The sequence below is a fragment of the Oreochromis niloticus genome, unplaced genomic scaffold (genome assembly GCF_001858045.2).
Source record: "Oreochromis niloticus isolate F11D_XX unplaced genomic scaffold, O_niloticus_UMD_NMBU tig00001364_pilon, whole genome shotgun sequence".
In the NCBI taxonomy this organism is placed as follows: Eukaryota; Metazoa; Chordata; class Actinopteri; order Cichliformes; family Cichlidae; genus Oreochromis; species Oreochromis niloticus.
The window spans coordinates 171874-235909 of NW_020327366.1; the positions used below are offsets into that span (position 1 = coordinate 171874).

General features: G+C 43.7%; 3 protein-coding genes across 4 annotated transcripts; 2 read left to right on the top strand and 1 right to left on the bottom strand.

The window, feature by feature from the left end:
- The first annotated feature begins 3202 nt into the window (after nucleotides 1-3202).
- On the top strand, nucleotides 3203-4629 carry LOC109199801 (C-type lectin lectoxin-Phi1-like). Its single transcript, XM_019355135.2, has 2 exons — nucleotides 3203-3545; nucleotides 3829-4629. Exons 1-2 carry the CDS (start codon nucleotides 3203-3205, stop codon nucleotides 4173-4175), a joined length of 690 nt encoding a protein of 229 aa, XP_019210680.2. The 3' UTR covers nucleotides 4176-4629.
- A 5688-nt stretch (nucleotides 4630-10317) lies between these two features.
- Nucleotides 10318-13966, bottom strand: LOC100708051 (E3 ubiquitin-protein ligase TRIM39-like). The gene is made up of 2 exons (XM_019355126.2): nucleotides 13815-13966; nucleotides 10318-12252 (listed from the first exon to the last, which is right to left on the bottom strand). Exon 2 carries the CDS (start codon nucleotides 12241-12243, stop codon nucleotides 10585-10587), a length of 1659 nt encoding a protein of 552 aa, XP_019210671.1. The 5' UTR covers nucleotides 12244-12252; nucleotides 13815-13966; the 3' UTR covers nucleotides 10318-10584.
- Nucleotides 13967-31714: 17748 nt separating this feature from the next.
- LOC106097754 (muscle M-line assembly protein unc-89) lies at nucleotides 31715-58462 on the top strand. Of its 2 annotated transcripts, XM_019355124.2 has the most exons (12): nucleotides 31715-31887; nucleotides 34382-34726; nucleotides 39981-40097; nucleotides 40195-40536; nucleotides 42206-42556; nucleotides 42686-43027; nucleotides 43254-43595; nucleotides 52991-53320; nucleotides 53751-54092; nucleotides 56289-56373; nucleotides 56699-56780; nucleotides 57763-58462. In XM_019355124.2, exons 1-11 carry the CDS (start codon nucleotides 31860-31862, stop codon nucleotides 56745-56747), a joined length of 2673 nt encoding a protein of 890 aa, XP_019210669.1. In that variant the 5' UTR covers nucleotides 31715-31859; the 3' UTR covers nucleotides 56748-56780; nucleotides 57763-58462. The 2 variants fall into 2 exon arrangements, with proteins under 2 accessions (XP_019210669.1, XP_019210670.1); XM_019355125.2 differs by lacking the exon at nucleotides 43254-43595.
- Nucleotides 58463-64036: the final 5574 nt, after the last annotated feature.

A 64036-nucleotide genomic window follows, 5' to 3' on the forward strand; every position in this document is an offset into this window, starting at 1 on the left:
AAAGACAAATGGCTGCTTTTGTACTCTTCCAGGCAGCACAGAGGGAAGCCTTTAAAGAAGAGCTCAAATGGTTCAGTCAAAACTCAGCTGGACTGCCAAAAACTCATAAACTGTATCAACTCGATCCTATTTTGGTAGACAACTTGCTTAGGGTTGGAGGAAGGTTGAGAAAGTCCTCAGCATCATTTGCATTGAATCATCCAGTAATCCTTCCAAAGGAAGGCATTGTCACACAACTCGTTCTTGACCACTGTCACAAGAAAACGCAATACCAAGGCCGAGGCCAAACTCTGAACAAACTCAGGGAAAGTGGCTATTTATCATAGGTGGCAGTAAGGTAGTGGCCAAATACATTAAAGGGTGTGTCAATTGTAGAAAAGTGCGTGGGCCAGCTGAAGAACAACGCATGGCTGACTTGCCATTTGACAGAGTGGATCCTTCGCCTCCATTCACCTACACTGGAGTTGATGTTTTCGGCCCCTTCTATACGAAACAAGGTCGAAGGGAATGGAAGAGGTATGGCCTGTTGTTTACGTGTTTAAGCTCGAGAGCCGCACACATTGAGATGTTGGAAGATCTCTCCACTGACGCATTTATAAACGCTTTAAGATGCTTCATAGCAATCAGAGGCACAGTCAGACAGATTCGTTCTGACCAAGGGACAAATTTTGTCGGAGCTAAGAACGAGTTCAAGAAGGGTCTATTGGAATTAGACAAGGAGATGATTTCTACTTATCTAGCTAAAAACCAGTGTGACTTTCAAATGAATGTTCCTGAAGCTAGTCACAGAGGAGGCATTTGGGAACGACAGATCCGGACTGTTAGGAATGTCATGAGTTCTGTCCTAGCCCAAGCTACAGGAAGGTTAGATGACACCTCATTGAGAACTTTCTTCTACGAGGCCATGTCAATTTTGAACCATCGTCCACTCACTACTGATACGATCAACGACCCCAACAGTGCTGAGCCTTTGACGCCTAATCATTTGCTCACAATGAAAGAGTCTGTGCCACTTCCGCCTCCTGGTAGATTTGTAAGAGAAGATTTGTACGCCAGGAAGAGGTGGCGGAGGGTGCAATATTTAACAGAGTTGTTCTGGAGCAGGTGGCGCAAGGAATACCTAACCAGCATTAGTTTAAGACAACGATGGCATTCTCCTAAACAAAATGTACAGGTTGGAGATGTAGTGATTTTAAAGGAGGACAATATTCCAAGAAATGAGTGGAAATTGGCAAGGGTGGTTGAAGCCAATGAAGATGATGATGGTTTAGTGCGGAAAGTTAAGATCCAAATAGGGCAAAAGGAGCTGGGGAAGAAAGGTGAACGTTTGAAACAAGTCTCTTTTCTTGAGAGACCAGTTCAGAAACTAGTGGTACTAGTTAAAGGGTCTAAACTACAGTGAAGTAGTACAAGGGTTAAGAACACAAGCACAATATGTGATCTATAAGTTTATTTAAGAGCGTCAAAATATTAAAAATTACAGGATTTAATTTTGTTTAACTCATGTAAATAGAAATCCTTTGTAATTTTGGTGGCAGTGTAGCTGTCGCATTGAAATGTAATTATTATGTGATTGCAATGTTCAAAAGTTGGGTGTTTAATCTGTATTTGTGTTGTGTTGTCGCCACCTACTGGTGGACCTGAGTGTGGCGCTTTGTGGTGCGCATGCTTTGGGGTGATGCTCAATTAAGCGCACACGTCACCAGAGACTGAAGGCTCGAGCCAGAAAGAGAACGCTGGCTTGTGTAAAGGTGGAAATATAGAAGATATGGACTACAATTGCTCATTGAATGTTCAGTAGAAAGGCGCACACGGTATGTTGGTGCATTTACTTTGTGTGTATGTTTTATTTGAATTGTAATTTTTGTTCTGCTGATGTAATATCCGTGTTTTTCATTGATCATTTCACCATAGTTTTTCACGGTGTTTGCTGGTGAAAAGAGGATTAAAATGCTGGCTAAACATCAGTTGGAGCATGGCCCTTTATTCTACTTCGAACATGAAAAAACTTCAGGAGCAGTTACACTCTTCTCTCTCTCCACCAAAGTTGTCTTGTGTGGGCTGCTGCCTGCCTCGACATCTCTTTGTGCTCTGTTCTGTCTGTTTTCTTTCTTTCTTGTTTTCTCTCCTTATTTTTCCAGCCGGTAACACCGACTGCAGGCCAGAAACTCAGATATTGTTTTGGTGAGATCGGGCTCGTAGATTGAGGACGGACTTGCGTCAGCGAGTGCGTGCGGGTGCTGGCAGGCTTTGGGGTCGCTCCCGGGAGCTGAGGGAAAACCGGAGACCTCATCCTCTCTGTTTCAAACAACAGACGGCTACTGCCGGCGCACAAGGCCTGCCTGTGTGGGGCTTCCCCCCCTCCTCTTTATTACAAATGTTCTGTTTGAATGAAATACAGCCCTGGCTTCCTTTCTGTTGGCATTTAAACAGGAGGAAATAACAGATGATGATATCAGAGCTGGAGACGGTGAAAGCGTGGGACAGGCCACTCAAAAGAGGAGAAACACTTGACCTGTTTGTTTTGGGAAAATGGTATTCCTCTGCTAATTTCCTCCTGATAAGTGTCTGACAGCTCGTAGTAAAGTGTTTTATCTTGGCTAGAGGAAAATGGCTTCTCTCGCTCATGGCGTCAATCGATTTTCAGAGCCTCTGCTTTAAATTGCAGTCTGTGGTTTTTTAAAGTTCTTCTATTTGCATAGAGGTAATCAATTACATATATTAGCCTGCTGCTTTTAGCTTAAGATGGACTTTCTCCTTCCTACCTTCCTTCCTTCATTGGATTCCTCCCATTTCTTTCTCCTTACCTCTCCAGACACTGCTGCAAATTCTCGCTCTTTCCTCTTCAAACTAACATAATTGACTGCTGTTTGCTGTGCTGGGGGCATTGATTTTTACTGCTCTGCCTCTCTCTCTGGTTTAACAGTTGATGAGTTGTGTTAAGACACCCAGGGACAGCCCTGGCTGTTTTCAGGAAGATGAGGTTTGCTTTTAAAGCTCTCCTGCTTTTTTATTTCGATGCATAGCATATGTGCGCGTACTTGTGCACATGCTTGTGTATAAACGCGTCTGTATGAGCTGAACCGTACGAACGGCCACTTGAGGCGAGGATTCCCCTCCAGGAAGCCAAAGAGACAGTTTGAAGAATGAGAGAAATTAGTTGATAAAGATGTTTTTGTGTTTCTCTGTTAATTTGACAGAAATGATGAAAGACAACAAAACCTTTCATTTGATTATGGAGAAGAAGACCTGGACTCAGGCTCAGAGCTACTGCAGACAGCATCACACCGACCTGGCCAGTGGACTCGATCAGATATACAGTGAAGAGTTTAAGAAGCTGCAGAACTCTACAGCTTTGTGGATCGGCCTGTTCAGAGACAGCTGGAGGTGGTCAGATGGGAGTAACTTCTCTTTCAGATACTGGGACATGGACTCATTTAATGATGGACTAAACAACAGGAAATGTGCTACGACTCTGTTAGAGAGATCAGGAAGATGGAGCTCTGCTGGATGTGACCAAAGAAAGCCTTTCTTCTGCTATGATGGTGAGTTTACACAGATTTATCTCAGCTGTTTGTCCAATAGATGAACTGCTGGAATCACTGAGAGGATTTAGGTCAGTATGTTTCTTCAGCCTCTTATTTCTGCATGTATGTTGAACTTCTGTCAGAGGTGAAGATGTTTAGCTGATGGTTGGAACAAAGATTTCTCTGTAGAGCGACTGATTCATCTGAAGAAACACTGAAATGTTTTCTTTTGTTCTTCCATTGAAACTGGACCAAACAACCAGATTTAACCGATTTTATGTTTTCTGTGATTTTATGGCAGATAAGTTGATTCTGATCAGGGAAAACAAAACCTGGGAGGAAGCCCTGAATTACTGCAGACAGAAACACCATGACCTGGTTTCAATCAGCAACCCTGAGGAGCAGGGATGGGTCCAGGAAAGAGCCAAAAACGCCTCGACTCCTTTCGTGTGGCTGGGACTGCGCTACTCCTGCACTGCACGTTTGTGGCTTTGGGTCACTGATTATGTAGTGTGCTATGAGAGGTGGGCTTCAGGGGGAAAGACTGAAGACTGTGACATGTCTGCAGCCATGACCACAGGAGGGCAGCACGAGTGGGTCAGTCAGAGGAAAAATGAGACATTTAATTTTATTTGTATAAAACACTGAGGTTTAAAGTTAAAGTCACTTCTTAGCTGCACATGTAGATTTTCTGGGGTGAACTCTGTGTTTCTGCTCAGTGTTTACAGTCTCTGGGTTTGAAATGGGAGAAAAATGACCAACAGATTATTACCTGCAGGTTAGATATTTGCAGAGAGCAGTCTGTGTTTCATTTCCTCTCCTTTACCAGAGTCAGGAACATCTTGGTTTCTTCCTTCATTGTTGCTGGATTGGTTCATTATTAAACTGTAGCAGGATATTTGTTTTGATTGAGTTCAGATATGTTGATGGTTTGAATGTTTCTGCTTCATGTGCTGTAAATCTTTGTATCACACCTTTGTATCCTCAGCTTGAATTACAAAGCCTGTAACTAAAAGCAGGTAAAACCATGTTTGTGTCATGATTCATATGAGCTCTATAATCTGATCATGTGTTCATGAAGCCAAATAAACCTTCATTTAACCAAGTCTGTCAATGTTACAGCTTTCACAGGAACAAATACAAACAGCGCCACCTAAAGGTAAAACCAGTTAACATCAAACTAACATGTAGCTCTGTGACATTTCCACAAATGAAGATATCCAGGAACTGGAAATGAGTCTTTCACATCACTGTGGAGGAGTTTTGGTCGTGTTTATTTCGCAGAATTGTTTGAATTCAGCCACGTTGGAGGTTTTTCAAGTTCATCCCAAATAAACACAATCTGATTCAATCTTATTTAGACTTTGACTCAGACAGACCTCTCCCCATCTCTGTGCGACCTCTGTAAACCTGGTCCTGTTTATCTTGCTGATTTTTTCCACTCTCATTCACGTGGACCTTCATCTGTTCAGGTTCAGTGAGTCTCCAATCCACTATGACGTCCTGACAAATATCAGATTTGGTTATAAGTGGCAGCATGTCAGACTCCTCACTCTCTCTCCTCCACCATCTGAACCTCAGGAACTGAGAGGAGACCATGAGACAGACAGATGTCAGTGATGGTGATCCTCCATCATCTACAGTCACTGTTGTTGGGTCATTTCCTGTTTTACTTTGATAGTTCTACTGTCCCAGTGTTTTACCTTACATCATGTTTGATTCTGTTTCTAGTTTTTAATAAACAGCAGCGAGTCTAAAACTAACGAATAAAACATGTTTGTGGTCGTCTCTGTGTTAATGTTCTGATTTAAAAGCAGCTGAATGTTGTCGTGTGTTCATCAGACAGGAAGCTTAAATGTTTAAATGTTCAGACTCTAATATGAGTCTCAGCTTACAAACAAACAGCAGCACTGAGCCACTCAAGGATCAAATAATTAACTGGAATTAAAATGTTTGTTTTTGCCTCTGTGCCAAAAATAAGCAGATGAATCATTTGTTTCAACACTGGTGTCGTAGTGAATCACTGCTGCATTTCACTGTTATTTTTCATGTTTTTCATAGATTTTAATCACATTTTAAACCATGTGATGACATTTCTGGAGTATGAGGCTCTCATACACAGGACAGAGTTCAGATCTTCACTCCTGTTTTCAGTCACTGTGGACAAACAGATGTTACTCTCACCTCTGACACTGAGAGTCACTGATTTCTGTAGCAGCATGAGTCCATCCTTGTAGATGGTGCAGGTGTAGACTCCACTGTCAGTGAGGTGGAGGTCTTTCAGGGTCAGACTGAGGTTTTTAGCTCTCAGAGGATCTTCATTCATCTCTGTGTGGTCTCTGTGATCCTGGTCCTATGAGAGATGCTGGTGTTCATTGCTCTAATACACATGGACCGTCGTATTTTGGTGTTTCCAGTCTAATTTGACGTCCTGAGGAACATTATCTTTGTTTTTTCCTTTGTTTGTTTTCTGTTTTCAGGGTCAGACTGAGGTCTCTGCTTCTCGTGGGTCTTTTCTGCATTTCTGTTCCTTTAGCACAGCTGTTCTAACACCTCAGATACACCTGGACCAAATCTCCTCAGGTGAGCAAAGGATGCCTTTAAACGCTGTGAGCTGAAGAAACATTCTGAGCTCTTGTCTTGATGCATAAGATAAGATTACCTTTATTAGTCCCACAGGTGGGAAATTTGTTTCGGATGGATGCATGCTTAATCATCCAGATGAGTAAATCCCAAAAAGTGGATTCTGTTCATCTGGAGCGTTTTCAGTGGGAGGAACATTTCTTCACTCTGATGAAATGACAAAATGTTTCTTCCACTGAAAACGTTGCGTCCAGACAAACAGAATCCACTTTTTTGGAATTCTGAGATCTTCATTATCCAAAGGATCCTCCTATCAGAGCTCTGCTCTGTCTATATTTCAGGAAGTACAGGATTTCCTTCCCATCTTTCAAATGGGGAAAAATCCTGTGCTTTCTTAGGCACAGCCATGTTTTGAGGTAAATTAGCCTTGCCAAACATCCAGGGATTTTATAGGAAAGGACACTAAGGAAGAAATGTCTACAACCAAATCGAGCCAACACTGTAGCCAATTCTCTGCATTGCTATTAGGCATGCAATGTAGAGAATTGGCTGGAAAGGATTTACTGCAGGTTAGTGTGGTGAAAGATAGACATGTACAATGAGGCAAAAAGTATTTAGTCAGCCAACAATTGTGCAGGTTCTCCCATTTAAAAGATGAGACAGGCCTGTAATTTTCATCACAGGCTGGGAAGACTGAATCTGTAATAGGTAAGCAGCTTGGTGTGAAGAAATCAACTGTGGGAGCAATTATTAGAAAATGGAAGACATACAACATCAAACATTGTCTCCTGTAGCTGGTATAGTTCAGATGATTACAATGTTTAACTTGGGTTATATGCATTTATGTTGTCTTGGAGTTACAAGAAAACTCATGAACATGTGGATGAAGGCCAAAGTACCTGCAGCCAGGCTGTCCAGGCAGACTGTCGGGGAACTTTCAGTTAAGTTGAAAGAACTGGGAACTTACACACCAATCGAGTTTAACCGCAGGCTGAGGGAGTAATCAGAGTAATCAGAAACTGATAGATGGAAAGCAACAGAGCTTCAATACTTTATGTTGTGTGCAGGGCCTGTGCTTAGGAACAGCATACCAGTAGAGCTCTATGATAACTTCTGTTGCATCTATTGTGTAAATCTAAATCCTCCAGCTGTCACCTTGACCCTCTGTTATGACCCTCTGAGGCTGAAGCATCATTAACGTGCATGATCCACAAGCTTCAACTAGGATGTATAAATGTGTGCAGTGATGTGTGTGAAGCCTTTGAGGACTCACGGTGTTATTAGCTGTTAATGAAACACAGCTTCAGACGTTCAGTTATACGAAGCTGTGAAGGGCTGTCAGCAGGTGATGGCTCAGGTCACAGCCCACCTGTGTGATGTCACTGAACACCTGTGTACGAGCGCTGCTTCAGCCTCTGCAGTCGTGATGTGTTTATAGGACATCAGACAATCCTGCGTCCACAGAAGTCAAACAGTGTTTAGTCTTGGTCACAGGTCCTCTGATGTTCACACAGAGTCACGCTCAGTCTGAGGAAACTTTGTGTTAACATGTTTCTGTTCTTATAAAAACAGCTGATGATTTTACAGAAACATGATGCAAACATGAGAATGAACAAATGATTTTTATTAACAGACACTTTATTTTTCACTTTGCATGACGTCATCAACACTGTGACACCAGGGGGCGCTCATCACCAGCTGAAGAAGTGTGCAGTGATAATGGGGGGAGACGCAGTATTGTGTGTACTACAGTTGTACTGGACACCAGGTGGGGATGGTGGAGGTGACAGAGGGGGAGGAGTCTGTCCTGTGGCCCTTTTAAACCACACCTGGCCTTCCTCAGGACGTCACAGTGGAGTGGACACTCACTGAACCCAAACCCATGAAGGTCCATGAGAGTGGAAACAATCAGCCAGATAAACAGGACCAGGATTACAGAGGTCGCACAGAGACGACTTCAGTCTGACCCTGAAAGACCTCCACCTCACTGACAGTGGAGTCTACACCTGCACCGTCAGCAGTAAGGATGGATATGTCCTGCTGCAGAAAGTGGTGACTCTCAATGTTAAAGGTCAGTAAACACATCACAGGTCTCAGTGAATGCTGCATCAACAGCAGCTCCACCCTCCTCCTCCTCTTCTACAGGAGAAACTTTCTGTTTTTCCACATAATCTATGATTATTGTGCTGCCACGTCTCAGGTGGAGGAGGGCACCAAACTCTGAGGTCATAGGGGAGCTGAGGTATGAATAGGTTATTGACTGTGTTTGCAGAGCCCTTTTTAAAATGATGCTTTTATGACATTATCAGGTGTGGGGTGGTGGTCAGGGCTATCCAGACTGACCAGGGGGACGCTGAATGTAAGAAAAACATGTTTTGATAAAGAAAATAAGTTGTTGTTCTAAAGAATCTGATTGTTTGCTTGCAGGACACCAGGAGAGATGAGTCCTCCGTCACAGGTCAGTGAAGATGGTCACCTTCAGGTCAAAGGTCATTGCATGTCCAACCCACATCCACTGCCACTAAGTTAAAGACTTGGACCACCTCGATCCATGACAGTCATTCAGGTAGGGATGCCTGGACTGGAAACAAGCATCCTTACTAAGCATACTGTTTTGCATTTCAAAATAAAAGTTGGGCTTATTTTGATGTCATTAGAGGAACTGCTGTGAATTCTTCTTTTGAATCATCATCAGGTTTCTACTAATTGCTTTCTAATTTAATAGAACTTGAAATGTTTGTCAGTGGATGCACAGTTAGTCCTGCACAGTCAGAAACATCCACTTATCCTTAGTACTGTGTGCTTGCACTGAACAAGTTGTCCTAACAGAGTCACCTTCAGTCAGCTTTACTTAGTTTTTTAAGTTGTGGGAACTAATGAGGTTGTACGTTCATGTTGGGAGAAGAATAATCTTATTGTCACAGTATATAAGCTGTACGACTGTTTCAGGCTGATCCTTGGTGTGAGGCAGACTGTTGTCACACTGGGATCCTGTAAACTTGTCATTTCACCTGCTGAAGGAAATCTTTTTAAATCTTTTTCTCCTGAATTCCTTCTGAAAACATTTGAACACAACAAATCAGTGACCCGACGTGATTCTTCGGTTGGAAAGGAGAAAAGGAGGATTGGAGAGGCTCCTGACGGAGCTGCTGTCAGACGCCAGAAGTGGAGGAAACTGATTCACCCTCACAGAAGGCCTTCAAAATAAAGGTAAGCAGAGCCTGTTATATCAAAAGCTGCAAAATTGGCCATAAACCAAATTAAAATGTGAGCGGTGAGAGGTTACAGTTCCCTGTCACACTGATCGAGTGTTTACATGATAAGATACATGTTTAATACATAAAGTTGGAATTACAAGTTAGTAAGAAGGTTTTTAACAAAGGTTTAATTTAAGCTTGAAGTTTAAAGAAATTTCAAGGTTTATCAAGGCTAACACGGGAATAGGTCAAAGGTTAAGATTAAGGATTAAGATGAATCAGAAAATCATGTAATGAAATGAAAATATGAGATAAAGAAATAAATAGGTCAAAGGTCAGATTAAGTGAAATTTTAAGCCTTTGTTAGTTAAACTAAATAAAATAATCGGAACAACCGATTGGAGGAAAAAGCAAAGATAGTTGAAAATAGTTTGTACGGCATTAAGAAAAACATGTTTCAGTAAATTGTGTGTTGAGCTAAAACCACTGGAGACACTGGTAGAGACCTCAGATCATTGTTACTGAAGGAGGAGGAATTCCACCTTAAAATGTGTTGTTGCTGGATCGTTGCCTCAGGGGGAAAGTTGTGTGTGTGTTGAACATGCAGACTAACAGAGACTGCAGCTGTCAGCAGCCACACACACTTTATATTCTTCAAATCAAATCACAGTGAAACATGTTCACTGACAGCTCAGCTTCAGCATCTTATTCATGCTGTGACTGCAGCCGTTCAACTCTGTTTGTCTTTAACCCAAATCATCACAACATGGAAATATAATCATCAAAATGATGTGACTGGAAGGATGCAGCAGTCTGTGCTCCACCTTTCTCCTCCACACCTGCAGGTGGAGAACATGGATGCATGAATCTCTACAGAGTTCTTTGAATATTATCCGTCTTATCAGTTTTCAGTCAACAAAAATCCTCACAGAGCCAAAATAAGCAGTTTGTATCCAACATAACTCAGCTGGACTCTGATGCTCCGTATAACAGCCACACATGAGTCTGGATTCACTCAAAGCATTGAACAAACTTTATTGTAAATGAAGCTTTTGGACATTTATTCTCTGATATTTGCTCTTCAGCTCGAGTCTCCATCAGTGGGAACATTTCCTGATTCAACTTTTCTTCTGTTCAAATCAAACTGCATGAGAATCAAAGTGTGAATCAGAGTCCTGATGATCAGATTCTATAGAAACATGGAGACTGTAGAGGATTTACACTCAACATTTTCATTTGGTCCCTTCAAGAAAAATCAATCAGTTCATCAAATAAAATCAGTCGTTGATCGACTCAGTTTGATTGACAGGGCAGATGATCAGAGGTGCAGAGTTTTTACCACCCTGATTCAAACTGGGACCGAAGTATGGGTGGAGTTTGTGAGTGAAGGAGCAGCCAGTAAAGGAGTAGATCAGAGCTGCAGCACCTACATCATAAAAGGAGACCAGACCCTCCTCATAATCCACAAACACCCCCACCTTCTCAGGACCAGGATGAAGACAGAGATCAACTGGAGAGTCAGCACAAGCACTGTACTCATTTCCATTTCTCAGCATCACAGTCCAGAAACCATCCTCAGGACTCAGTGTGATTTCTCCCTTCCTGTTGATCGACTCTGTGGCCACTCCTAAAGTCCAGGCAGTCTTTCCTTTAACCTGAACCTCAAAGTAAAATCTGCCTGAAGAGAAACTCTGCTCTCCTAAAACCATACCATAGTAAGAAAATCTCTCTGGGTTGTCTGGCAGATTCTTCCTCACATCACTATGATAAACTTGTTTTCTATCATCAGACAGGATGAGTTTAGGATTTGCTGTATCAGGATCCAGAGTCACATCCACCTCATACTGCTGCACCCTCTGCAGCTCAGCCTCAAACAGCTTCTTCTTCATGAGTTTCCAGACTGTCTCCTCCAGCTGATCCACAGCTCTCCCCACAGTCCCCTCATATGATGGTGGATGAACTCTGACCTCTGTCCAGTCCTTGCTGGGTATAGCAGCTTTCAGGGAGGAGAAGCTTTGGAGGAGGTGGAGGTGGTCTTCAGAGCGTGAGAGCTGCTCCACCTCAGAGCTTCTCTCCATCAGCTCAGAGATTTCCTGTTCCAGATCTTTGATGAGACCTTCAGCCTGTTTCTCTGTAGTTTCCTGTTTGTCTTCGATCTCCTTCATGAGCTCCTTCAGGCGTCTCTCAACAGACTCCATCAGAGCAGTGAAGACCTGAACACCTTCTGCTTTCTGTCTGTCTGCAGCATCTTTACTCATCTTCACCGACTCTGTGATCTCCTGAATCTTCAGTCGTCTCTTCTGGATCATCTGGTGAATCTCAGCCTCTGTCTTCTCCAGCTCTGCCTTCTTTCCTTCATATTCTTCTCTCAGAGGAACAAACTCGTGGTTCTTGTGGTCTAAAACAGAGCAGAGCATACAGACACATGTCTGGTCGGTCTTACAGAACAGCTCCAGGAGTTTATCGTGCTTCGTACACATCCTGTCTTCCAGGTTCTCCACAGCATCAATCAGCTGATGTCTTTTCAGACCTTTCACTGTCAGATGAGGCTCCAGGTGAGTCTGACAGTAGGAGGTCTGACACACCAGGCAGGACTTCAGGGCCTTCAGTCTGGTTCCAGTGCAGACGTCACAGGGAACTTCTCCTGGTTTGGCAGCTTGTTGCTCTGAGCTGCTGCTGCTGGCTTTCTGCTGAGCTTCACGTCTGAACTGAGCAACCATCTCAGAGATGAAGGTGTCGACCCTCAGTTGAGGTCTAGTGTAGAAAGTCTCTTTACACATGGGACACTGACAGCTCTGATTCATGTCCCAGTGCTCACTGATGCAGGTTTTGCAGAAGTTGTGTCCACATGGTGTAGAGACTGGATCAGTGAACACATCCAGACAGATGGAGCACAGAAACTGATCTTCAGATCGCAGATTGCTGGCAGCAGACATGTCTGCACTCTGAGGGAGAAAGAAAAGAAACATTTGATTCAAAATTCACTTTAAATTTCATTTTTAAAAAGAGAGAAACAAGTATCAGTAGTCTGAGGAGCTTGGAAAGAAAAGTGTCTGGACTTCTTTGAGTTTCTTCTCATCACAGAAGCTTCTTCATCTCATCCTCAATACAGACAAGACCAAGGAATTAATGCTGGACTTTTGGAAGAACCCCCTCGCCTGCAGCCTCTTATGGTCAAAGGGACGGAGGTGGACACGGCAAACAGCCACAGATTACTGGGACTGCAGGTTACATCAGACCTGAGCTGGACTCTCAACACTACAGCAACTGTGAAAAAAGCCCAGCAAAGGCTTTATTTCATTAGGCTGCTCAGGAAAGCTGGCATGAACCACCACCCTCTCACCCAGGCCTACAGAGGACTGATAGAGAGCATCCTCACCGCAGGCATCACTGTCTGGTATGGAAACACTACACAGACAGAGAGGAAGGCTCTGCAAAGAGTCATGAAGTCTGCAGAGAGGATTATAGGAACAAAACTTGCCTCCATGGACCTGCACATACAAAGCTGTACATACAATCTCAGACACAACAGAGCGGACAGCAGCATCACACACAGAACAAGATTCTTCAATAGCTTCTTCGACTGTTAGACACTGAGAGGTTGATGGCTCCGTGTCAGATCACTGGCCTTAACGAAAAAGTTATCAGTCGTTCTTTTCATCTTTTCTCATTACCCACAGCTACATCCACTCCTATCAGGCTGCTCACAACCTGCACTTTCAAACGTACACACGTAGGAACATCTGGACCACGGCCAATCAGAGAGGCCCTGCCTTCTCCACACTAATGTGTTTTGGTTTGAAAAAGCACTGTTTTCTCTCCATTTTGGCCTCTCGTCCACACTGAGACGGCGTTTTCTCCAAGGAAAACATTTTGAAAACGAAACATTTGGAGACGTTTGTGTCACAGTGTGAACAGTGAAAACAGGGACTTTCTAAAACGATGATGCATGTTAGTCATGTGATGCAGTCATGTGACCAGTTAAACAAAGATAGTGGAGGGTATTATACAGCAGCAGTTTTGACAGTCCTATTAAAGATTAATATCAGTCTGTACATGCTCCAAATTGCTTTTCTTCAAATTCTTTAACTCTCACTCGCTTATGCAACTTTGTACTTTTGTGTTACTTGCAGCAACAACTCCACCTCATTGTTAGTCCATTTAAAAAACTCGGTGCTTTTCCTCCACCTTTTGCCGCGACGATTCAAAGAGCCGGAAAGTAAATAAACGTCAGACAGAAATGAGACAGTCGAATCTTCTTGCGTTTCACGCATGCGCAGGACTGGAACGTAAGCGTTTTCGGCCGTGACAACGTGGACGCACAACTCTGTGAAAATGACTGAAAACGCTACTGTGGACGCGGAGCGCTGTTTTCAAATCTATCCGGTGTAGTGTGGACGCAGCCTAAGTCGCTCCATGGAGAAATGAGGTGGCACTCTAGAGCCCTGATGAAGTGAACAGAGTGAAGATTTGTGTAGAAACAGGAAGTGTGATCAGCTGCACTCACCACTGTTGCTGAGAGAAACCTGATGGACTCCAGTGAATCTTCTTTTAGAGACAAACAGGACTCGACTGCAGCTCTGCTGCTGCTCTCTCACACTGTCACTTCTGCAAAATGACGATGAACTTCTCGTCTTTGCTCCGCCTCTTCCTGCCTCTCCCTTTACAGCAATCAGCTGGTCTGTACTCAGTGACTGTGTGCAGCGGGTGGGAGGAGTGAGGAGTGGTGTGTGGGTTCACACAGTAATGACGGCCTCAGGTGATCAGGAGAAACTCACCTGGATTTCCTTTTTCCACAGCAGACTGAGGCTGTGTCCCAATTCAGGGTATGCACGCTTGAAGTACGCACACTACGCGTACTACGGACGGTGCGTACTATAAGTACGAGAAGTGCGGAAGTGAGAGGCTTGTGAAATGGGACGGTCTAGCCTCCGTCGTGCTGCTCAGGTTGCCTAGCAACCATGATACTAACCGCTAGAAACTTTACATACAGCAGAAATGAAGGAGAAAAAATGTTTTGTTGGTCATTCATTTTTGACATGACACCTTGATCAGTTGAGTATCTGAGGCTGAGACCACAGGACTGTGAAACATGATAGTTGGGCTTCATTTCTGTACTGAACAGTCATTGCAAGATTAGTTAGTAAATAACAATTAGCTAATGTTGTTCATGAGACTAAAGTCATCTCACTGTGGTAATGTAAATATTATATGGCCAATATTACATGTATTTGTAACAAAGCGAAGGTGATTTTTGCACAGTGTTATTAAAGGAGGGAAACACATCTCAAAATGGACAGAGCAGTGGAGCAGCCAAGGAAATGCAAACGAATTAAAAACTGTATGACTAAAATATAATTTATTATATTTAAACAGTTAAAAGTGTAAAATGAATTAAAACAACCCTGGCCAGGGAACAACACAATAGAAATCAATAAAACACAACATTAACAATCCAGTGGCGTCCGCCACAGTATAAAAGTCACTAAACATTTACAATCCAGGCAAGCGGTGCAGAAGGGGGAAACCCGGCGGCGTCCTCGCCTTCCTGTCCGTGTTCTCCGCTCCAGCGCGCTATAAAAAAAAAAAGAGGAAAAAAAGGGCAGCGACAGTAACTACTCTTTTAGCGGCTACCGTTCAATAAAGTGGGATAAGTCAGAAGACTTACCTTAGGTGGGCAGAGCTCTCAACTTATATATATATATATATATATATATATATATATATATATATATACACACACACACACACACACACACACACACACACAAACATCACTCATATCACATAACTTTGCCGACATGTGGCCAACAGTAATGTTTTAATGTTCTTCGTTATTAAACGTTCGCACATAAATAAGTGACATAATATTCAGTACTTACTTTTGACAGTTCACTCTTTCGGCCGCTCCCTTCTGCCGTATTTTGCGGCAAAATTATCCACACCCACCGCCGCGCTATGGATTGTGGGATATATAGGGCCACGAAGCGTGCACCGGACCACGCTTGATATTTGGGGAAATCGACGGCGCATTTGGAGTATGCATTTGAAGTACACTTTGAATTGGGACAGCCGTCGTTGCGTGGCGGTGACGTATTCGCACTTGAAATGCGTACTTCAAGCGTGCATACCCTGAATTGGGACACAGCCTACGTGTACTACGGACGGTGCGTACTATAAGTACGGGAAGTGCGGAAGTGAGAGGCTTGTGAAATGGGACGGTCTAGCACTTGTTGCGCTGTTCAGGTTGCCTAGCAACCATGATATTAACTGCGAGAAACGTGTCATACAGCAGTGTGTGACAGAAATGAAGGAGAAAAAATGTTCTGTCGGTCCTTCATTCTTGTCATGACATCACTTTGATTAGTTGAGTATCTGAGGCTGAGACCACGGGACTGTAAAAATTTCTGTACTGAACAGTCATTTCAATATTAGTTAGTAAATAACAATTAGCTCATGTTGTTCATGAGACTAAAATCATCTCACTGTGGTAATGTAAATATAATATGGCCAATATTATATGCATTGTCAGATTATTATGGTATATATATATAATTAAGGTACTATATATATATTTAGAAGTAGAGGCTTTAAAACCAAGTTACCGCTGAAAGTACAAACATCGCTAATGTCACATAACTTTGCCAACAGTAATGTTTTAATGTTCTTAAACATTCGCACATAAATAAGTGACATAATATTCAGTACTTACTTTTGACAGTTCACTCTTCGGCCGCTCCCTTCTGCCGTATTTTGCGGCAAAATTATCCACACCCACCGCCGCGCTATGAATTGTGGGATATATGGGACCACGAAGCGTGCACCGGACCACGCTTGATATTTGGGGAAATCGACGGCGCATTTGGAGTATGCATTTGAAGTGCACTTTGAATTGTGACAGCCGTCGTCGCGTGGCGGTGACGTAATCGCACTTAAAATGCGTACTTCAAGCGTGCAGACCCTGAATTGGGACACAGCCTGAGGTTCTTCTGCAGGAGTCGGACATGTTTGGTCATGTGTGGTTTGTTGCTGGGAAAAACATGAATCAGTTTCACAGTAATGACAGCGTCCATCTTGTATCTTATTTTTAAAAAGGACAGCACAGGTGTTGGTGTCCATGTCACCAGTGGCGGTCCTAGCCTGTTTGGCGCACCGGGCGAACACTCCCTCTGGCACCCACACACACACACACATAAACGTAAAACATTAAGGATTGTACATTAACATATTGAATCTCACCAGAGAAACAAACACACACATATGAAGAGAGAGAGAGAGTATGCATAGTATGCAAACGGCTACCAAACAGCCATCATAATTCGTCATACAATGAGAACAGGACAAATCAACAACTGACAATGACTAATTAATATTAAAATCTGTAACATAATGTATTGTTTGGAGTTTAGTTTGTTACTGTTGCTATTTTTACCATTTTTTTAGAGCAACTGTAACCCACATTATTTCCTTAGGGATTAATAAAGTATTCTGATTCTGATTGTTTCAGGATGACCTGCCATTATCCAATGACACATCTGCTTACCTGTATCTTTTGCTCGTTTCTCCTCCACTTCAGGATCGACATTGACCAATCAGAATGTTAAGCAATGTTCCCTCTAATGTTTCATGTGTCTGAACGAACACACAAACTCCCTGAGCGATCCTTTGGACCACTGTGAGCAACATCAGACGTGTGCACTGTGGTCACACCAGCATCTAATCCATCCAAGTTACATGGTTTATTAAAATAATCAAATTACAGCATTCACATTTATGTTAGACTACTTTTAATTAACTGCTTTAGCCCACTTACAATGAAAATGTAAAAAAAATCTTGTTCATGACCTGTGTAGTATGTCAACACTATTGGAAGTAAAAATAACTTGAACTCCAATTTTGAAAACACAACTTTCTTTCATTTTTAAAAAAAGCTCTGACTTGTATTGTGAGTCTGTTTTCTGAGAGAGTCTGTAACTCTCTGTCTGCAAAATACCGTATATAATGACCAATGTTGGGCAATTAATTATATAGTTACTTCTTTAAAAAAGTAACTCAGTTTGGCAAACAAGTTTTTATGCAGCTATTTTTTTTAATGCAGCCAAGGTGTTTTTATATAAACATTTCAAACTATTTACAGAACAATCAGCTGTTCTGCATCAAATCTGATGTCACACAAATTATTTGTGCCACTCCAAAAAATAATTTCTGTCCACTATGAGATAAAGGAGAACAACAGCCTGATACCTGCAGGCCTGACAGCAGGAGATGTATCACTCCTGTAACACCTGTAACATTCAGCAGTCGCCTCATTGTTCTGACACACACAACAAAACTATTGACTACACTACACACTAACTACACAAGATTTGCTCTAAACGTCTCAAATCTCTCACGTCTCAAAGCACCGCCGTCACTCCTAAAACTTCCCCCCGTTTATTATCAACTAGATGCCACGTTGCCATATCATTTTTTGATTGGTCGACACGGTACATTTTTGGACGAATAGGAAAGGGGGTGGAGTTTGTTTTTGCTCACAGGCTTTCGAGCCTTTTTCTTATAAAACGCCGTTTTTACCGTTTCTTCCCGCAGTAAATATAAACAACGATAGTATTCAGGAAGAAAACCAAACATTGCAGATATTTTTATCATAACTCTGGTTTTACGTGTCCTATCAACACAATTTAAAAACTGGTATAAAGTCCACACTTTTCCCGTCAATTGTTCCGTCTGTCCTGCTCACATCTCCAATGGTTGTACACGTTGTCATTAACGTGGCTTCACTGCACATCAGCCACGCCGCTTTGCTAGCTAAAACACCGGTGTCGGCACATAAGGACGCTGTCATAGCCTGTCAACGACGCTGATTAGCTGCGTATATACGAATGTAAATCGCATCATTGGCTGGACTATGGGATAAGGTGGCATCGTTCTAATCCCATATGGGAGCAGCCAGTCACTCACTGACTAACACTGCAAAACAGAATTGTTAAAGTATTAATTTTAATTTCAATTCAGGTTAGATTTTTTTTTTTTTTTGTGCGCAACACAGATTTTCTGTGTGCGGAGACCGTGCCAGCAGTGCGCAATTGCGCACGTGCGCAGCTTAGAGGGCACATTGATGTTAAGATGTCATACTTTTGCGACTTCGGGAAAAAATGCGGTAAAACAAGAAACTGTACTTAAGCTGCAAGAAACCGCCTCTGTCCGCCGATCAACGGACCCTAACCCTTTAATAAACGGTAAGAAGAATTGATATTGTCCTTGCAACATTGGAATTTCATAAATGCACAAATTGCTTGGCGCGCAAAAGAATAATAATAATAATAATGGATTGGATTTATATTAGCGCTTTTCAGGGCACCCAAAGCGCTTCACAACAATGTGATTGGTCACTTGCAATGTTGAACCTGGAACAACATTTTCATGATGATCTGGGAACAACACCAACACGACGATATCAGATCATCCCCAGTGCACACAATACTCCCAACCCGAGGATCACCACAACATAACCTAACAGACCTACACCTTAGTTCACAGATTCACTTTGTCTAAGGTGTATGTAACAAGTGTCACCTGGCAGGTTGTTGCTCTCTGCCAGGTGATTGGCTGAAAGAGCTGTGAAAAGGTAGTGGGTGTGTGGGGTGAAGTCAGTGCTCTTCTGTGGAAGAAACCAGAGGCAATTAATTCACTCGGGTGCGAGTGGGTATACTGCCGTGTGACCACCAATTTTAATAGAAGAATTGATCAAGCCCTAGATCGACTGCGCGCAGGGAAACTGATCAATATTCTGTGCTGTCTCTGCTGTCCTTTTTTTGTTCTTTTGATTGATTTGTAATTTTCTTTTGGTTAGTCCGTCCAGCCGTAAAGGCGGTTATTGATTGAGAGCGAGTTGTGTAAGGGCGGACTAACCTCCCTCCTTTGTTTTTTGTTTAATTGTTTGTGCCACTTCCCTTTGTCTCCCAGATTGCAGGCCATACATGGCGCTGATTCCCAGCTAGGCTGAGACCTGAATTGTTTGCAGTGCGTTTCACGATTGCAGTGTCGCTAAGCGGGGTGTGACGGGTTGCAGTGTAATTATATTCGCACAGTGTGGTAAGTCTCATGTGCAGCTGGGATATCAGCAGGATGTGTTGTAAGTCCTGTCTGGAGATAATGGGGCATTTGTATGTTTAATTAATGTAATAAATAAATCAATTATCAATTTATTTCTTTGTCCCGTTCACTCCTACCTTGTCCTCGGTTACATGTATTTCTGTGATTTCACACACCCAGGATTCAAAACATGAATACTTAATGGGCTTGGATTTACAACATTGTGAATGAAAAGTGCTCTATTTGGAAGAAGCAGGCTCCCCTCCCCTTTCGACAGGTTGTGTGTGACAATTTAAATCAAACTGTAAATTATAAATTTTAAATTGTTATTGATCCCTTTACCCCGAGTCCTAAAGTGTATATTTATTTTCTTACTCTTAAATATTTATTGTTCGATTACTTGCTCTGCTGTAACTGGAGCCTCATCGTCTCGTCTCTCTATATACTGGACTGTATGTAGCGGAGATGACAATAAAGTTTACTTTGACTTCAGCAGCGAGCAGGAGCACCGAGGGCTCTCGCACTCACTTTTCGCGTATAGAATTTTGACATCGGTGCAAATTATAAGTCTGTATCATAATGTCTGGTGTTTTCATGTTTGTTGGTTTGTTTTAATTTTGTTTTATTTTGCGAGTTGGTTATTAGATGCTGCGCCAGCCAGCCAGAGAATCCCCCGCCGCCCCGCCCTCTCCTCCCTGTGTAGCAAGCACCAGGCGCACCTGCAAACGAAGGGCGCCCTTACTCCCAGCAAATGGGCGATAGAAACCCAATCTGTGCCTACGACATTCTCGATATGCGCTGGCATGACGTCAGGGAAGCATGAGTACGAGTAAAAAACACTTTTTGCCGATGCCCGTGATGCCGCCCCCCACCATGACGCCACCCCGGGCAATCGCCCCTGTCGCCCGTATCAAAAACCGCTACTGCATGTCACACAGACTGAAGTCACCTTTATAAGTTAGACTATGGTTGTGTCCAAATTCATGGGCTGCATCCTCCTGAGGCCGCATTTCTAGACCGATTACGTCACAGCGACGCGCCGAAGGCTGTCCAAATTCGTAGACTCCTCCGAATGCAGCCGACAAATGCGTCCTCCTTTTCCCCAAATTTGAAGGATGGGTCGGGTGTGTCCTTCGCGGCCTACCATATCCCAGAATTCATAGCGCGGCCCAGCCAAACTCCAGTTTCCAACAATGGCGGCCGCTACTAAGTTTTAAAATTACTCTTATTAATCTTTCTCGGTCACAAAATAAACTTTTAACATATTTTCAGGCGAGAAAGTAGCTGTGTAAACATCAAATATCTGCTCGGTTTATCAAGATATCACATATTTGCAAAAGTGCTTCGATGTTTTCGGAGACGTCTGTTACCCACCAGCTCGATAGGTAGCTGGGAGCTCGAGGGTCACTGAAGCCGCCAAGAACGGCACAACTCCCGGCACATCATGTTCAGATCACCGCGGACTTTCGATACTCAGGTTAAACGTAATATGTAAGTCACTTAGACAACCTAAAAACGTTATTGTTTGGCTTTTTTCATTGTTTTGTTTGTTCGTGAGTAAATCGGTTTGGCTGAGATTAAAGTTATTAGATCAGATTAGATAAAATAAAACTGTATTAATCCCCCGGGTGGGTTCCTCCTTGGTTTTCACAGAGACAGGTTTGTAAGATTGGAGTGAAGGAGCAGCCAGGTCTCGATCGCCATCATGGAGGGAAGCGAGCAACAAACAATGGCCCAACGTATACAGGAGTTGGAGAATGAACTTAGAGACTTGAAAACAGCATCTGTGGGTACAGAGAGGCCCTCCACGTCAACAGGAGCTACAGGAAGCGAATCAGAGACTGTGAGACCCAATCCTGTGGTATATGTACAACAGGATAGAAAGTTGCCAACATTTTCAGGGAAGTTGGACAATATGGGCTCACTGACTCTAGATGAGTGGATTGAACAAATGAGAGACTTTGTGCGCACGAGAGGCAGAACTGAAAAAGAGCAAGCTCAAATCATTTTTAACCATTTAGAGGGTACTGCACGCACTGAGATAAAGTTTTTACCAAAAGAACAGAAAGAAAATGTTGAGAAAATTTTTGATACACTGAAAGAGACTTACAGCTGCTTAAATTCCCACATTTCTTTGCAACGCAGATTTTTCAATCGTAAACAATTAGAAGGTGAGTCTCTAATTGACTTTTCTCATTCTTTGATGGCCTTAATGGACCAGATTATTAAAACGGATGAGGAAGCCGCAAGAAAAGCTTCAAAAGATCTGCGTGATCAATTTTGTGATGGTGTTAGAGATCAGACATTGAGGATCAGGCTGAGAGATTTAATTAATGCCAATCCACAGTGGACGATTCGTGAGGCGAGAGCTGAAGCGACCAGGTGGATGGCACAGTATGAGAATCAGCCTTTTAGGTCTAGATATAATCAGTCTATTTCAGTTTCTGGAGATATGCAAGCTTCCTGTGAAACTGTAGATTCCAGAACATCAGAATATGCTGAGTTGGTGTCCCTTTTTAAAGCCCAACAGACACAATTAGAGTTGGTCATTAAGGCATTAAACCCACAGGAGGTGGCTGTTTCCAACAATCACACTTCTCGACGTAGAAGAACGGTGAATGGTAAACCCATTTGTTTTAGGTGTGAGCAAGTTGGACATATTGCCCGTTTTTGTCCGACATTACCCAATTCTGATGGAAATCAGCATGAAAGAGCAGCTAGGGCTGATGGCCTAACTACTAGGGCGGCGGAAAACTAGTACCCACCAGTGCACAGAGCCACACACTGGTGGGAGGGTTGCAAGGCTCCAATAATGTAGAACTCAGCCATCTAGTTGGTGAATGCTTGGAAGGGGAGGTTGATTTGGGTGGGGTTATTATTTCATGTTTGCTGGACACAGGGTCCATGGTCACAACAATCACAGAAAGCTCTTTTAGAAATAACTTTTCTCATCTCAGTGACGAAAAGCTCAAAGACTGTGGTTGGTTGGGGCTTAAAGCAGCTAATGGCTTACAAATTCCTTATTCTGGGTATATTGAGTTGGATGTTACAATCCTGGGAATTCACCTACCTCGTCGAGGGGTGCTGATTGTGGGAGATCCAACAGATAGCCACATGGCACAGAAAAAGACATCTGTACCTGGTGTGTTAGGAATGAATGTATTGAACCCTCTGTACTCTGAATTGTGTAAACAATATGGTTCTGACCTCTGGGAGGCTCCAGTTTTGAAGACTGCGCCTCGTGGGTGGAGAAGAGCGCTGAGATACTGCCAAATGATGGAGGCCATGGCAAATTCTCCCGAACCCCATCGTGTTAGAGTACAGGGTAAGAAGTCTTTCTGTGTTCCAGCTGGAACGCAAAGTTATGTTCCTGTTACCTGTCCAAAGATGCCTGTGAATACACCCATTGACCTTTTGATTGAACCCCTAGGGCCTGATGATGGTTTTCTTCCGGAAGGCTTATTGGTGTCTCCTTCATTGGTAAAGGGAGAAGGAGGGGAGGCTTTTGTTCCAGTTACTAATGTGGGTAAAGCTGATGTCTGGTTGACACCTCGTCGGGTGATTGCTACAGTTCAACTGGCCAGTGTGCTAGTAGAGGGTCATTCTGAAATACAGGTCTCTTTAAATTCACAGTGTTGTACAGCTTATATTTCCAGCCATACAATGGCAGACAATTCAGCGGAATTGGATCTGCCTGAATTTGAAAATCTGGAGGAGAGCGAGAAACGGCAAGCAAAAGTTCTATTGCAGAAGTATAGTGGCATGTTTGCCAAGAATGAGTTGGATGTTGGTTGTAGTAAATTGATCACTCATGAAATTCCTTTGACAGATGAAACACCAGTGCGACAACCTTACAGGCGAATCCCTCCGTCTCAGTATGAATTGGCAAGGGATCATATCAAACAGCTGCTGCAAGCTCGCATCATCAGAGAAAGTAGTAGTCCGTATTCATCCCCAATAGTTCTTGTTCAAAAGAAGGATGGAAGTTTACGCATGTGTGTCGATTATAGACAGTTAAACGCCAAGACCAGAAAGGATGCATTTCCTCTGCCAAGGATTGAAGAATCCTTGGATGCTTTGACGGGTGCTCAGTGGTTTTCCACGTTGGACCTGGCTAGTGGTTATAATCAGGTGGAAATGGCTGAGAAGGATAAGATTAAAACTGCATTTTGTACCCCATTTGGTTTGTTTGAGTTCAACCGCATGCCTTTTGGTTTGTGTAATGCACCCAGTACATTTCAGCGCCTGATGGAGCGTTTGTTTGGAGATTGCAGACATCAGTCGGTGCTTTTGTATTTGGATGATGTGATTGTTTTTTCATCCTCTGTGCAACAGCATTTGGAGCGGTTGGAAGAAATATTCTCTCGTCTGGATAAAGAGGGGCTTAAAGTGAAACTCTCAAAGTGCCAGTTTTTCCAGAGGCAAGTGAAGTATTTAGGGCATGTGGTGTCTGCCGAAGGAGTTTCTACTGATCCAGATAAAATAGCTGCAGTGCGGGATTGGAAAACGCCTAGCAATCTAGCAGAACTGCGTTCCTTTTTAGGATTTGCTAGTTATTATAGGAGATTCATAGCTGGTTTTTCACGCATGGCTGCTCCCTTGCATAGACTGGTCTCGACACTCCTCCCTCCAGGTAGAAAAGGTAGGACCCCCCCAAAACCATTATTGGATTCCTGGGATTTAGAGTGTGAACGAAGTTTTCATCAGCTCAAGGCTGCCCTAGTTTCTGCACCAGTGCTTGCTTTTGCTGATTTTCAGAAGCCATTTACGTTGGAAGTAGATGCAAGTTATGGCGGTCTAGGGGCAGTGCTCTCCCAGGAGTATGAGGGTAAGTTGCGGCCAATAGCTTTTGCTAGTCGGAGCTTAAAGCCTACAGAGCGGAATATGAAAAATTATAGTTCTATGAAGCTTGAGCTTGTAGCTCTTAAGTGGGCAGTCACTGAAAAGTTTAGGGAGTATCTTTTGGGTCATCATTGCACTGTATTTACAGACAATAACCCTCTAAGCCATTTGTCCACGGCAAAGCTAGGTGCCACAGAACAGAGGTGGGCATCAGAGCTGGCCGCTTTTGATTTGACCATAAAATATCGGCCTGGGGCTCAGAATGCTAATGCAGATGCACTGTCCCGCCTACATGGAACTGTAATGGAATCGGATGGTCCGTTATCTAATGATATTGGAGTGCAGTGTGAGATGATTCCTAGTGTTCAGGCAGAGATAAGTGTGTTACCTGGTTGTTCTTTCTCTGATCTCTGTAGGTTACAGAAACAAGACCCGGTGATTGGCCCTTTCTTAAAGTATTGGGAGGTGGCCAGGTTGCCCGATTCAAAGGAAAGAGATGGTCTTGGTAAGGGTTCGAGGGAATTGGTCCGTCAATGGGGGCGGATGAAACAAAGGGAGTCTGTGTTATATCGCTGCACCCATACTCCTGATGGAGGGAGGGAGGTTGATCAGCTTGTGTTGCCGCAGTGTTTACAGAGCCGCGTCCTTCGTTTACTCCACGATGAGCATGGCCATCAAGGGGTTGAGCGTACACTGCAGTTGGTGCGCTCAAGATATTATTGGCCACATATGTATGTAGATATTGAGAGATGGTGCAGAGATTGTGAAAGGTGTGTTCTTTCTAAAGCTGTTGTGCCAAAGATTAAAACCTTTATGGGCAGTATTTCTGCATCTCGGCCTCATGAAATTTTGGCAATTGATTTTACAGTACTTGAACCCTCAACCGATGGTAAAGAGAATATTTTGGTAATGACTGACATCTTTTCTAAATATACTCAGACTGTCCCTACGAAAGATCAGCGAGCCAGCACAGTGGCAGAAGCTTTAGTGAAGCATTGGTTTCATTTATTTGGGCCTCCAAGTCGCATACATTCTGATCAGGGGCAAAATTTTGAAAGTGCTTTGGTGCAACAGCTGTGTAAGATTTATAAGATAGAGAAGAGTCGGACGACTCCCTATCATCCGCAAGGTAATGGTCAATGTGAACGATTTAATCGTACACTTCATGACTTGCTGCGTGCCCTGCCTCCTGAACAAAAGCGCCGGTGGCCCCGGCATCTCTCCCAAGTCACATATGCGTATAACACCACAGTACATCAGTCGACTGGTATGACTCCATATTATTTGATGTTCGGGCGAGAGCCACGTTTGCCAGTGGATTTTTGGCTGGGTGCTGGCAGTGAAATTGATGAGGACGTCACTCTTGAAGAGTGGGTACAGGAACACCAAAAGTCCCTGGCTGCTGCATATGATGTTGTGCAGCAACGGGTAGAAAAGAGAAGGGTTCAGAGAGATCTGAACTCCTCTAAATGCGCTAGCCCTGATTTGGAGCAGGGCGATTTGGTGTATATGAGAAACCACTCTGTAAGAGGTCGCAATAAGATTCAAGATTTTTGGGACCCCACACCTTTTCAAGTAGTGCGACCTCCTCCTGGTCATGGCGTAGTATATTCAGTCGCTCCTGCTGGACACACTGGTCCACTTCGACAAGTACATCGAACTGAGTTGAGAAACATTCCAATTAGGGAATTAGATAGAGATCAAGATAGTGGTCTACAAATCTCAAAACAGGATGATCTAACTGGAATGTTGGCCACAAATAACAGTATGGTTGATGAAGTGGAACAGATGTTTACAGAACAGGGAGATGGAAGCGATACTGCAGTGTTGAAAGAAGGGACGTTGAGTCCCACACATGTGGGGGTGCCCCATTTGGACTGTTCTAGAGACCTAGAACCTGGGGATGAAGATGTTGCCAGCTTGGCGCAAGGGCCTCGTAGGTCAATGAGGAAGACTGCTGGACAGCATTCAAACCCATTTAAATTGCCACAATCTACTATAAAATGAGCCAAATTTTAAGTGTGCTCTCTTTTCAGCTCATCGTCGGGTCGCCGATGCCCTTTGAAGGGGAGGGTTGTAACAAGTGTCACCTGGCAGGTTGTTGCTCTCTGCCAGGTGATTGGCTGAAAGAGCTGTGAAAAGGTAGTGGGTGTGTGGGGTGAAGTCAGTGCTCTTCTGTGGAAGAAACCAGAGGCAATTAATTCACTCGGGTGCGAGTGGGTATACTGCCGTGTGACCACCAATTTTAATAGAAGAATTGATCAAGCCCTAGATCGACTGCGCGCAGGGAAACTGATCAATATTCTGTGCTGTCTCTGCTGTCCTTTTTTTGTTCTTTTGATTGATTTGTAATTTTCTTTTGGTTAGTCCGTCCAGCCGTAAAGGCGGTTATTGATTGAGAGCGAGTTGTGTAAGGGCGGACTAACCTCCCTCCTTTGTTTTTTGTTTAATTGTTTGTGCCACTTCCCTTTGTCTCCCAGATTGCAGGCCATACATGGCGCTGATTCCCAGCTAGGCTGAGACCTGAATTGTTTGCAGTGCGTTTCACGATTGCAGTGTCGCTAAGCGGGGTGTGACGGGTTGCAGTGTAATTATATTCGCACAGTGTGGTAAGTCTCATGTGCAGCTGGGATATCAGCAGGATGTGTTGTAAGTCCTGTCTGGAGATAATGGGGCATTTGTATGTTTAATTAATGTAATAAATAAATCAATTATCAATTTATTTCTTTGTCCCGTTCACTCCTACCTTGTCCTCGGTTACATGTATTTCTGTGATTTCACACACCCAGGATTCAAAACATGAATACTTAATGGGCTTGGATTTACAACATTGTGAATGAAAAGTGCTCTATTTGGAAGAAGCAGGCTCCCCTCCCCTTTCGACAGGTTGTGTGTGACAATTTAAATCAAACTGTAAATTATAAATTTTAAATTGTTATTGATCCCTTTACCCCGAGTCCTAAAGTGTATATTTATTTTCTTACTCTTAAATATTTATTGTTCGATTACTTGCTCTGCTGTAACTGGAGCCTCATCGTCTCGTCTCTCTATATCCTGGACTGTATGTAGCGGAGATGACAATAAAGTTTACTTTGACTTCAGCAGCGAGCAGGAGCACCGAGGGCTCTCGCACTCACTTTTCGCGTATAGAATTTTGACATCGGTGCAAATTATAAGTCTGTATCATAATGTCTGGTGTTTTCATGTTTGTTGGTTTGTTTTAATTTTGTTTTATTTTGCGAGTTGGTTATTAGATGCTGCGCCAGCCAGCCAGAGAATCCCCCGCCGCCCCGCCCTCTCCTCCCTGTGTAGCAAGCACCAGGCGCACCTGCAAACGAAGGGCGCCCTTACTCCCAGCAAATGGGCGATAGAAACCCAATCTGTGCCTACGACATTCTCGATATGCGCTGGCATGACGTCAGGGAAGCATGAGTACGAGTAAAAAACACTTTTTGCCGATGCCCGTGATGCCGCCCCCCACCATGACGCCACCCCGGGCAATCGCCCCTGTCGCCCGTATCAAAAACCGCTACTGCATGTCACACAGACTGAAGTCACCTTTATAAGTTAGACTATGGTTGTGTCCAAATTCATGGGCTGCATCCTCCTGAGGCCGCATTTCTAGACCGATTACGTCACAGCGACGCGCCGAAGGCTGTCCAAATTCGTAGACTCCTCCGAATGCAGCCGACAAATGCGTCCTCCTTTTCCCCAAATTTGAAGGATGGGTCGGGTGTGTCCTTCGCGGCCTACCATATCCCAGAATTCATAGCGCGGCCCAGCCAAACTCCAGTTTCCAACAATGGCGGCCGCTACTAAGTTTTAAAATTACTCTTATTAATCTTTCTCGGTCACAAAATAAACTTTTAACATATTTTCAGGCGAGAAAGTAGCTGTGTAAACATCAAATATCTGCTCGGTTTATCAAGATATCACATATTTGCAAAAGTGCTTCGATGTTTTCGGAGACGTCTGTTACCCACCAGCTCGATAGGTAGCTGGGAGCTCGAGGGTCACTGAAGCCGCCAAGAACGGCACAACTCCCGGCACATCATGTTCAGATCACCGCGGACTTTCGCTACTCAGGTTAAACGTAATATGTAAGTCACTTAGACAACCTAAAAACGTTATTGTTTGGCTTTTTTCATTGTTTTGTTTGTTCGTGAGTAAATCGGTTTGGCTGAGATTAAAGTTATTAGATCAGATTAGATAAAATAAAACTGTATTAATCCCCCGGGTGGGTTCCTCCTTGGTTTTCACACAGCTGAATAAACGTCAAACAGAAAACTGATTAAACAGAAGTGTGAGATGTTCGAGAACTTACGTCAGTGTCCTGTTATATTTTAGATAGCAAGGAGCAGACGGTCGAGTTTATTAAACTCCACTGAGACAGCGGTGACACTAATCTGAAGGCTAGACCGTCCAATTTCACAGCCGTTTACTTCCGGCCTACCCGACCTTCTGAGGACCCGGCCCACGTAGACCACGAAGGCCGGGTCCTCAGGAGGATGCAGCCCATGAATTTGGACACGACCTTTGTCCAGGAGACTGAAAGAAGAACAGAATCAATACAATGAAACAGGAGCAGACAGGACTGGCTCACAGACGCCTTCTGCTGGTTGCTGGTTAGTGCATAAAACTGTGTTTCATAAACACTCAAACACACCTCGTGATAGATTTCCTGTGACATGTTCATTTTTACTGTGTTCATTTTGCTTTTGTTAAAGGTCTTTGGCTCTGACTGTGTATGTTCAGCTTTTACTTTAAATGATTATGTCCTGTTATATCTGAGCTGTGAGCTGTGATCACCAGCTGCTGAATATCAGCATCTGAATGCAGCACTCGTAAAAACAGGAAGATTTCAGGTGAGTTTTATTCATAAAGTCATAAAAAGCTTCAAGTTTCTTCATGTAACACTTTAAAATCAGACAAAGGTCCGTACAGAGAAGACTTTACAGGAAACATTGGATTAGAAAGCAGAGCGGGGTTATTCTAAGCTTCACACAGAGCACACTGTCATCTGCCTTAAAGAAGTCCAGACGCTTTTCTTTGCAAGCTCTTTTGACTACGATGACCTGGATGACTGAGAACCTTCACAGACGTCATCTGCCTTTAACACTTTTCACATCCATGCCTCTGGCGCCCTCTACAGACGGCAGTAGAAACTGCTGCAGAGCTGTGAGTCAGTGGGATGTCACACAATGTTGAAGTGTGTGTCAGTGACTCAGTGAGCAGCTGTTACTGACCCACAGTCACTGTGAACACTTTACAGAGCTCCCACAGATCTAAGTGCTGACTCACCTGTTCAACATGCCAGAGGAAGCTCACATACACACAGAGCTCTGACATCATGACTCATGACATCAGCTCAGTGTAAAACATTTCAACAACTTCTTTAAGCAGTTTGGCAAAAAGGATCGGTCTCTTTTATCTAAAGGAGGCTTTTTTTAATCACATGCTAATATCGCCCTTAAATTTGACCCAAAATGCACTTTGTGAAGGTGGATTCAAAAGTTCAGGGTACCAACGTTCATATATGTATCTACATCACAGATATGAAAGGTTTTCCTACCCACCTGTGTGCACTTCAAGGGCCTGACACTCTTTTCTACAGAGGCCACATCAGAGCAGTAATATACTGGTTTACAGAGTCAGAGCGAGAGGAAGGATATTAATACAACTCTGAGCCTGTAGATGAAAACATCCATTACTGTGTATGTGTGTGGTTGTTGTGTTACCTGTCCTCCTGCCAGCCTTCCTCTGAGGTTTGATGGCCACCTGACAATAAGTGACCTCAGGAGGACCTGAAGACATGAATGAAGTGATGCTGCTGGATCAGACACAGGAAACGTCTCAGACCTGAGAGACCTGAATCAGCTGAACGTGTCTCTGAAACACGTCTGAAACGCTCTGTGAGACCCATGAAACTGTTTTTGATAGAAACCCCACAAAGAACAGATCCAGACTGGGGACAAAATGGTTTCAGGACATTTCTCAAATAAAAATGATTTTATCTTCATCTGCTGTTCTTAATAAAGCCAAAATAAAACGTGCTACATTAAAAACACATCAATGAATGAACCTAAAGGAATCCTTCCCACCAGGTGCTCACACAGTCTGTCCCATCCTGAAGTTAATTTTAACACCCTGTTCCTGCTCCAGGAGCTGAGCTCTCAGACTCTCAGCCCATGCAGCAGGTCATGGTTACATGTCCTCTACCCTTGATCACCTCTGTGATCCTCAGAGCCACTATCTACTCTAACTAGACTCAGACATGATTATCATCTTGTGTCACAGCAAGCGATTAACAGACACGCTGGTCCACAGTGTGGATTCAACGCTTTGCCTCTGCTCAGTGTGAAATGGACACGATTATTTATTCACAGCCAACCAGTCGCTACTGACGAAGGAATGTAGGAAGTACAGTCCAGGTTACAGAAAATTTAAAAGAATATAGAATTAACAACTTAATTATAGTTGCTAAATTTTTCATTCACAAATGTCGCTTCTTGAAAATTATTCCAATTTTTGTTGGTTTTAAACATGAAGCTCTGCTGTGGAAGGCTTCATTTAGATAAGTGTAACTTAAATAAAGCTCATGCCTTACTTGAGTTTTTGATGCAGCTTTTTGATTGATGTAACTAGATTGTATATGCATACTTGTATATGTTATGTCACCTTACTGTACTTGTATGCTGCTTTATTCCTGACCTATACTGTTCTTTAAATGTTCCTTTGTTTGACTACTGCTTTGTTCTTATCTACTTATACATATATATATATATATATATATATATATATATATATATATATATATATATATATATGCATGTGACTCTGCGTCGACATGTCAAAATAAGCGCTGTACTGTTATATTGTTTGAGAATTAAAAAAGTACAGTCCAGGCACCTTTTCTGCCTGGTGAGATCGAGCTGAGTGTCTGATATGTCCTAACATGTCCTAGAATTGTCTTTATGTTGGTCGGAAATCAAACATCTTCCTACTGCTGATACTGCAGCTTGCTGCAACTCGTGAATGCGTGTCCATTTCACACTCTTTCACAGTTAATAATATAATTTAATAATAGGCCCCGCCCTCGACTGTACTGCCACCTTTATTAAGCAGCAGCTGGGTGGTTATTGAAGAAATGAGAAACACAGTCACTACATTATGAACACGTATGAATTCAGTCATCTCCATTTTCACTTTTTTTTACATTTAATGAAACAGTTCATGAACAACCAATAACTTTTATAAAGTGTCCTGTATTTAAAGAACCAAGATTCATAAACGAACTTTTATTCAGAACATTTAAAGACAAAACCGAGTGTTACATTCAAACCAGGACAGATTCAAAAATCAGAAAGCTGGGAGGAGTTGTCATTTGTCCCTCTGCTGTGGTCTCTCTGTTGTTAATGTAGACGTATTAATGACATCATCGATAAAGAGAATAAAACAGCAGCTTGGTGCTGAGAAACGCCCCCTGTCAGTGTTTCCTGTCCAGCAGGGAGGAGACTTTCTGCGCCTCCTTCAGCAGAGTAACGGATCTGAGAGCTGTCGGTGGTTCCTGTGTCGGTGGTCCGGTGAGGATCAGCTGTAACGGGACTGTTTAAAGATGCTGATGTTTCTGCTCCTCGCTTTCGGTAAGAAGGCCTCTCTGATCCTCCGAGCGCGCGCGCACGGACAGCTGTGAGCACGTGTTTAAACACCACCACAGTAACGTGTGTGACGTCATTCTGTGTGGTCAGCTGCTACTCGTACATAAACCCTCTCACTGTGCGGCCTTCATGGAGACTTTAAAAACTATAAGTGCAGTTAATACAGTTATGTCACAGAAGCCGCTGTCGTCATCATCATTGTTATTATTGTTATTATTGTTATTACTGCAGATTAAATCTTTAAAAGCAAACTTTATGGTCCATTTGCCGCTGTGTCGCTCGTGCTGTATGTACTGACGTCACCCGTACTTCCCCACAGTCACGCTTCTATTCCTCGGAGAGGATAATGCGTCAGTAAGCCTGTGGAAAACATCAGAGCTGTCTGCTGGAATTTGGGGATTGAACCGAGGCTTGTTCTGTTAGAAGCTACTTTATTGTTGTGATTTTAGCTCTGAGTTATATTAAACCTTCATCACAATGAATTTCAAGCGTATCTGGCCAAAGTGTTTTTATTTTGGATAAATAAGTCTTCATTGAAAGTACAGAAGTAACTTTTAACCTGTAATTTTACGCAAATAAAAACAGTAAAATGACTTTTCCGAACACAAAAGTAAGAACCACGATTTTTCAAACTTATACAATTAACGAATGATTTAAAAATCTGACATACTCCTGATATCAGTTTTTCTCTCAGATACATCAGACATACAGTTTTCTGTGACATTTGTTATGTGCAGTTATTTCATTAATCATCCATCATACATGTTGAAATATCAGCCAGTACAGCAGTCACACACCTTTAATGTTGTAGCAGCAGTCTCTCTCTCGCTCTCTCTCAGCAGGTAAAACAATGTGACAGCACAGGCATGTGTCACGGTTTAAACAGAAAAATAACAAAGAAATGCATTTTAAAGCAGAAGTATTCACATGTTTGTCAGCAGGTAGCAGTTCATCCTATACATCTGTTTCACTCTCAGCTGTTAATCTGAGGCAGCTTTTCCAGATGAAACACATCTGTTTGTGTTTCATATACAACTTGTGTCTCCCAGGAGCTGCTGTGCATGTTCATTTATAGTAAACTAAACTGATAACAGTCAGAGTTTAAACATGTGGAGTCACACAGACATGATATAAATTCATCAATCTAATAAATGACGATAGGCGATATATTCATGCAGGTGACTTTTTGATGGCAGAGCCATGTAATCATGCACAGACTGATTTGTGCATTTAGAATTTATAAGTTTTGTTTGGAGGGAATATTTTACTTTCTTTTCTTCTTTGTTACAGCATTAGCATAGCTACTTTTTGGATTATTCATTTATTTGAGATGGGCCAACTCGCACTTAACTTTTTTTTATGTCCCCGGAAGATACATTTTGATTTTTAGCTTTTTGTTTAATTTTGTATTTGCTGTTTGGTCAAGTGTGTAAGACAGATAAACAGTGGATTGGCCTGTAAACACAGTTATAGTAGAAAAAAGAAGGCAGTTTCTCTTTGTTTCTTTGATTTTCACACAAACATCACCCAACAGAATAGTCCCAAAGACAGAAAGATTCAGTGAGTGGCAGCTCTGTGGGACAAACTGTCGTGTTGATACATACCAGACGATGATACCTTTGATTCTGGACGGGTTCTCAATCTGTGGTACACGTACCACTAGGCTCTCTCTGGTGGTAGGCAGGAAATTAACCACCATTACTTACACTCCCTGATTTTTTTAAGCTCCTCCCACCTGTTTAAATTAGGCCATTATTCCTGTTTTGGTCTCATTTTGTGAATTACAACATTTTGGACATTTGAGTTTCTTTGGATTGTCCACGAAAAGCTCGCTTTAAGTTTGCAGTATAATGTGTCACATATAACCCTCCTGAATGATATCCAGCAGTATGAAGTACAAACAGTATTTCTGCCACAAGTTATATGCAGCAATCACTTTTTGGCAGCTTGAAAATGGATGTTGTCAGTCGTTATTCTCAAAAACAAAGAAAGAGTCATGGGGAAACTGGCACAATCGGTTTTTATTGTTTTACCTACAAATTATTCAGACTTATAACCAGTATGAACAATGAGAGTAGATATACTAAACCTGTAGGTATTAATTATAACATCGTGCTGCTTGTGCTATACACTGCAAATAAACTTCAGACAATCTTCATAATTTGGTTACAAGAAAGCTTAAAGTTCCATGAATGCATAACTTTGCCTAATAACAAAGGTATAAACATGTTTTGTTGCACGTTATATCAGTTGCATGGAAGTAGCTGTCTACGTCAGTATTCTAGGTGCTACAGCTTTAAGCAGCTGCACGCTCCCACTGACAGCAATCACTTGAACTGTGACCTCTGTGTGATGTAATTAGGCTGTGTAAATAAATGTGACTTTTAAAGTACAGGAGAGAGATCAATCATAAAAACATCGAAGTTCATAACCAATATCTACATTCACAGCGATCACCTCTTCATGTTTCTGTCCTCAGTTTCCCAGCATGCCTCAGGGGTGGAAGTAGAGCAGGGGGTTGAGTCTGTCCTGCTGCCCTGTCAGGTACCAGTTAATGTTTCCATGAGCTCCACAGCAGCAGTGTGGGACCAAGAGGAACTGACGAGGCCAATGGTTCACGGACGTGTGAAGAGTGGTGATGATCTTTCTCTTCAAAATGATCGTTACACCAACCGAACATCAATGAGAGCCGACGCTCTGCAGACTGGAGACCTCAGCCTCACTCTGAGGAACCCCACAGTCTCTGACAGTGGAACCTACACCTGCACCGCCCGCAAACAAGGACAAGAGCTGAGCCGGACTGAAGTACAGCTGAAGGTCACAGGTCAGTTCTGTTGATAGAGCTCACTCCAAGAGATAAACATATTTACAGACATATAAACATATGTGTTCACACAGTGTAAAAACAGTGGGTGATACACCCAATAAAGCCCTACCTCCTCCTTGTACTGTGTAGAAAACACATTTTTGTACCTCTTTTTAACCTAAGTCATGCTGGGACGTTGCTTCAGGTCTTCACTTAGGTCTGTTCCACCTGCTTCATTGCACACACACAGATGTGTTGCCTCCCTCACAATTTACACACAATTGTCATAACGAACCACTTCCTTTACCGAGTTGTGCAAATGACCAAATAATCTCTGCTTGTAAGCTGTGCAGTGTACATTAACTAATGCATATTTACCAATCTGTGGTAAAGAATAGAAAAAGCACAATCCATTAAACTGTAATAGTTTTCTGGATCATCCTTATGGCCCTTTTTTTGCAATATGAAGATTGATTAAAGTGAACATTTATAAGTATTGCCTCAAACCTCTGCACACTAATGCAAATACGGTAAAAGCAGTGAACAATAGAGGTTGTGGAGTGGTTTGTGCTCCAGAATGTGTACTCAGTATTGAAGTACTTCTTGAAACTTTGCTATGTATATGATTTATTTATTTTACCATCTATTTGTCACAGTCTGGCGGGGGCAGACTGTATGAATTTGCAAAAAGGACCCAAAATGCAGACTCCAAGGAACAGGAAGCGAAAAGTGAACGTTAACAAAAAGCGAGCCGTTTAATGAGGCTGGTAAAAGGTACAAACAAAAAGGCAAGGCAAACTGAAGCAAAAATAACACAAACCTAAACTGGGAAATCTAACAAACAATAAGAAAAACCTAGGTAAGAAACTTGGAAGCATGGCATGGCATGGCATGGAAAACATGGCATGGACAACAGACGACCTGACAATGACACACTGAAAACAGAGGACTTAAATACACAGGAGGTGATTAGGGGAAGTGGGAACACATGGGGAAACAGCTGACACTGGTCTGACATAATGAGACAAAGGAAGCAAAGCTGACTACACTGACAGGACACAGACCTTCAAAATAAAACAGGAAACATGAGACGCAGACAAGACAATATAAACTTGATAACAAAAGACACACAGCATGAAACACAAAGATCGAGGAAAAGTTAATAAAGGGGAAGAAAACACAAGGGGTATCTAAATAAACAAATGAGCTTAGATAACCTAATGAAGTAGAAATAAACCATAAACATCAAAATAAACTAAAACTCAAAACGGAACGTGACAGAGCCCCCCCTTCAAGGGCGGATTCCAGACGCCCTAAACCATGAAAAAAGGAACAACAAGAAAATAAACATGAAACAAAAGCAAAACAACCCACCCAGGGCGGGTGGCGGGGGTCCAGGACGGAGGGCCGGAAACAAAACCGCAAAAAACAAAGAATCTGAACCACTAAGACCAAATACAAGGGCACAAGAGTCCGAGACCCTGTTTCAGGAGGGCGACCATGGTCTCGGCAGAAAAAGAGTTCATGGCGAAGTAGTTCAGGTGGCCGACCTGGAGGCCGATGGCACAAGAGTCCAAAGTCAGGCAGATCAGGGGGCCGTCCTGGAGGTCTACAGCATAGCAGTTCATGGTTCATTGGTTCAGGGGGCCGACCATGTGGAAGGTGGCCGTGGCGAAGCAGGTATGGGTGGCCACACTCGGGTGGCTTGGCAGGCGGCCAGCGGCGACGTGGGCATGGACGAGACCTGTCGGGCGGCTTGGCAGGCGGCCGGCGGCGACGTGGGCATGGACGAGACCTGTCGGGCGGCTTGGCAGGCGGCCGGCGGCGACGTGGGCATGGACGAGACCTGTCGGGCGGCTTGGCAGGCGGCGGCGGCGACGTGGGCATGGACGAGACCTGTCGGGCGGCTTGGCAGGCGGCCGATGGCGGCGTGGGCATGGACGAGACCTGTCGGGCGGCTTGGCTGGCGGTCGATGGCGGCGTGGTCCTGCACGAAGGCCCTCGGGTGGCTTGGCAGGTGGTCGATGGTAGTGTGGATGTGGACGTGACCCCTTGGGTGGTTTGGTGGGTTTCCGTGGACAGGCTGTTTTGACAGGCCCCAGAAACAGCCGTGCTGGACGTGGACGTGGCCTGGCAGCGGATGTAGGGAGCGGTGGACGTGGCTTGGCCGGTGAGGCAGGACCAGGCGCGGCGTCGACCTCTGGCTGGGTCGTGGCAGGCGAGACGAGCAGAGGCGCGGCGTCGACCTCGACCTCTGGCTGGGTCGTGGCAGGCGAGACGAGCAGAGGCGCGGCGTCGACCTCGACCTCTGGCTGGGTCGTGGCAGGCGAGACGAGACCCAGCGGCAGCTTGGCAGCTGCAGGCGATGGAGCTGGTGGTGGCGCAGCGGACGACGGCGCTGAAGTCGCAGGTGGTGGCGCAGCGGACGACGGCGCTGAAGTCGCAGGTGGTGGCGCAGCGGACGACGGCGCTGAAGTCGCAGGTGGTGGCGCAGCGGACGACGGCGCTGAAGTCGCAGGTGGTGGCGCAGCGGACGACGGCGCTGAAGTCGCAGGTGGTGGCGCAGCGGACGACGGCGCTGAAGTCGCAGGTGGTGGCGCAGCGGACGACGGCGCTGAAGTCGCAGGTGGTGAAGCAGCAGATGTGGCAGGATGCTGGACGGGCTCGGCTGAACCTCCAGCTGGCGCGACAGGACCAGGCGAGGCGTCGTCCTCTGGCTGAGGCGTGGCAGAACCAGGCGTGGCAGGGCCAGCAGGTGCGGAGACCTCTAGCTGAGGCGTGGCAGGGCCAGCAGGTGCGGAGACCTCTGGCTGAGGCGTGGCAGGGCCAGCAGGTGCGGAGACCTCTGGCTGAGGCGTGGCAGGGCCAGCAGGTGCGGAGACCTCTGGCTGAGGCGTGGCAGGGCCAGCAGGTGCGGAGACCTCTGGCTGAGGCGTGGCAGGGCCAGCAGGTGCGGAGACCTCTGGCTGAGGCGTGGCAGGGCCAGCAGGTGCGGAGACCTCTGGCTGAGGCGTGGCAGGGCCAGCAGGTGCGGAGACCTCTGGCTGAGGCGTGGCAGGACCAGGCGAGGCGTCGTCCTCTGGCTGAGGCGTGGCAGCCGCAGGTGGTGGCCCAGGAGGTCGCGCTGCAGGCTGGGGCATGAAAGCCGCAGGTGGTGGCGCAGGTGGTGGTGCTGCCAGTGACGGCTTTGAAGCCCCAGGTGGAGAAGCAGAAGGTGGCTGGACAGGCTCACCAGAACCCCAGCTGACGTGGCATGAGGCTGGACAGGCTCCTCGGGCCCTCCAGCTGACGTGGCATGGTGCTGGACGGGCTCCCCGGGCCCTCCAGCTGACGTGGCATGGTGCTGGACGGGCTCCCCGGGCCCTCCAGCTGACGTGGCATGGTGCTGGACGGGCTCCCGGGCCCTCCAGCTGACGTGGCATGAGGCTGGACGGGCTCCTCGGGCCCTCCAGCAGACACAGGAAAAGGCTGCACAAACTCCATCTCAGCCCCTGGCTCCAACCTGGCCTGGATCTCTGTCCCACAGTTGCTTAGCTGAGCCTCATGGCTAGCACTTCTAGTGCAAACAGTCTTATAATTTGGCTTCTTGGAAGCATAGTTCGTGGCATGATCAATGCACAAAGAAGCTAGATAATCTTGCAAAGGAATAAGATGGTCTGTGGAAGACTTGGACTTAGTCATTTCAGAATCATAAACAGTCTTTTTATAGCCGGGCCCATGAACTGGTAAGGTAGTGTTAGTTTTAATATTCTCTTTAGAAAAAACATGAGGAGCCAAAATATAGTCACTCACTTCAAACCTTTGTGTGGTACGTTGACGACGTGAACGCCGCTTCTTTCTAGAAGCAGTTGTGACTGAAGCAGGGCTAATTGTGGGGTCTGGCTCCTCATCCTCCGACCACAACCTCGCCAGAAATGAGGCTGGAGATGTGAAGTCTGAATGAGACTGTGAGGTTGAGTGACTAATCCGTGATGGCGAAGAGGGAACTGGCGAGCTGGGGGGCAGTGCCGGCACCGAAGGGAGGGGTGCTGTGGCGAACCTCAGCGAGCCGACACGGACACACTCAGGCTCTAGAGGCAGCGGTGGAGACGACTGGTTGTGGGGTAGCCGTGACTGGAAGGTGCTGGAAGCCATTACATGACTCGACAGTTCCTGGGCCTGCAGCATCTCCTTTATCCTTGTAAAAGCATCAACTATGGCAGGTGAGTCCGGAAGCTGGAGGAGGCGGGGATCCCTCTGCATAATAGCCTCAGCGACGTTCACCATTACAAGCTTGCTCTTCCAATCTGGTGCCGTGAGGACGCGGTTGAGGATCGCTTGGATCCGAGCCATCTCCTCCAGACACTCGGTGAGAGCTGAGTCTGCTGGGTCCATGACTGGTCAGGTCGTTCTGTCACAGTCTGGCGGGGGCAGACTGTATGAATTTGCAAAAAGGACCCAAAATGCAGACTCCAAGGAACAGGAAGCGAAAAGTGAACGTTAACAAAAAGCGAGCCGTTTAATGAGGCTGGTAAAAGGTACAAACAAAAAGGCAAGGCAAACTGAAGCAAAAATAACACAAACCTAAACTGGGAAATCTAACAAACAATAAGAAAAACCTAGGTAAGAAACTTGGAAGCATGGCATGGCATGGCATGGAAAACATGGCATGGACAACAGACGACCTGACAATGACACACTGAAAACAGAGGACTTAAATACACAGGAGGTGATTAGGGGAAGTGGGAACACATGGGGAAACAGCTGACACTGGTCTGACATAATGAGACAAAGGAAGCAAAGCTGACTACACTGACAGGACACAGACCTTCAAAATAAAACAGGAAACATGAGACGCAGACAAGACAATATAAACTTGATAACAAAAGACACACAGCATGAAACACAAAGATCGAGGAAAAGTTAATAAAGGGGAAGAAAACACAAGGGGTATCTAAATAAACAAATGAGCTTAGATAACCTAATGAAGTAGAAATAAACCATAAACATCAAAATAAACTAAAACTCAAAACGCTGGGTCAACAGACCCAGGAACGTGACACTATTATCACACCAAGAAAGCTGTTCTCAATACTGATGGGAATTCCAGCTCTTTTTAGAGAACCGTCTCTTTCAGCTCGCATCACTAAAAAGAGCCGGCTCTAACTACTGACTGTGGTCCAAAATCAAAACTCCGTAAACAAAAACATACAAAAAGACAGTCCAAACAGAGGATGGTGAGCAGTGCGTACAACAGAGAACTCAAACAACCTCTCCCATGTTTGTATTACAGAAGCTCCTCCAGTCTGGCCCAAAGTCCTCTCAGGTGTCCTGGGTACTCTTCTTCTCCTGACTCTTCTCTGTGGTCTCTGTGTGTATTTTGAACATAAAAGGATGAAGCAGAGTGAAGGTATATGTGTGTGTGTGTGTGTGTGTGTGCGTGTTTCCACAGAGAAGATCAAACTCATTGATGTCTGTCTGTCTTGTGTTTTGCTTTTTTCTCTCAGTTCCTCAAAGCGAGTTTGTGGAGGTGACACAGGGGGTGAAGTCTGTCCTGCTGCCCTTTAAAACTACACCTGACCTTTCTGAGGACGTCACAGTGGAGTGGACTCGCACTCAACCCAAACTCATGACGGTCCACGTGTATGAGAGTGGAAACAATCAGCCACATAAACAAGACCAGGGCTACAGAGGTCGCACAGAGATGAAGGAAGATCCACTGAGAACTGGAGACTTCAGTCTGACCCTGAAAGACTTCTACCTCACTGACAGTGGACGCTACACCTGCACCGTCTACAACAAGGATGGAAACGTGCTGCTACAGAAATCAGTGACTCTCGCTGTCAGAGGTGAGTGTTACAGCTGGTTGTCCACAGAAAAACTGAAAACAGGAGTGAAGAGCTGCTAGTTACACAGCAGAGGAGATGATGGAGGATCAACCTCACTGACATCTGTCTGTCTGTCTGTAAACTCTTAAAAGAGGTGTTACCAACAGTTGGACCTTTGGTTCTTGAGCTGGTAAACCCTTTGATTTCAGGTGTTGTCCCTAAAGATTTTAAACATGCAGTAGTCAAACCCCCGATTAAAAAACCTGCTCTTGATCCTACGGTTCTTAAAAATTACAGGCCTTCCACTAAACTACCTTTTCTTTCCAAAATTCTTGAAAATGTAGTTTACAGCCAATTAATGGCCTTCCTGGGAAAGTTTCAGATTCTAGCCAATCATTTTACAAGGATAGTAGGCGGGTCCAGGTACGTACGTTCTTTTAGAACCGCGGTCAAGTGAGCCGTCATTTGTGAGCCGCGATCAAGTCAGCCGCTTCTTATCCGCCGCATAAATTTTCTTCCGCTTTTACACCAGTCTTTACGGCAGCGCCTTTTCTCCTTATTTCCTGATCGAAAGCATAGATCCGAGCACAAGTACACGTGCGCACGTACTCACACATGCACGTGAGCGGACTCAGACATGCACGCGAGCGGACTCAGACATGCACGCGAGCGGACTCAGACATGCACCCAAGCGGACTCAGACATGCACGCGAGCGGACTCACACATGCACGCGAGCGGACTCAGACATGCACGCGAGCGGACTCAGACATGCACGCGAGCGGACTCACACATGCACGCGAGCGGACTCACACATGCACGCGAGCGGACTCAGACATGCACGCGAGCGGACTCAGACATGCACGCGAGCGGACTCACACATGCACGCGAGCGGACTCAGACATGCATGCGAGCGGACTCAGACATGCACGCACGTGCATAAATTGCTTTGGGACAGCCTAAAGCGGGACAGTCTGGTTGATGTCAAAAAATTCATTACAAATCATTCTTGATAGTTGATGTCCAACTTTCGACAGATTTCTCCTGTGGGACACCTACTGTACATCTGTTCCAAGTTCGATCCAGATTGACTGTAATATTCCTCAGAAACTGCAGGAAACGTCTTTTATATGCAATACAGTCAATACAATAGAATTATGTCAATTTCAAAAGTTCATTAAAAATCATCCTGAGTAGTTGAGGTCCAACATTTGACAGATTTCTCCTGTGGGACAGCTACTGTACCTGTGGGCCAATTTTGATCCAGATTGACTGTAATATTCCTCAGAAACTGCAGGAAACTTGCACCGGCACCGTTTCAAAAGTACCGGTTTGGCACCGGTATCGGATAAAACCTAAACGATACCCATCCCTACTCACTACCTGTTTTTAAGTCACTCCTGAAAACCCACCTCTTCACCCTGGCCTTTGACACCACGTGACATGTTGGTTTTTATTTTTTAGTTTCATTTTAGTTGTTTTAATTGATTCTATGCGGTTTTATCTTGTTTTCTTTTGTTAATATAGCACTGTTTTAATTTTTATGTATTGTGTGTTTTATTTACTTTTGCTTTTTCTGTTATTCTATTGTTTTTAACTTATTTTATGTACAGCACTTTGGTCCTGTGCTGGGTATTTTAAAGTGCTTTATAAATAAAGTAGGATTGGACTGTGTTTCGCTTTTTCTCTCAGTTCCTCCTCCAGAGTGGGTGGAGGCGTTGGTAGTGACCGAAGGAGAGGAGTCTGCCCTGCTGCCCTTTAAGACCACACCTGACCTTCCTCAGGACGTCACAGTGGAGTGGGCTCTCACTCAACCCAAACCCATGAAGGTCCACGTGTATGAGAGTGGAAACAATCAGCCAGATAAACAAGACCAGGGTTACAGAGGTCGCACAGAGATGGATGAAGACCCACTGAACACTAAAGACCTCAGTCTGACCCTGAAAGACCTCCACCTCACTGACAGTGGAGTCTACACCTGCACCGTCTACAACAAGGATGGACACATGCTGATACAGAAATCAGTGACTCTCAATGTCACAGGTAACAGCTGTTTTTCTACAGTAACCAAAAACAAGAATGAACAGCTGCTGTTTACACAGCAGAGGACATGATGGAGAATCACACTCCCTGATGTCTGTCTGTAAACTTTGTGTTTTATTTTTCTCTCAGTTCCTCAGACAAAGATGTTGGAGGTAACACAGGGTGAAAGGTCTGTCCTGCTGCCCTTTAAGACCACACCTGATCTTCCTCAGGACGTCAGAGTGGAGTGGGCTCTCACTCAACCCAAATCCATGAAGGTCCACGTGTATGAGAGTGGAAAAAATCAGCCAGATAAACAAGACCAGGATTACAGAGGTCGCACAGAGATGAACGAAGATCGAGTGAAAAATAAAGACCTCAGCCTGACCCTGAAAAACCTCCGCTTTACTGACCGTGGAGTCTACACCTGCACCATCTACAATAAGGATGGACACATGCTGCTACACAAGTCACTGATACTCAGTGTCAGAGGTGAGTGTAACAGCTGTTTGTCCACAGTCTGAATCCCAGATGTGTAAACCTGTGTGTCCAGCTGTTTGTGCAGCCTCACACATAAACGCACAAGCAGTTCAGCTCCAAGTCAAAGAAACACTGAAAACAGGAGTGAAGAGCTGCTGGTTACACAGCAAAGGAGATGATGGAGGATCAACCTCACTGATGTCTGTCTGTTTGTTTTTTGCTTCTTTTTTTCTCTCAGTTTCTCAGACAGAGGTGGTTGAGGTGACACAAGGAGAGACGTCTGTCCTTCTACCCTTTACAACAACACCTGACCTTCCTGAGGACGTCACAGTGGAGTGGACTCTCACTGAACCACAACAAATGAAGGTCCACGTGTATGAGAGTGGAAACAATCAGCCAGATAAACAGGACCAGGATTACAGAGGTCGCACAGAGATGAACAAAGATCCACTGAACACTAAAGACCTCAGTCTGACCCTGAAAGACCTCCACCTCACTGACTGTGGGGTCTACACCTGCACCGTCTACAACAAGGATGGACACATGCTGCTACAGAAATCAGTGATACTCAGTGTCAGAGGTGAGTGTAACAGCTTCTTGTCCACAGTGTGAATCCCAGATGTAGAAACCTGTCCGTGAAACTTTTTTTTTTAAAGTGAACTTTATATTTAGACTATAATGACCTTCCCGGAACATTATCATCTGTACTCTGGAAAGCAGGGAAGCAGGGCAAGAAACCTACGTGCGCCACCAAGAACAGAAAATACTAAACAAGATATTTAAAACAAAACTAGAATTAAATCAAATTATGTCTTGATGCATGCTCAATCATCAAGGTAAGTAAATCCCCAAAAGTTGATTCTGTTCATCTGGACGCAGCATTTTGTGGGAGAAATGTTTTGTTTCAGTCATTATGCAAATGTACTGTTCATAGGGTTGGGGAAACCTGCAGTCAGCTGAGACCGAAGAAGTCACTCGGATGAGAGACGAAAAGTTTCTCCTACTGAAAACACTACGTCAACATGAACAGAATCGATTCTTGGGATTAAATAAAATTGTTAATAAAAAAAACTCAGTTCTTAGTACAAAGACTTCTCCTGCAAAATGTTGAACACGGTAACAAATCCGGTGGATTCCTAGCTAATGTTGGGTTCAAAAATATTAGGAAGGAAATACAGGCGGAATGCAAGTAACCACACTGGTCCAAAAGGTAAAGACGATGGTTTTTAATGAAAAGACACGCGTGGGAGAATGAGCTGACTCCGTAAGCAGAGAGCCCCACAATCTCATCCTCCTAACATCAAACTACAGTTTTATATGCATCAGAGTATATTTTGTGATGCCCCCTCATTGCGTCAGTACATCAGCTTCAAAACCACAAATGTTCTATTTGACAACTTGAGACACAATTAAAAGAACATCGCGTCTTCGCCTCCATGCAGATGTTTTCCCCCACACCGCTGTCGCTTATCGCTGGAACCAGCAGATCGGTTTCCTGAAACAGCTCGGTTGCGTCCGCCGGCACTCTTACAGTTATAGCAGAATTAAATCTGAACTCTTTACCACAAAATGAGCCTACTACTATGTGTATGTATGTGGTTATGTCATCACCGCAGCTGCACTTTGTCTCACCTCTCACCTTCTCCCCAGACAAAGGCCAGCACATACACAACTGAAACTGATGTGTAATATATTGAATAAATGTCTTACTTAAATGGTACTACTTAAAACTTAATCAAAGAATATAAACAAATAAAAGATCATAAAGATAACCTGATATACATGTCTTGGAAGCGTGTGTTGCGATCCTTCCACAGCTCCAGTCAAACTCACAGTAGATTGGCTGGTCATAACGCCAACCAAAAGTTTTTGACCCTCACTTGACCAAGGAGCGACAGCTCTTTAATAAGCACAAAATGCAATTATGTATAAATGATTATAATCGTTTTCATAACAGAAGTTCCAACAGTTTCAAAAGTTGCCAATATGTTCGCTCCTCCTAATATAGTCTAAAAGCAACCCCAAGCAAAACAAATTAAACTTTCCCCTATAAATGATCCCTCTAACTAAGTGTGTGTGTGTGTGTATGTGTGTATGTGTGTGTGTGTGTGTGTGTGTGTGTGTGTGTGTGTGTATGTGTGTGTGTGGTTACGTGTATGTCTATGTGCTAACCACAATCGCACCCCATTTCACCTGCCGACTAGCTCCTCAGAATAACTGTCGCTCAGACTCTGGTTTTGGTTTCACTTCCTGCAAAGCATGTGACTTCAAAAAACATGTAACTTCCTGTCTTATTTTGGCACAGAGTTACTCTTTCACACTGCGGTCTGCATATAAACATTTAAGATTATAAATTCAACTCAACAGTTTAAAGTGGTTATAACTGCACCTGTAATAAAGCTTAATTGGGTGCCAATATGTTTAAACATCTAAATGCAATATCAATATTAATAAATGCGTCAATGCAGATGCTTGTTATATGATTATGATGCAATAGCAATAACAAAATAATGAAACTAGAAATAGTAAAATGAAATAATAAAAATGGCAGAAAAATAACACCTCAATTCCTCACACTAACCAGTTAAACATAAATAGGGAAAAAAACAACTATATGTGCTGTTTATTTATCTGGGAACATAATTTATGACCCTAAAAGAATAAACAACATTATTAGGGATATCTATGAAATTTTGTACTCACCACAAATAAACCCATCTAAATACGAAATTGATCAAAATTGCTAGACAGTCAAGCAACAACACTGGATTTGCTGCTGACACGAGGTGAACTCCAGGAAGCCCTGATAAGTATGCCTAATAATAAGGCTCCAGGTCGAGTCGGCTTTCTACAAATAATTCTGGACAATTCTCACACCACAGAATGTTGCAGGAAATCAAGGAAAATGGCAGACTACCACGAAATATGAATTCTGCCAACTTTAGTCTCATTCTGTCCTCACTAGATGTGGACTTGACTTAGATTATCCAGTTTGACAGACTGTGAACAGAATGAGAAGAATGCTTTCAACTCAAATTCTTCTTTACTTCAATCTGCATCTCCAGTTTACAATGCCATGTATTTCTTTGTGCCCCCCTTTCCCTGTTAATGCCCTACCTGGCCCCCCTGGCAAAACCTTGCTAGACCCGCCCCTGCACAGTTACCAGCTGTCAGCTACTTAGAAAAATGATCCTGGTGTTATTTGTCTCTCAGAAACAGTTTATAACTTCCCTTCAACTCATTCATGTCACCTAAAAGGTAAACCTGTTTCTCCATCACCTGTTCAGCTCTGATGATTCAGTAAGGACATCTCCTGGTTTCATCTGCATGTTTCCCTCTCACCAGATATACAAACTGATATCATGACCAGCAGCTTTACAGCTGTGGCTCCAGCAAACATCAGCTGATACTAGAAATTAATATTAAATACATTCTAACTACAGCTGATCAAACGTGATGCTGTTGTTTATCCACTGGTCTCCTCTTTCTAGCGCAAAGTGGGCGATAAACAAACAAGAAAGACGGGACTTGCATCAGAAAAGCCGATCAGCTGATCATTGACAGTTTTATGATGGAAGGAGCACTGCCAAAAAACTGAGATACTTTTTACACATCAGCCAGCATCTGGCCAATCCACCACCTTTCATTGTTTATACCGTTACAAAAACAACAACAACAAAAAAACATCGGCCCGTAAAATCGAAAAATCACCATTGGCCCAACGGGCAAATGCCCGGAATGCCCCATGGCCAGTCCAGCTATGGTCGGTAGGAGGGAAATTTCTTTTGCAGTTCATCTGAAAGAAGGACTTATGCTTTGGGATCTTTTAGACATCACTAGACTCGTTGCTGTGCGCTGTCTGTCCTGTCTGTGAGAGCAGAACAAGTGCTCACAAAGCAGCTGTTTGGGGATGACATCACACATGGGTCTTCTGTCAGAATATAGGAAAACCCGGACATTTTTATCAATCTCGAGAAGTAATTGGTGAGAAGTAAGCCGATGTAGACCCAGCCATCCTGCCCTGCAGCTATTTATCTAGCGCCGAGCTACTGACCTCGGCCTTGGAGATAAGTGGATGAAGTGAATAAGGGTAGGGAATCTATATTTCTTAAACTTCTCAGGCTCAAATTAAGTTTTAGTTACAGGAAAAATCTGATATTTGGGGAAAATTATCAAAAAAAAACTGTATGTGGGGTAATCAGGTTGTTAGTTTTTAACTGTTGCAAATCGGCAACGCCTGTCTCGAGAGGGTTAATACTGAAGGAAGTGAGTTCCGGTGCTGAGGAGCAGAGTGACTGAAAGCTCTGTTCCCATAATGAGAAGACAGAAGCGGAAGAAGCAGATGACAGATACAAGGAGGGGCAAGATTGTGGATGCACTTAAACATGAGAACTAAGATGTAGGATACACCATAAAAATGCATCCTAGCTTCTATGGGCAACCAGTGAAGCTGTTGGAGAATTGGGGTAATATGGTCTCTTAAAGGAGTACGAGTTACGACCCGAGCTGCAGAATTCTGAAGACGTTTTTGGTGGGACTTATTGGGGAGACCAAATAAGATGGTGTTGCAATAAATAATCCCCGAAGTAATAGGACTATAGACAAGTATGGCAGCAGCATGGGAGTAAGAAAGAGACAAGGTTGGTTAATGTTATGTAAGTGAAAATAATGCAGACCGGGTTATGTAATTAATGTGAGACTGAAATCTGAAACACCCAAACTCTTCACCTGCGGGGAAGGAAGGATGTGGGAATTTTCAATATTAATGGAGAAACTGTGAGATCTGGTTAAGATGGAGGCTGTGAAAGCGAGTAAAACTTCTGTTTTATTACTGTTAAGTTTGGAGGAGAACCATGATCTAATCTCCATAAGACAGTTTGAGAGTGGAAGTGATGAACTAGGTTTGGAGGAAATGTAGAGCTGGATGTCATCATCATAACAATGAAAACTGATATTATATTTTCGGAATATATGGCCAAGAGGGAGCATGTAGATAATGAATAAAAGAGGCCCTAATACTGAACCCTGGGGCACACCAGCAGAAACAGTAAAGAAACTTGAAGAGCAGAATTTAATTTGGATAAACTAAGTGTGGTCTGAGAGATAGGAGGTGAACCAGGCAAGGGGGGGTATGACTAATGCAAATGGATGCTAATCTGTTCAGGAGGATATTATGAGAAATGCAATCAAATGCCGCACTAAGATCAAGAAGGATTAGAATGGTTAAAAGACCAGAATCAGCTGCCATCAGAAGGTCATTAGTCATTAGTAATCCTTAACAGAGCAGTTTCTGTGCTATGATTGGGGCGGAAACCAGACTGAAATTGTTCGTAGAGATTATGGTCACTGAGCTATGAGTGAAGCTGGGAGGCAACAACTTTCTCAAGGATTTTTGAAATAAAGGGGAAGTTTGATACTGGGCGAAGATTATAAAAGTTATTGGGATCTGCCCCAGGCTTTGAGAGAACTGGAATGACAAAAGGAGTTTTCAAAGATGAAGGAACAATTCCAGTGTGAGTGGATAATATTAGTTATGTTACAAAACTGCGAGGCAGGCAAGCAAGCAGATGAGAGACAGGAGGGAAACACAGCTGGGACAAATCAGGGCTGACGAGACAAAGGAAGCAAAACCAGACGCATTAACATGAGACACAGACTTTCAAAGTAAAACAGGAAACATAACAGAGATGCGAACTTAACAAGGGGATACAGCTGACAGGGGAGACAGAGACATAAACCATAAGACAGAAATCTAACAAAGAAACTAAAGACTAGAAATGATAAATAATATCAAAATCAATTTCAATAATATAATAAACAAAACCCTGGGTCAACGACCCAGGCACCCTAACAAGTTATGAGAGGAGCCAATGAGGGAAGGCAGGCTTTAACTAACACAGTGGGAAGAAGGTCGAGCTGACCAGTGGATAAATTAGAGTTTTGAATAAGATTTGATACATCAGGTAGGAGTAAATTTGAAAATGAATGACAGGAAGACAGTGAGGGAAACAGAAAGTCTACTTCAAGGTTAGAAGTTCCTAAAGAGGTAAATTATTGGTGGATGTCAGAGATTATAAGAGTGAAAAAAGATGTAAGAGAGTTGCAAAAGTCAGCAGAGTCCATATGAGAGGAGAATGAGTCCAGAGGTTTTGTGATTTTACTAAACAAAGAAAAGAGAGACCTGGAGTTACCTTCACTAGAACTGACTAAGCCAGAATAGTATGCAGATTTGGCTGAAGCAATGCAGTCCTTATACAACAAGATATGATACTTATACATTTCTTTATGTATGGTGAGTCCGGTTTTCTTGAACAGACGTTCCAGTTGGCATCCTTTAGCTTTGATATGGTGCATGTTACATGTAAACCACAGTGCTGAATGGGAAAATGAGACAGTTCGGTGTTTAAGTGGAGCAAATATGTTAAGAAGGTTATGAACGTTGACATTATAATAAGAAACGAGTTCATCAGGGGATGAGGAGCTGTGAATAAATGGAAGGTCATAAATGGGAGATGAAAGATCAGGAAGATTAATATTACTGATTTTTCTAAATGTGATGTCACAGGTTTTGGAAGCTGTTGCATTACATTAAAAGAAATAAACATATGATCAGATTGGGGAAACAATGAGTGGGGGTAACGCCAAAACAGCAGACCAAATCCAAGATATGACTTATAAATAAACGTAGATCATTGTAACAAGGACCCAACACACCATGGTTGTGTTTTAGTCTCTGTCTTTCTATCTTTGCTCAGGCAAAAATCACCAGTCCACTGTCCACTCTCTGCTCCGGTGTTAGATTTGTATTGTGATTGTCATTTATGCTTAGAAATATTTACTCATATATGCTTAGAAGTATATAATCATTTGTAGATTGAAAGAATGTCTCATCCTAGGAGGCCTGTAACAACTCTGTGTAGCATGAAGAGGGGAGTGCGTTCACTCCTCTTCAGAGTGTTCTGGCATAGATCACACACCTCCTAGGAGAGGTCGTATCTTCTCCTGCTGATATATGGTATAGCAAACACACGTATATCTGTTTGAGTCTAAGAGCCTTTTGTTCAGATGTACCGCTAGACTCCTGGCACCAGCTTTGGGGAGTCTTCCTGGGGTTACATCTTGACCCCATACACACATAGATACACACACACACACTCAGGGTATTCTTTGTTCACATGCATACCTATATAAGATGTCATATGTTAATGAACCTATGCATATTCATGTAACCACAATAAAAGAGCAGTGTTACGGGAGAGCGGACGAGAGCAACTGGGGTCAAGCGAAGGAACGGCGCCTGTCCAGTTCTCTCCCGTGCACGTGAAACATAAAGAATGTTGCCTACTTCGTGTCTTGCTTGCTGTGTAATTACATTGCCTTCAACGTTCCAGCGGATAGGTTCAAGTTACAAACCTATAATCCAGTGCCACTAAAAAACTCACAGCAAGAGAGAAAGCAACAGCTTGTCTGAGGCCAAATGACCAAACATTCTCCAACTTCTGTCTCCTGAGTGGCACCAGGCAGGGATGCCCACTCTCTCCTTTACTGTTTGCAGTTTTTATCAAACCAGCATTTAGACAGGCTGTAGTAATTAAGAATGTAGAACATCAACTCAGTCTGTATGCAGATGATGTGTTGCTTTTTCTGATGTGAAGCAGCTCAGGAGGGTGACCGTGGGGAAGGGATTGGCGGCGAAGCAGTTCAGGGGGCCGACTAAGATGGCGGAGATGTCCAGCTGACAGCCTGGAAAGTGGCCGATGGCAGACGCAGGTGTGCAGGGCGCACTGCGTGGCGGTGGCATGGCAGCAGCAGGAGACAAGGCTGGACCAGACAAGGCTGGTCGCTGGAGCGGGATGCTGGGCGAGCTCGCCTGAGCCCCCAGCTGGCACAAGTAACTGCCACACCACCCGACCTGTAACACCACAGCAAAACGTCCAAAAACAAACAGTCTCTGAGCACCTGGAAATGGGTGACAGGAGAGCCAGCTAGTTTGATCCAGAAGTGATGCAAACAGTCTCAACTGGCTCTAAAGCAGTGAGTTCAGTCTCCTCAAACCCAGAAGAATTGAACATAGGCTTGATATCCCCATTCATTGATAGTTCTTTAAAGTCCAGAGAGGCTGGACAACAAACAAGATCTACAGCATTGCCCACAAAAACACAACTTAGACCTTCATGGCTGGGTTCCAGGGCAAACCTTAAATTTCCAGATAAGCATCTAGTTGATGGCAACTTAATAGCATGACAGTTGTATATAGGATTGCCATATTTGCTTGAAACCACACTTGAAGTGAACTGTAACTTAGGAGTGTTAACTGGGTTGTGCGAAGAAACAGTACAGATAACACAGTGCTAGAATCTCTAGCTGAGACAGGTGACATTTCAGGCTGTGTGTTGGTGGTAACATTATCATCCCAACTCAAAACCTTGTCTAGTAATAAGTTCACAGACTCAGAGGAGAAATATGTCAGCGTAACTCTGAGAGGAGATAACATTTATTCACTAACAGTAGAATCGGATCCCCTGAGCTCAGCCTCAATCTCCTGATTGGAGGTGACAGTGCTAAACATTTCAAAAACACCCTGCTTGATATTCTGAGGTAAACAGAATTCTAGTTGAGAAGTTTCACAGTTTGGGTTACCATGACCTGAATCCATATTGTCATTTTTGAGTTTAAGGCGGGTTCGTGATCAGCATTTTCAGTTTTTTGAACATAGGAACAGCAAGCAAAACATGATCACTTGCCAGTTCACACACAGTCTTTTCATACATTATTTAATGTCTTGCCTCCTCTGGCATATCCTTACTTGCTATATAAGCAGAGGGGCCTGGAGGAGAGAAAACACACTCCTTGATGATGGGCTCCAATGCACACACTTCTGTCAGACCATCAAAGGAGGGTCTGGCTTTGGAACCGAGGAAACTTCAGGCAGTTCTTCCCTCTTGTTGAAAAAGTTTACATGTTGGTGGAATTTGGTGAGGACTGTCTTTAGGTTTACATGGTTAATGTTGCCAGCTATGACAAGGAAAGCTTCCGGATGTGCAGTCTGGAGCTTGTTGATAGCCTGAGATAGCTCTCCTAGTGCTATGTTAGCATTAGCTTTTGTACGGAGATACACTGCTATAACAAGTATCGAGGAAAACTCTCTCGGTAGAACGGGTAACACTTTACTATTAAAAATCCCTCCTGTGGTGAGCAGTGGCGACTCACTTCAGCCAAGTTTGTGCACCACAGTTTGTTGACGTTAAACCACCGCCTAGGCTCTTACCAGATAAGGAGGCTTCTCTGTCGGCTCGGTAGCATGCTAATCCGGTTAGCTGGATAGCCGAGTCTGCAATGTCCGCGTTCAAGCTAAATCCAGATATTACTTGTCTGTGACCACTGAGAACCGAAATAATCCACAGACGTTCAGAAGTGGTAAATGATATCACTGTTGCACTTGATAAGAAACAAGGGAACAGAGCCCGCGGGCTCATCACTACAGTCCACTGTGCTTTCTGTGGCTTCCATGGCTGCTGGGTGAACCCCTGTCATGGCTCCTGACACCCACTATCAGACAGTTACATGGAGAAACCTTTGAATACAAATGTGTTTACGCACACAGGTGTGGATACAGGTGTACACACAGGTGTTCACAGACACACACTATCTTACTGGGCTGCTGCCTCAAAGCATATCCTGCATTGTTGGTTTTGTGTGCTGCTCAGTAACATTCAAGATTTATTATTTACTGTTACTTATACTTTTCTAGGTTGTTGCTGTAGAAAAAACCTGTGAGTGTTTCCAGCTGTTTCCAGCTGTGTGAGGATAAAAGCTGCACAGCTGTTTGTGCAGCCTCACACATCAACACACACGAAGTTCAACTCCAAGTCAGAGAAACAGGAGTGAAGAGCTGCTGGTTACACAGCAGAGGACATGATGGAGGATCAACCTCACTGATGTCTGCCTGTCTGTACTCTGATATTCTGCTTTTAGATGTTGGGATGCAGATGGTGGTTACACAAGGGCTAAAGTTTGTAATGCTGCCCTTCAAAATACCACGTGACCTTCCTCAGGGCACCACAGTGGAGTGGAGACACAACAGTGTGAAAGTCTACAAGTGCAAGTTGATAGTTATAAGTTGTTGCACAGAGCACCAGCATCGCAGAGATCGTGCCAGGATGGATGGACATCCACTGACAACTGGAGACTTCAGTCTGACCCTTAGACACCCTCACCTCACTGACAGTGGAGTCTACACCTGCACCGTCAACAACACATACAGAGACATCCTGCTACAGAAAGTGGTGACTCTCAGTGTCACAGGTGAGTGTAACAGCTGTTTATGTGAATCGAACATGAATCAGTGTAATCAAAGATCTGCTGATGGATCTGTGATAACCTGATATCACAGAAACAAAGTGAATTAAAAAAGTCATACTCTGCTGACATGTTACATTTTTCCATCCATTTAAAACTGTTCAGATGAAGAAATGTCCCAGTGTTCAGGACATTGTTCAGCTGTGAGTCCATCTGTTTCCAGCTGTTTGAGAATGAATGTGTAAGAGTAAAGAAAGCAACAGAAAGCTGTGCAGCCTCACACATAAACACAAAAGCAGTTCAGCTCCAAGTCAGAGAAACACTGAAAACATGAGTGAAGAGCTGCTGGTTACACAGCAGAGGACATGATGGAGGATCAACCTCACTCATGTCTGTCTGTCTGTACTTGACATGTTCTGCTCTGGTCTCTTTTCAGATAATGAAGTGGGCGTGTTGGAGGTGACACAAGGGGAGAGGTCTGTGCTGCTGCCCTTTCAAACCACAGCTGACCTTCATCAGCGCGTCACAGTGGAGTGGACACACTCAGACTCCAAACACACCAAAGTCTGCATGTTTCAGAAAAGCCAAAGCCAGCCAGACAAACAGCACCAGGGTTACAGAGGTCGCGCAGAGATGGATGAAGATCCACTGAGAACTGGAGACCTCAGTCTGACCCTGAAAGACCTCCGCCTCACTGACAGTGGAGTCTACACCTGCACCGTCTACAACAAGGATGGACACATGCTGCTACAGAGAGTAGTGACTCTCAATGTCAGAGGTGAGTGAACAAGTCACAGGTCTCAGTGAGTATTTGCTAAATAATGCAATCAGACTAATAAATCATGTGGGTGTTCAAATTCATGGGCTGCATCCTCCTGAGGACGCATTTGTAGACCGATTACGTCACAGCGACGTGATGAAGGCTGTCCAAATTCGTAGACTCCTCCGAATGCAGCCGACAAATGCGTCCTCCTTTTCCCCGAATTTGAAGGATGGGTTGGGTGTGTCCTTCTTGGTCCACCATATCCCAGAATTCATAGCGCGGCCCAGCCAATTCCAGTTTTCAACAATGGCGGCCGCTACTAAGGTTTTAATATTACTCTTATTACTCTTTCTGGGTCACAAAATAAACTTTTAACATATTTTCGGGCAAGAATGTAGCTGCGTAAACTTCAAATATCTGCTCGGTTTATCAAGATATCGCATATTTGCAAAAGTGTTCCGACATTTTCGGAGACGTCTGTTACCCACCAGCTCGATAGCTAACCGGGAGCTCGAGGGTCGAGAACGGCACAACTCCCGGCACATCATTTTCAGATCATTTCGCTACTCAGGTTAAACGTAATATATAAGTCACTTAGACAACCTAAAAATGTTATTGTTTTTGCCTTTTTCAGTGTTTTATTTGTTCATGGCTAAATGGTTTGGCTGAGATTAAAGTTATTAGATCAGATTAGATAAAATAAAACTTTATTAATCCCCCGGGTGGGTTCCTCCTTGGTTTTCACACAGCTGACTAAACATCAAACAGAAAACTGATTAAACAGAAGTGTGAGATGTTCGAGAACTTACGTCAGTGTCCTGTTATATTTTAGATAGCAAGAAGCAGACGGCTGAGTTTATTAAACTCCACTGAGAGAGCGGTGACACTAATCTGAAGGCTAGACCGTCCAGTTTCACAGCCGTTTACTTCCATCTGACCCGACCTTCTGAGGACCCGGCCCACGTAGACCACAAAGGCCGGGTCCTCAGGAGGATGCAGCCCATGAATTTGGACACGGCTCATGTCGTGTATAAAGAGATATGATGAGAGTCCATCCTTCTCCTGCTCCTTTACCAGAGAAACTCTGAAATATCTCAGGCACCTACATAACCCAGAATCATCTTCAATAAACACGCAATCATTGATAAACAGAGAGTGATAAAAAAACCTGACATTATCTAACAGAGGCCTCAGAGCTTGAGGGTCCTGCACAGTATCTTTGCTGTTCCTAGGACTGCACTCTGCTGTTCAGTTCAATTAAATTTTATTTATATGGCACGAAATCACAACAGCAGGCGCCTTAAGGTGCTTTATATTGTAAAGTAGATCTTACTATGGGAAGGAAAAACTCCCTTTTAACAGGAAGAAACCTCCGTCAGAACCAGGCTCAGAGAGGGGCGGGGCCATCTGCTGCAACCGGTTGGGGTGAGAGAAGTAAGGCAGGATAAAGACATGCTGTGGACGAGAGACAGAGATTAATAACAGACATGATTCAATGCAGAGAGGTCTATTAACATATAGTGAGTGAGAAAGGTGACTGGAAAGGAAAGGCCCCTCCCTCAGCCTGGTTCTGCTGGAGGTTTCTTCCTGTTAAAAGTTTTTCCTTCCCACTGTCGCCAAAGTGCTGCTCATAGGGGGTCATATGATTGTTGGGTTTTTCTCTGTATCTATTATTGTACGATCTACTGTACAATATAAAGGGTCTTGCCTGGTGTGATAGACCCCAGCCTCTATGGATCTTGTACTCAGAGCTTGTTCCTGTGCTGCCATGATTAGTGCCTCTGTGGTGTCTTTCAGTCCAGCTTTGTCCAGCCACTGGTAGGATTTCTGGATGTCAGCCTCTATCTGCCGGTGGTAAATACTGTGCAGGGGCACAAATAAGAGGCTGTGAACCCAGATTTCCATCCACATATTCAATCACAGAAATCAGATTCACTCAATCTTGCTCATTAATATTGAGTTGTATGGTTTTATAAATCTAACAGCCTGAATTTGGAGACCTGACCAGAGTCAGTGTTCAGCTCTGCTGGGTTCATGCAGGCTTGGACGCTCACTCATGTTCCACTAGTGATTTTAGTATTTCCACTATTCAAATTCAAACTAAACCACAGCTGAGAGGAAAGAGTCTTGCACATGGTCACATAGTTTGTGTGTGTGATGTAGAAATACGTTGATGAGCTCTGAGACTCGCTCCTGTTTTCTCCTCTGCAGCAACCTTAAAGGGAGCCATGGCAGACATGCTGGCACGTCTCAGGAGGAGGAGGGCACCAAAATCTGAGGTCAAAGGGGAGCTGAGGTATGTTTGCAGGGTCACAGTGGTGTCTGTGTTTACCTGTGAGGTCACCATGGTAACTGCAGCTGGTCCAGTTTAAATGAGCTCAGTGAGTGAGGATGTGCAGGGTCACATGATCAGAGAAACTCACCTGCCCGTGCAGGTATGAATGTATGAACCTGGTTTAATTCTTGGCTCTGATCCTCATCCTAGTCCCAGCTGATCGATCACAGATCAGAGAACCGATCAGTCTGTTTGTAGGATATTGATCAGCTGGCACAGCTGGGATAGACTCCAGCATCAAACCCACCGACCCATGTGAGTGTCTGACTGTCCTCTGTGTCCTCAGGAACACGAACCAAGAACAGGAACGTCTGACTGCTGAAGAAACACTCTGAGGAGGAGGAGGAGCTGGTGATGAAGAGCAGCCTGTGTGTATATACAGTATCTCTTGTGTATTCACCACTGAGGAAGATGAAGACGCAGCTTTGCTTTGGCCTTCCTCTGCTAACAGCTAACAGCTAACTAACCTCAGCCAGATGTTCTGCAGCTGTTTGTCTAACATTAGAAGTTTATAATGATGATGACCCCGAACATGTTTCTGCTGTTCTGATGGAGTGAAAATGCTTCATTTGAGTCAAAGGTCAAAGCTGCTGACTGTCAGGAAGCATCAGAGCTTCAGAGAAGATCAGACAAACATCATGACACACCCCCTCTGACCCACGGGTCCTCCCTGCTCCAATCTGAGCAGTTTAGAGGTTGTTTTATGTTACGTTCCTTATTTAAAAAATCTTCTTTGTTTCTGGAAAATTCTAAATAAAAAAAAGAAATATTGTTTTTTCCCGACCCTGAAAGTTTGTGATGAGCCAGTTTCAAAGGTTTCTAAACAAACAGAAATATAAAACCTGTTTCACTGAAGCCAAACTCCACATGTCCACCAGAGCTCTGTGACTGCACACAGCCAACAACAACACACACAGCAGGATGTTCACTCCAATCATGTCACTAATGCTGCTCTTAAAATGCATCAACATGTAATTAACACAGCACTAATAATCTATGCATGAACTGTATGGAGCAGTTATTGTTTAATATGACATTAAACCTGCAGTGATAACCACAGCAGCACTTCCTGTTTGATTCATGTACAAACACAGTGACAGACAGCTGCTTTGTCCCTGCAGTCTCTGCTTTTCTCTGGAATATTGTCCTCATGTCCAGGGATGCTGCAGTCTCTGCACGATGATCAGGTGTAGACCACCTGAGGGCTGAGTGGGATCACATGACGTGGATCAAAGCTTTGCCCACTTCTCTGTGTGAAACTGGAACATGTGATGTTACATGTGTGTCATTATGAGACCAGCCTGGATCCATCTGATGCTCTCTCTGACTCTCCTCTGTCTGCTCCTCCAGGAGGAACAAAGAGTCCGACTGGAGCACAGAGTAAAAACACAGATGCCGCTGTTGTTAAACCAGCTGATGGATGAAGAGCAGACCCTGCTTTTGCTTTTCAACAAACAGCAGAGAAGAATATTGTGATCATGCATGTACTTTTTATCTATATCAGTGTGACGTGAACTGTAATGTGAATATAATGTAATCATGCTGCATTAGAACTCAGTAATTATATATATGGGTCATTCTTACTATTTGGTGCCATTTGAGTCCTAATGACATAATATGGTATATTTAGTGTAAAACTTGTCTAATGCTTATTTCTAAACCATTTTCTTGTATGTTTAACCCCCCTCTACCATAGAACACATTGATATATACACAGGATAAATACATTAAAAGTAAATTACTTTTATTTTAGCACAAGTCACTAAAGTACTATGTCCCCAGTCATGCTTGCTCGACTTCAGTTACAAATATAACTTAAAAAAAAAAAAAATCTAGATTTTTCATCATTTCTGGATTGGCTTATTTCTAATGTTCCTCATCAAATGTTCTTTTTTATTATTAATGCATGTTTAATACTTAAAATCTTTAAAAAATGTTGTGTCCCTGAATCAACTGTCACCCCTGTTACTCTGATAAGAATTCCATAGAACACATCACCTGATTATTCTTTTAGTCACATGACACTCCCGGATGTAACATATTTTGGAGGGAAAACTTTCAAGAAGAAGACGAGTAAGTACCACTCTTTAATCAACCCTTTTTTCAATGTTTTAGCAAGATTTTGTAATGTGGCAAAGCATAACACGTCCAACCTGTTACGCTTATTAATAGTGGAAACAATTTTTTTTTTTGTAATTTTTATAATATGGCTAATAAACATGTTAAAAATGGTCCTTAGTGGTCACCATGTACTAGCTTGTTGTTCATCATACTAGTAGTAATGGCTAAGTTTAGCATAAAATCTCCCCCCTGTTACCGTCACCCCTGTTACTGCTATGCACTGTAACAGGGGGGACACATGGTAACAGGGGGGACGTAAGATGATAGAAGTTTAGTGTTTAGGGTTATTTATACAAGTGTGTATTGGTAATTATTATTAACCTGTATATATATACTTTTAGAAGATTTTGAATAGTATACATTTTTCAGGGAATGGCACCAATGTCTGCTGCGGAGAAGCAGCGGCGCTACCGAGCACGTCGTGATGCTGACCCTGAGAGAAGACAGATATATCTCAATAAAGAGAAAGAGAAGTGGAGAAAGGACAGAGAGGAAGGGAAAAAAAAGAAAGTGGCAGATCTCAGTGAACGACAGAAGAGAGCACAGAGAAAGCAGTGGCGAGAAAGGAAAAGAAAGCAGAGGGCTAGTGCCAAAGGCAGGACAGAATTTGAGGCTATGAATACTCCTTCCCTAAGTCCAGAATATTCCCTAGAGCCAGAAAATGCCCCTCAACCAGGACCCTCAAGGTTAGAAGAAGAGTTGACAGTTCAATGCTTTGCTGATTAGGTATCCCCAACGCAGAAGCTATGTTTCACAAGCTGAGAGACATGGGCACTTCAGTGGAACTTTTTTTTGTGGGAGAAGATGATGTTGAGAGGAAAGTAAAAGAAATTATTGATGGACCGACACTTGTGCCTGTCAAAGGAACCATGAAAATCCACTAAGTACTCAGTTTCTCTCCAGGAACAATAAAATACAGGGACATAACCTGCCTTTGCCAGGCAGACAAAGGTGTACTGGACTGTGAATGCTATGGCCTGAAGGAGATAAGCCTTAGTCAAGAGGCAAGTCCACATTGCACTGAGGGACCAACCCGGCCTGAGAACATCACAAAAGATCATATTGGTCAGTGGTGCATTATCAACTACGATGGTGAACCCTACCCAGGAATCATTCTGGAGGTTGAAGAGGATGTTAAAGTGAAATGCATGCACAAGAACGGGACCAACAAGTTCCACTGGCCAAGTCCACGTGAGGACATAACCTGGTATAGGGATGACCAGGTTGTGTGTCTGATGAAAGAACCAACACCTTTGAATAAGAGGTCAGTTCAGCTGGAGAGGAAAGTGTGGGATTTCCTTGAAAAAAACTGGAGTTGCTGGTCTGTTGCATAGGTAAAAGGTGTGAGAAAAATGTTCATTATGTTGGGTGTACAGTGAAAATTTGCTTGTTTAATGTGGACATGTATCTACCTGTGTTGGTTGGACGGGCATGGTGAAGGTGTTCAAAGTTTCTTTAAGGTGGTATTTTTTGTCACTGATGTTATGTCCACCCTGTTTCTCCTCTGTCCACCCTGTTACCTGTGTGTTTCTTTTGTTAATTAAATCAAATCAACAAACATAATGCATGTCTCTTTGGTTATTGGGAGGGAATGAATCAGCAAAATTAAGTTACTTAAAAATGGAGCCAATTTTTTTTTTATATTCCCTTTGAATCTAAAAACAATCTTTTGAAATTACACTGTCTTAAAACTGAACCTGTCTTCTTTCAATATAATGCTTGTTTAAAATACTTCCTTGAAATTTCCTTGCAGATTTTAAAAAGGGACATTGTAGCTTTTAGAAAATGTAAATATTACTATAACTGTGTATTCAAAACAGTTATTAATAGAAAATTGAATGTCCTGTAACAGGGTGGACATTTGGCACGTCATGGGTAAAGACTTTGATTTTAAAAAATATTATAATATAATATCCTTAGCTGGACCAATACATTTTTCTTATAGGTTGAAAATCCCTCTTTTAGATGAAATGTTAAAATAATTCAAAATTTTGTATTTTTTGATGAAGAGTGATCACACTGAAATGGCACCGAATAGTAGGAATGACCCATATTTAGTTATTTATTTTAAGTAGCAAAGTCCTTATTGTAGTGTATAATCTATAAAGAAACAGGATGTTGTGATAGAAAATTCTGAATTTATTTTTACTTTTAATTTTATTTATTTTATTTTGAAGTATCTAAGTGTTGAATTGTGACGTGTAATCTAGAAAGAAACAAGAAACTGTGTCAGAAAATGTCAAGTTTCATCCTTTCACTGTGTTAAACTGCAACCTGATATCACAGCAAAGGTGAAATGGGTGAATGGAGGTGTTCATGGTATCGGGGGTAAGGTAAGGCCACTGTTGGCCACGAACAAGCTGAAAGGGTCGTGATTTTGAACAAACCCAGATGTTAAATAATTAAATCTGTAATTATTCAAATTTGTCATTAATTAATGAAAATTTGAAATAAATAATTGATACATTTTAATGAAATTAATGAAACATTTAAATAAAAAACTTATTGGTGTATTTCTTTAATTCATGTTGGCACTCCCGACCCTCCATAAATGTGGCTGCAGCAGCTGCTCCATCATAAACACTCCTGGCTGTGGGACAGTGGGAGGAGAAGTCAGTTTACAACAAATATGAACAACTGTGAGCTGATGTGGAGCAGTCCAGTGGAAGAGTTTGAAGAAGAAGTTAAAGACCAGTGAAGTCTTTACCAGCAGTTAAAATCATCATCTGCAGCTTAAACACTAACAGGCTCCGCAGCTCAGAAGGCATGCTCAGTGGTGACATCATCATACTCTCTGTCCAATCCCTGACCTCCTCCATCACGCTGGGTCATCTCCATGGAGACAGCTGGTTTGTTCTTCCTGCTGCAGCAGATGGACAGCAGCAGACCGGTGGAGATGCAGTACGGACAGAAGACCACTAGATGGCAGAAGAGTCTGAGCTCAGAGGGAGGAGGAGCTGAAGGACGAGGAAGCAGAGAGGAGGAGTCAGGAGTATAAAATCTTCTGCTTCTAAACATGATTTTGTTTCAGTGCACACACAGCTGGACACAATTTGTCACACACTTTGAATTGTGCGTCATTGTTGCTGCAGAGTAGTTTGTGTTTAACAGACACTGTAATCACACATGAATTATTTCATGCTTACACAGTAATAACCTGTTATCTATGTGCAGCTCTGACCTTTGACCCTAAGTTTCCAAGTCAGATGATCCAAACTTGTGGATGTGGGGGTTCCACTGTTACTGTGGACCATCAGAGTTTTAGATCAGAGAAAAAAGAAACTCCCATCATGGATCAGGTCTCAGCAGGAGAGGAACCTGAGTGCAGTAGATACTACTGTGACTGGTGCACATATCAGTGTATTGATCAGCTGAAGAGAGCACAGTGCTGCAGTGGTCAGCACTGTCCCCTCACAGCAAGGAGGTTGATTTTAGCCCCAGCTGGGTGATTTCTGTCTGGTATGTTCTAGAGATGGACCGATCCGATATTACGTATCAGCATCGGTCCGATACTGACCTAAATTACTGGATCGGATATCGGAGAGAAATAAAAAATGTGATCCGATCCATGAAATATCACAAAAGCACCTCAGAAAACTCATGACATGGCGTAACTCAGCTCATAACCTTAGCACGTCGGAGCAGTATGCATCACGTGATAGAGCGGCTGTGGCGTGTGAGACCTTATCACAGGGGTCCCCAATCTCAGTCCAGCTCTGTGCATTCAATCATCATCATCATCATCGTTTCTTTATATAGCACTTTAAAAACACACAAAGCTGACCAAAGTGCTGAACAATAGAAATATAATAGATACCATAAGAATAATAAATACGATAAAATAATAAACATAGCGAAAACAATAAAATACAAGTCAGTCAACCACTGAGTCAAAAACAAGCGAATAAAAATGTGTTTTCAATCTGGATTTAAAAACCAGCACTGATGTCGATTGCATAAAGTGAAGAGGAAGATTATTCCAAAGCTTAGGAGCCAGGATAGAGAACGCTTGGTCTCCTCTCAGTTTCAGCCGTGATTTGGGGACTGAGAGCAACAGCTGCTCAGCTGACCGGAGCGAATGAGTGGGGACATAGGGCTTCAGCAAATCAGACATATATGCAGGTGCCAGACCATTTAAAGATTTAAAAACCAATAAAAGAACTTTAAAATGAATCCTAAATTCAATTGGAAGCCAGTGCAGGGAGGCCAGGACCGGAGTAATGTGCTCAAATTTCCTTCTACCAGATAAAAACCATGCTGCAGCTACTGTACTAGTTGCAGGCGTGTCAGAGTGCCCGGTCCAACCCCTATTAGAAGGGAGTTACAATAATCCAGGCGTGAGGTTATAAAAGCATGGATAACAGTCTCCAAGTCACGCCATGAAAGAAAAGGTTTAACCTTCGACAGACGCCTGAGTTGATAGAATGATTATTTGATCACCCCATTCACGTGGCCATCAAAGGGTCGATTTTTAACCCAAGATTGGTAATCGAGCTCTTCAGGTGAGGAGTCAGAACAGCAAGGTCAACATCAGGGATATCAGAGGAACGATTCAGGTCGAACAGAATTGCTTCCGTTTTACGTTCATTAAATTTTAAAAGGTTTTGAGCCATCCATGACTTAACATCACTAAGGCAATCAAGCAGGAGTCTAATTGGAGAGCTATCAGAATGACTGAAAGGAAAATAGAGCTGGCAATCATCAGCATATAAATGAAATGAAACTTTGTGTTTACGAAAGATCGCACCCAGTGGCAGGAGATACAATGAAAACAGTAATGGCCCAAGGTGGTAAACACTGTGCAGTGCTGACAGCTGACAAGACGGTAGAAAGAAAAAGAAAGCCTCCTGATTCAGGAGCAGAGTGTGGTAACAATATTTTAAGTGCAGCAGTAATGAAGGAGGACTCTGTCTGTGGCTCTTCCTCCAGAGGACTTTTCTCCCTCCTCCTTCATTTATTAGTGTTTGTTCTTCATCCTCTACTCACCTGCAGCCAGAGCAGACAGCAGCAGCACACACACACCTGCAACAGGACAGAGGTCACCAAAGGTCAGAGGTCATGATGAGGACAGACAGGTGTAGGAACATCAGCTCACCTGCAGCAGTCAGCAGAAACAGGCCTGAAACTGAAGAACACACTGATCAGAGATCAAATGGTCACATGACCAAAGAGAAGCATTCAGACTGCAGTGATTGGTTACTGTTCCCACACTTCAATAACCCACAGCGCCCTCCAGTGGTGGAAACACAGATAATACATGAAACATGAAGGAGACTCACAGCAGAGGCAGACGCTCCGTCTCAGACAGCCGTCACCTCCACAGCTCCACAGGTCTGCTCCCACACCTCCTACATCACACAGAGAAACATCAGCACAGGAGGAGTAATGGTGCACATCAAACTCATGTGATGGTTCGTGCTGACAGCGTGATGGTGTTTGTTAGACAGTAGGAAGTGCTGTGAACTTTGTGTTCCTGCAGACACATGAGTGGAAGGAAACCTGG

What these genes read in the sequence shown, in the direction of transcription:
- LOC106097754 (XM_019355124.2), top strand. Translation starts at nt 31,860, where the DNA reads ATGCTGATGTTTCTGCTCCTCGCTTTCG. An exon ending in AGTGACTCTCAATGTCACAG is followed by an intron (nt 42,557 to 42,685) that starts GTAACAGCTGTT and finishes TTTTTCTCTCAG; the next exon opens with TTCCTCAGACAAAGATGTTG. An exon ending in AGTGACTCTCAATGTCAGAG is followed by an intron (nt 54,093 to 56,288) that starts GTGAGTGAACAA and finishes TCTCCTCTGCAG; the next exon opens with CAACCTTAAAGGGAGCCATG.
- LOC100708051 (XM_019355126.2), bottom strand. Translation starts at nt 12,243, where the DNA reads ATGTCTGCTGCCAGCAATCTGCGATCTGAAGATCAGTTTCTGTGCTCC.
- LOC109199801 (XM_019355135.2), top strand. Translation starts at nt 3,203, where the DNA reads ATGATGAAAGACAACAAAACCTTTCATTTGATTATGGAGAAGAAGACC. An exon ending in GCCTTTCTTCTGCTATGATG is followed by an intron (nt 3,546 to 3,828) that starts GTGAGTTTACAC and finishes ATTTTATGGCAG; the next exon opens with ATAAGTTGATTCTGATCAGG.